General features: G+C 44.2%; 1 protein-coding gene across 1 annotated transcript; it reads left to right on the top strand.

Annotated features, from left to right (window-relative positions):
* Positions 1-1926: 1926 nt before the first annotated feature.
* SIAE (sialic acid acetylesterase) lies at positions 1927-54830 on the top strand. The gene is made up of 10 exons (XM_033917869.1): positions 1927-1999; positions 8329-8490; positions 13766-13941; positions 14903-15041; positions 23588-23771; positions 28931-29040; positions 31686-31819; positions 36464-36618; positions 41540-41735; positions 53388-54830. Exons 1-10 carry the CDS (start codon positions 1945-1947, stop codon positions 53634-53636), a joined length of 1560 nt encoding a protein of 519 aa, XP_033773760.1. The 5' UTR covers positions 1927-1944; the 3' UTR covers positions 53637-54830.
* Positions 54831-58083: the final 3253 nt, after the last annotated feature.

Raw genomic sequence — 58083 nt, 5'->3', positions numbered from 1 at the left:
GATTTTGCAGCAACTCCTGCCTTTAGGACATGACATGGCTAACCTGCTCTATCAAACAGATGTGCCTACAAGCCAAGCAGGAGGGAACAGCTTAGCCACAGAATCTGGGGCACAGTAGGGCTGCCACAATTTGCTTCTTGGGCAGGGGGAATATAAACAGGGGAAATAATCTAAGAGTACCTGATTACTATTCAGTGAATTGTAAACTGCTTTGGGTTAATCTCTTCATGAAAAGGCAGTAAATAAACCTTAATAAATAAATATTATCTTGCACTCATTGAATTTAATTCCTGCTCCTTTGTTAAACGCTTGATCTTATTTGTCCTGCCAAACAAAAACAAGCATAATCCAATGTGGGCTGTATCTAGTATAAGGTTGCCTTTGGTCATCCCCCACTCTACTTAGTTGATAGAATTTCATTAGCTTCTCAAAGGAACAATAGATCATCTCGTACCCTTTTTGTATTTCCTTCCTTCAAGGGTTATAAGAGATATGATCATACTCTCTCATTTCAAGCAGCTTTCTATGATAAGGATTTTTGACACTTATTATTTACATCTCATTCTTTTTTTTTAAGTTCGAATAATTTTTATTTTGAAAATTTTTTTTAGAATTACATCCCATTCTTATGTGCATTATAGAAAACAATTGAAAACTTTTCTTTTTTCAAAATATTTGGTTGATTAGATTTCCATGGTTTCCTTTCTTTGTTATTATTTAATTTTTTTGTAAACCGCATTGAACTTCAAGGTTATGCGGTCTAGAAATGTGATTTTATGTAATCTTGTAATTTAAACTTCAGCAGAGTTCTTTCAGCTAATATTCTGATCACGGTATTTGTGTAACCCTACCTATTTGTTAAATTAGCAAGCTGTATTCAAGGTCACATAAAAGAGAATAGAGCAATTCCTGGAATTACAGGATGTGAGGAAACATGGTTTTACCAAAGGGAAATCTTGACAAGTAAATCTGATCAGTTCCTTTGTCTTGAGAGCTAGTTAGGGAAGAGTGCTAGATGTGTGGTTGGACTTGAATTTTAACCCAGAAAAAAAAAAAAAAGAGGGTCTGTTGGGGTAATAGCACAATTATTACACTACCTCCTAGGGGACAGTGAGGTGGAGACGTTTAAGCTAATTTATAATATATACTCTGGAATTATTATATAAGCCACACCACCAAATGAGCAACTCTTAATTCTACCCTTTATCTATCTTTATACTATAAGGCAAAATAGAGAGGAAATAGAATAATGGAGTTTATTTAGGTAAAGCAATTAGAACTATGTACAAGTGTGATTTACAAACAAATGAATAATGACAGAAATACCTAGGCCAGTGGTTCTCAAACCTGTCCTGGGGGACCCCTAGCCAGTCAGGTTTTTAGGATATCCCTAATGAATATGGATGGGAGAGAAATCGGAATTACAGAGACTGTGTTAGACTGGTTTACAGACTTTCTACAAAATAGAGAGTACACAGTTAAAAAGGGAAGGGAGTTCTCCAACTCCTGGAAAGCATTCTGTGGAGTTCCGCAAGGCTCCCCATTATCCCCCATCTTTTTCAATCTTTTCATGAGCTCACTCGGAAACATTAAATTAGAAGACAAAACCTTACTATCCTACGCAGATGACATTCTTCTCCTTATCCCCCAAAACAACCAAACATAGATGAGAAAATTTGAAACAACATAGAAAAAATCCACACCTGGGCAACCACAAACAAACTTTGCAGGACAATCAGGATATGGCTGCCTGTTTTGTTCTGTTATGACTCTCATTTACCCTGTTACTATGCTAGTCTTGTACCCTACTCTGCTTCAGTAAGTAGGTGGCATGTTGCTTTAAACAATTTAGTTAGATGATGAAATTTAATCCCTTGCACAGAAGAATGTCAATAAAATCATGTGATTTTTACTTCCTGATTACAGAGACAAAGCAACCTGAACATGGCTGGGTGGTTTCTATTATGGAGCTTACTACTAGCTTTTGCCTGCATGGCAGGTAAGAATTTTGTTGGATGTTTGAAGTTTGTATTTGCTTTTTGCAATGGTATTTAGATTACAAATTCAAGGATCTAAGTCCTCTCCTATATTGTTGACGGCATGTCCTAATGAATAAACACTGAGAGCCTGATTCTCCAAAGTGCATCCCGATTTTAGGCAGCTATAGGAGTCCTACAGCTGTCTAATCAGCCAATCGGGATGCACGTTTTTTTAAAAAATGCTCCCCAGGCAGGCCGCCTATATTGAAGGCGCCTCCGGGAGCCTAGGGAGACCCGCAAGACGCCTAAGCTTGCCTAAGGGCCTTAGGCAAACCTAGGCGGCCCTACGCGTCTCCCTAGTAGAGGAAGAGACGCTTAAAATGTAGGCCAGCAAAATGCTAGGCACCTGGGCCAATCAGTCCTTAGGATTAGTGCGGATGGGCGGACCAGCTATGCCTAAGGCCTGATTGGTCCAGGCTTCTAGAGCCTGGGCCAATCAGGCCTTAGATTTAGCGGGGAAGGGGCGGGTCCGTCTCATTTCCACGAGGCGGGCCCATCGGCTGGACGGCAGCAAGACCCGTCCAGCCGACCGACATGTAAAGGTTAGTTTGGGGGGGTCATCGGGCTTTCCGGCAGGAGGACTGGGCATCCTCCTGCCCGCGATTACCAGTTTGGGGGGGAGGAGGGTTCCAGGGGGGTTCCGGCAGGAGGACTGGGCATCCTCCTGCCCGCGATTACCAGTTTGGGGGGGAGGGGGGTTGCAGGGGGGTTCCGGCAGGAGGACTGGGCATCCTCCTGTTGGCGATGGGACAGGAGGTCGCGACCGCGGCCGCTATACTTATTACAGCAGGGAGATCCCTTGCTGCCATAAGTATAGCGGCCACGTCTAATTTAACCCGATTCTCTAACTGGCTTCTGTACCATGGACGCCGGTTACAGAATCGGGGTTTAGTGTAGGACCGATTCTGTATAGGACACCTCTCCTGGGCGTGCTATACAGAATCAGGGCCTGAACGGCTTACCTTATTGCAAGAAGAGTGGTTTAGACCAGTGATTTCCAACCAAGCCAGTCGGGTTTTCAGGATAGCCCTAATGAATATGCATGAGAGAGATCTGCGTATAATGGAGGTGCCAGGCATGCAAATCTGCTCCATGCATATTCATTAGAGTTGTCCTGAAAACCGACTGGCCTGGTGGTCTTCCAGGATAGGGTTGAGAACCACTGGTTAGACAGTACATTAGGTGATTCTTAAAAATTTCTGGTGACTCGATACTTGTTCTGTATTTGGTAAAGGTCAGTCTATCTGTTTTGTGTGTGAAGAAGTCATTGAAAGTTGTCTTATGTGTGGTAATAATAGGGGGTGCAGGGAGGAGAAGGAATCGGGGCACCCTCTTTAATTTCTGCCCTGGGCCCCAGCATGTCTGAAATCAGATCTGCTCCTGACTAGAGAATGACACGGGGAAAAAAATTATCACCATTCCCATCCCATCCCTGTGAGCTCAGTCCCTGTCCCTGCCCCGTCCTGTGAGCTCAGTCCCTGTCCCTGTCCCGTCCCCATGAGCTCAGTCCCTGTCCCTGCTCAGTCCCCGTCCCTGCCCCATACCCGTGAGCTCAGTCCCCGTCCTCGCCCCGCAAGCTCGGTCCCTGTCCCTGTTCTGCAAACTGTCAGATCCCACCCGCACAAGCCTCAAAAATAGGTATGATTTTATACTGAACTTATTTTATTAAAGTATAAAAAGAGACTGTTCTGTACAATTGTCATGTATAAACACAAATAATACAGAGCAAGGATCAGCAAAACCCCTGTCTCCCCTCCCTTTTATAAATATCCCCTCCACTATTGTGAAAACTGAACAAACCAAATTACTACAGAATGTTACATAGAAAAATCAAGCTAGCAGAATACTTCAGTCACACATGGCAGGAATAGTGTTAGAGGAGAGCAACTAGGGCAACTGCCCCCTGGTCAGAGAGAGAGCCCTAAGCCAGCTGGAAGCTAATTAAAGAAGCACAGCCTGGGCTTTGCAGACCCCAGTTATGTCTAATACCAGCTCTAGCAGGATACATATTTCAAATCTAAAATATTCTAATCACAAAATATAAAATAATTTTTTTCTACCTTTTGTTGTCTGGTAATTTTATTCTTCAAATCACATTGGCCTCAGGCTTTGGTTTTGGGTTCCTTCTGTCTTCATCGTGGTAAAATAGGCCTAAGAGGAACCGGGGAGGAGATGCCGAGTCTGACACGTGTGCAATTTTTTTACCACAGGAGCAAGACTTTTCACCACTTCCAAGTGAACTCAAGCATAGTACTGGGTAGAGCTTTGGATTCTTGCCCAGAAATAACTAAGAAGAAAAAATTTAAAAAATTTAAATTGAATCAGGTTGGGTCTTTATCTGCCGTCATCTACTATGTTACTATGTTACTCTGAGGAGCGTAAGTAGGAGAAAATTCTTAAACAGAATTTTGATGTCTCAGCCTTGGGGGTCCAGGTGGCTATTTGTGGGGGGCTGGTGGCTTGCGCCATTTTTCGGTGGGCCGAGCGTGTCCTGGATCGTGAGTCTGATGACTGGTCCTTGGTGGATCAGAAGGTGGCAAAGATTGAGATGACTGCCTCGTTCCTCTTGGATGCCCTTTATGACTTGGTGCGGACATCTGCCAAGTCTATGGCTTTTGGAGTGGCCGCGCGTCGTATTTGTGGCTTCAGGTTTGGTCGGCGGATGCCACGTCTAAAACTAAGCTCACTAAATTTCCCTTTCAGGGGTCTTTTTTATTTGGAGAGGATTTGGATAAGTTGGTTCAGACTCTGATGGACTCTAAAGTGCCCCGCCTGCCTGAGGACCATGCTCGCCCAGCGGCTCGGGGTAGCACTGCGTGGGAGCAACCGCGGAAGTTCTGCAGATACCGTCCTGGGCGTGGGGCTACTACTTTTCCAGCTTTGGGGTTTCCCCAGGGTCATTTTTATCAGCGCTTGCAGTCCTTTTGCGGGGTCCGTCAAGGGGGGGGCTGGGAATCCCTCCACCAGTTCCCCCGCTACCCATCCTGCCCAATGAGTCTTTGCCGGTCCATGGTATGCGGATCTGGTGCAGCATCTGGTGTCAGATCCTCTTCCTCTGCCTCTTTCGCCCGATCTTCTGACTCAGGGCCCCATTTCCATGTTCGATTCAGGTCCCTTTTGTCTCATGGCTTGGCTCTTGAAAGGGAATGCCTAGGTAAGAAGTGGTATTCAGATAAAGTGATCTCCACTCTTTTGGGGTCCCGGAGACATTCCACATCTCAGACTTATGTGTGGATTTGGCGTATCTTTGAGGGCTGTTGTTGGGCGTGTGGAGTGGTCTCTTTTTGCCGCTTCCCTGCCTAACATCTTGGAGTTCTTGTAGGATGGCCTGGACAGGGGCTTGGCTTGGTCTTCTCTCCGGGTTCAGACTTTCGTGGGTTGTTACGGGGTCAATGGTTGAACGCCATTCCTGATGTCGTTCGCTTCTTGCAAGCGGCCAAATTGCTCAAGCCTCCCATGCGGCCATCTGTTCCCTCTTGGGATTTGAATCTGGTTCTGTCCGGGCTGGTGCGCCCCCCTTTTGAGCCTTTGGGCACCTGCTCGTTGAAGGACCTTACTCTTAAGGTGATCTTCTTGGTGGCTATTACTTCTGCTAGACGTGTTTTGGAGCTGCAGGCTCTCTTGTAGGTCTCCCTTCTTGGAGTTTTCTAGGGAGTGGGTAGTGTTGAGGCCTGTTCCTTCCTTTCTGCCAAAGGTAGTTTCTCCTTTTTATGTCAATCAGGCAGTGGTCCTCCCAGTGTTGAGTAGTCAGGCTGGATCTTCTGAGCAGAAACAATTGCACAAGCTAGATGTTTGTCAGGTTCTTCACTCTTATGTGCAGAGGACCCAGGAATTCAGGAAATCAGATCATCTCTTTGTCCTTCTTGCAGATTCTCGTAAGGGGGATGGCGCTTCCAAGGCTACCATTGCGCGTTGGATCAAAGAGACTATTGCGTCTACATATCTTCTTCAGAAAAAGCCTGTTCCGGAATTTCTCAAGGCTCATTCCACTTGGGGTCAGACGGTGTCTTGGGGCTGAGTCTTTGCTAGTGCCTCTGGTAGACATTTGTAAGGCTGCTGTTTGGTCTTCCTTGCATTCCTTTGTCAGACACTACCATGTGGACGTTCAAGCGCATCACGACGCAGTGTTTAGTGAGCGTGTTCTAGTGTCAGCCCTTCGGGGGTCCCACCCATGATGGGGACTGCTTTGGTATGTCCCATTTGTAAGATACCTATACCGGTCTGGAGAGTTGCTAAAGAAGGAGAAATTAGGTTCTTACCTGCTAATTTAAGCCTCTCCAGACTGGTATAGGACCGCGCCCTGTCTATTGTGTTATTCTTGTGGCTGTTGTGTGTGCAGTTTTTTGTTTTTCTGCGGGTTCTAGTATTTTTCTAGGGCCGGGGAGAATTGAAGAACAACGGCTGTGGCTTGGCTGGCATAGCTGGCAAGCTTTGGGAACATTTTCTTGCTGGGATCTCTCCTTTGCATTTTCCAACAGCATTTGGGTATATAAATTGTTACACCTGTTCAGAGTCTTGTTTACTTCTGTTTCAAGTTCTTAGTTCTGCTTGGCTATTTGGCAGACTGATATAAATAGAGAAAGGCACCTATTATGTACTATTCCACAGTTTTGTTTCAGTCTACACCTGCTGGTCATGATGAGATATATGCCTGCTTGTAAGATACCTATACCAGTCTGGAGAGGCTAAAAGAAAGTAAATTCGCAGGTAAGAACCTGATTTCTCCTTTCTCTATATAATATTTAGTTGGTTGCAAAAGCTTGATAATGACTCTAATTTCTTCTGTAAGCACCATTTTCACACTTATTGTAAACAATGACTTCACACCGTCATCACTTTTGCACAATAGAAAAAGTAAGTAAGCAGCGAGTTCTGGTGGCCAAGTATGCAAAATGTTGCTTTACTTTTATTTTGGTACAAATTGCTTGAATTTTCTGAAATAATACTGTTAAATAGCAAACCCCCGTTTTACTAAACCTCAATAGAGGTTTCTACCGTGGCTCAGAGCGCTAAATGCGCCGACGCTCATATACTTCTATGAGAGTCGAACCATTTTGCGTAAACTTTGAGCTGCAGCCCAGGATGTATTATTATTGTGGAACTGTATAATTCTGAACTGCTAAGTTTTATTCTTGTTGTGAGCTGCCCAGAACTGTTGATGGGGCGGTATATAAGAAAATTTATTATTATTATTATTAAACTGGCGGCTGCAACGCAAGGGCATCCGTAAGTGCGCAGACGTCACCGTGATGACATCACATGCATGCGTGGAGGCCCTCCAGGCCCTGAGCCGCCAGTTGAGGGTACTGAAAAAGAAAAAGCGCGGAGAGGAGGAGAGACACCAGGGAGGAGGAGAGGCACTGGCAGCAGCTGACTGCCTACAGCAGATGCCTCTCATTGCAAGAGGTACGTCCTGTAGGCTGGCACTGGTGCCTCTCCTCCCCGGCGTCTCGTGGCACACCTGAAATCTCGTGTGGCATACTTTGCAATACACTGATTTAGCGCCTCAGGCTGCAGTAACATAGTAGATGACAGCAGATAAAGACTGGAATGGTCCATCCAGTCTGCCCAACCTGATTCCATTTAAATTTTTTTCTTCTAAGCTATTTCTGGGCAAGAATCCAAAGCTCTACCCGGTACTGCGCTTGGGTTCCAACTGCTGAAGTCTCCGTCAAAGCTCACTTAAGTCCATCTACACCCTCCCAGCCATCGAAGCCCTCCCCTGCCCATCTTCAACCAATTGGCCATATACAGACACAGACCATGCAAGTCTGCCCAGTACTGGCCTTAATTCAATATTTACTATTATTTTCTGATTCTAGATCCTCTGTGTTCATCCTACGCTTTTTTGAACTCCGTCACCATTTTCATCTCTACCATCTCTCTCGGGAGCGCATTCCAGGTCTCCACCACCCTCTCCATAAAGAAGAATTTCCTTACATTGCTCTTGAATCTACCACCCCCTCAACCTCAAATTATGTCCTCTGGTTTTACCATTTTCATTTCTCTGGAAAAGAATTTGTTCTATGTTAATACCTTTCAAGTATTTGAATGTCTGAATCATATCTGCCCTGTCCCTCCTTTCTTCTACAGTATACATATTCAGGGCTTCCAGTCTCACCTCATACGTCTTCTGGTGCAAACCTCCTACCATGACTTATTAAAAGGGTGGGGGAGTTAGATGTCAGAATCTAAGGGTTTCCTTTTTTTTTCCACTCACCATGTTTAGGGTATGATATGTTACACAGAACTGTCAGTGGTTAACATGGGAATGTATATTGTCCCCTAGATGCTGAATTTTGCCTGGCATCGTATTTTGCTGATCATATGGTATTGCAGAAGGAACCAGCACAAGCAATGATTTGGGGCCACGGTGATGTTGGAGCTTTTGTGAAAGTCACCATTTTCCAGGGATCAAATATTATCTCCTGGAAAATAGGACAAGTAGAAGGTAAGAAAGTCATTATTTTTCTTCAGACAGTAGTTTTTGAATATATTAATTTTTTTTATTTTTTAGTACAGTGGAACACCGATTATCTGGATGATTGAACATTCATTTTTTTCTTTTGTTTAAAATAATTGTTAATAAAAAATACCTTCAGCGCACACCCCCCCCAAACAAGAAAAAGCAGCATTCCTCCTCCCTCCCTAAACAGGCACCACCAACCCCCTCCCGGACCCAGAGGAAAGACCCCAGGCCTACCTTGTTTCCCTGGTGGTCTAGCAGCAGCACTGGGGCAGGAGCAATCCAACTCATTCCTGCCCAAGCTCTGTCAGCTGCCGAGACATCCAGGGGCAGTCTCGCGAGACTGAGTAGGCCCATATCCCACTCTAACTAGTACATTTATGGTGGAACTTGTGAGTCCTCTAAAACCCACCAAAAACCTACTGTACCTACGTATAAGTGACACCTGCAGGCTATTGTGGTGGTGGTGTAAGGTTGCATACAGTAGATTTTTGGTGGGTTTTAGAAGCTCCCCATACAATGTAAGGGGGTAATCTAATATAATAAAATGCTAGGCCGTGCATGCGCACTCAAAGTCGTGTTCCCTGATCCGTCGCGGAAACACGAGTGCGCATGCGCGCTTACTATGTCACAGGGATGAGCAGAAGACTCCATCAGCAATTGCACTGGCTGGCCGACACCGGAGCAGGCCAGCGTGCCTCCACTGCAGCGTCAAAGATCTGCTGCCGAAACAAACTCCACCCCAGCATGAAGGGAAGGGTCCGGCCAGCCGGAGACAGAAGGAAACAACTAAAAATAACACTTCCGGGGCAGGCAGATAGCGCGGTAAGGGTGAGCCGCACCTGCGTCGGAGAAGGCTTCTGACGCAGGCGGCGGTCGTGAGAGGAGCCGGCGGGAGACGGCCAGAACGCAGGAAGGCAGGTAGGGAAGTCAAAAGACTACGCCGCTAAGTTTTAAAGTCGTGAAAAGCTGACAGCCATGAAGTATGCAGGCGACATACTTCACGACCGACGGCTTTTCAAACCCCCACCAGCACTGCCGGCTGCGGTTAAGGCCTGGCTTCTTACTAATCCAAGCAAGCACCTTGCACTATCGCTGTTGAAGTAACCGGCAGAGTGTGATGTCACCTTGAGGTAATTGCAGGTCAGGAGCTAAACAGAGATTTAAAAAAACAAACAAACAACAGTGGACAAGGACAGGGGGCTAAGGAAGAGGGTCAGGGGGAGAAAAGAAGGAGTGCTGCTGGACAGGGAGAGCAGGGAAGAGGAACAGGGGAGCAGGGAAGAGAAACAGGGGAGCAGGTAAGAAGTGCTGCTGGACAGGGGGAGCAGGGAAGAGGAACAGGGGAGCAGGGAAGAGAAACAGGGGAGCAGGTAGAAGTGCTGCTGGACAGGGGGAGCAGGGAAGAAGTGCTGCTGGACAGGGGGAGCAGGGAAGAGGAACAGGGGAGCAGGGAAGAGAAACAGGGGAGCAGGTAAGAAGTGCTGCTGGACAGGGGGAGCAGGGAAGAAGTGCTGCTGGACAGGGGGAGCAGGGAAGAGGGACAGGGGGAGCAGGTAAGGAGTGCTGCTGGACAGGGGGAGGTAAAGGAAGGGAGAAGGCCTACTGTTGGACAGTGATGGTTGACAGCCGAGGAAAGAGAGAGACAGAAAGCGGCCAAGTGGAGAGAGAGAGAAAGAAAGAATGAAAGACAGACATACATATATTCTAGCACCCGTTAATGTAACGGGCTTAAAGACTAGTAATAATAATAACAGTTTATATACCGCAGGACCGTGAAGTTCTATGCGGTTTACAATGATTAAGAAGTTACAGATTGAGTAGAGTTAAGATTTAGCGGTCAGTTATTGTGGGGAAAGATTGTTCAGTGCAGCTACCTTAGTACTTTAGGAACAAATATGTTTTTAGGTGTCTCCTAAATTCCCCATAAGTATTCGCAAGCATGAGTAATTGTTTCAGATCTTTACCCCATAATGCTGCCTGATAAGAGAAGAGATGTTGATGATGTCTTTTAAAGTTACATCCTTTAACCAGTGGAGAAACAAAATTCAAGTTTGAGCTTCTCTTAAGTCGATTGGTTGACAAAGAGAAAAGGTCAGTTATATATCTGGGGGCTAGGCCAAAAAGTACCTTAAAGCAGAAACATCCAAATTTAAACTTCACACGTGCCTCCATCGGCAGCCAATGCAGGAGTCGGTAGGAAGGAGTTACATAGTCGAACTTCTTCAAACCCAAAATCATCCTGATCGCCACATTCTGCACCAGTTGTAATCGTTGCAAGTTCTTCTGGGAAATTGCTAGATAGGCTATATTACAATAGTCAAGGGATTGTACCAGAATTCTGAATGATGAAGCATCAAAATATGCTCGAATGGACCGAAGCTTCCAGAGACCTGGTCTTTTATGGTTAGGCCCTGGTCTAGTATTACACCCAGTACCTTCATAGTAGATTGGATAGGGTAACTGAGTTTGTTGATGCGAAGCGAAGTTTTAGTGTCAAGTGGGTGTGGCGAGGCTACGAAGAATTTTGTTTTTTCTGAGTTTAGTTTCAATTCCATCACATTATGGTGAGATGTGTACCTGGGATCTTTTTATGTGATGTTCACTGCAGTACCCCTTAGAGTGCCCCATTGTTCTGCTGGAATATCTGTGTGGCCAGTCTACTGAGAATGCTGCTGTCCTCCATGTCCTAATGGCTTGTTTTTGTGTGGTTTTCTTTGGATGGTTTTTTTTTTGGTTTGACAATGGTCCTAAAAGATAGATGCACTGAGCTCAAAACCATTTAGAAAATTAGTCATTTTTGAAACAGAAAGTTAGCCATTTTTCTGGTTTGAAAATGGCCATTTTCTCTACTGGATTTTTTTGACCTTCTTCCCGAAACATCCAAAATCGGATTTAGATGTCATATTGAAAATGCCCCTGTCAATCTCTCACTCTCATCTAAGAAGTAGCAATGCTTTCAAAGTGAACTTGGGAAATATAACAAAGGAGAATAGGACACAGTTGGATTGAGGCAAGTGTTGAAAATAACATTAATAAAGATTATGTTACATGTGAACTATAAAGACCATGGCGGTCGTGTTAGAAGCGCTATTTGTTTATTCTTATTATGTACATAATAATCTTTAAATCACTCTTGAAAATGCACTTTTTTAGGAAAGTTTTTAATATTTTGAGGTAGACTGAACAGAATTTCAGGTACTGGTACATTTTATTTTTATGTGTATTTTAATTGTTTGTTTTATAATTATATGAATGTTTTACTTGTTTGATTGTATTACCTTTCCTTTTTAATATTGGCATTCTTTTCAATGAGAATGTAATTTTGTAAGCTGCTTTGACCTATTGCATTAAGCGTGCTATCAAATGAATAATAAACCTAAGAACATAAGCATCGCCTCTGCCGAGTCAGACTATAGGACCTATATGTCCATCGTGCTCAGCAGTCCGCACTCGCGGCGGGCCCCCAGGACCGTGACCTGTAGTGATCCTTTACTTAAGACATTTTATCCTTTATAGTACCCCTCTAACTATACACCTCAATCCCCTTTTCCTTCAAGAACATGTCCAACCCCTTTTTGAAACCCAAAATCGTACTCTGCTCTACCACTAAGAACTAACAGTGATAATGTAGAATAGAAATTTGTTCAATAAATGAATAAATACATACATACATAAATAAATAAATAACAGTGCAGTGGTACTTAAACTCAGTTCTACAGATGTTTAAGCCCCCAAAATGTCTAAATCAGCATTTTACAAAAGACCAGGACAAAATGTTAAGCTGCAAAAACATCTAAAATGGCTGAAGGTGTGTCAGGGAGAGTATGGCAGAGTGGTTAGTTGTGGGTTCAAACCCACCATGCTCCTTGTGACCCTGACCAAGTCACTTAATCCCCCATTGCCCCAGGTACATTACATAGATTGTGACAGACAGGAAAAAATGAGCACCTGAATAAATTCATGTAAACTGTTCTGATTTCCCCTGGTAGTGTGAAAAGTTTCAGCTTCTGATAACCAGAGCTGGTATTGTGACATCATAATGCCTCATTCCACCAATGCCTGAGAGCCAACCTCATCAGTGATGTCACAATGACTTGATTGTCCTATACTTGGCTCACTTTTGCTACATTTTGATTTCTAGAATGGCGCAGTGGTTAAAGCTACAACCTCAACACCCTGAGGTGGTGGGTTCAAACCCATGCTGCTCCTTTTGAACCTGGGCCAAGTCACTTAATCCTCCCATTGCCCCAGGTACATTAGATAGATTGGGAGCCAGGAAAAATGCTTGAGTACCTGAAAACATTGTTAAATGTTCTGAGCTTCCCTAGGAGAACAGTATAGAAAATTGAATAAATAAATAGTGTGAAAAGTTTCAGCTTCTGATAACCAGAGCTGGTATTGTGACATCATAATGCCTCATTCCACCAATGCCTGAGAGCCAACCTCATCAGTGATGTCACAATGGCTTGATTGTCCTATACTTGGCTCACTTTTGCTACATTATGATTTCTAGAGTGGCGCAGTGGTTAAAGCTACAGCCTCAGGACCCTGTTTTAAGGAGCGTTGCCATAGTCCAGACAGGAGATGATTAGTGAGTGGATAAGGACGTTGAGAGATGCTTGATCTAGAAACTTAGCGAGCGAACGTATCATTCATAAACGGAAAAAGCATTTTTGTACCACTGAACTAATTTGATCATGAAACGAAAATGTATTGTCTAGGATAATTCCCAGAAGTTTAATAGTTCTTACAGATTGGATGGGTGTGAATCTAAATTCTATAGGTGAAAGCAGTGCTTGACCCTTTTTGAGTGGGAAGACCATAGATTTAGTTTTTTTTTAATATTAAGTGAAAGCATGTTGGAATTAAGCCACCTATTTATTTTTTCCAGCTTTTGATTGATAACTGATATGTCATGGGGGGTCATTTAAATCGATTGGATGGGTTAGCTGTATATCATCAGCATAAGCGAAGACAGTAGCATCAGATTTGTCACATCTGACAACACCTTGTGGTGTTGGAGAGCTTTCTGGGAGTTGGTGGTGGGATATTAAAACCATGAGCTGGCTGAATGTCTAGGCTACAGAGGCCAACATGAATTAGGCCCCATCCCTATCACAGGATATGTAGGCCCAAGACACAGTTTCTGGAACTCACTGATGAGTGGTGCATAGGGTGCTTCCAATTAGCTCAGGGGTTGTGCTATATAACAATTTGTATGCAGATCTAATTATATTCATGTATATTGTTTCTTCAGGAGATACAGGGACCTGGAACATCATTCTGAGCCCTATGAATCCTGGAGGTCCCTATAAAATTGTTGCAGAGCAGTATTTCAGAAGAGAAGTGAAAAATGTTACTTTACAAGATGTTTTATTTGGTGATGTCTGGCTTTGTGGTGGACAAAGTAACATGGAGATGACTGTCTTACAGGTATTATACAACCTGTTTAAAACTGGACTTGCAAAGATGTACAACTAAATACCACAATAATGTATGCTAAGAAAATTAATTCAGTAACTGTTATTGTCCATTAGAGTTCCATTCATTTATTTTATTTATTGCTTAACGAATCTACATATAGTCAGTCCTTTAGGTAGAAATAAATTTAACCGCAGAAATCTGTTGATAGGTTTTGAAGTGACTTAGGCGTCCAATTCATAAATGACAGGTCTTTCCACAAAATAGAGACTTATAAGATCATGAAGGGCATAGAGAGAGTAGAGAAGGACAGATTCTTCAAACTTTCGAAAAATAAAAGAACAAGAGGTCACTTGGAAAAGTTGAAAGGGGACAGATTTAAAACAAATGCTAGGAAGTTCTTCTTTACCCAACGAGTGGTGGACACCTGGAATGCGCTTCCAGAGGGCGTAATAGGGCAGAGTACAGTACAGGGGTTTAAGAAAGGATTGGACAATTTCCTGCTGGAAAAGGGGATAGAGGGGTATAAATAGAGGATTACTGCACAGGTCCTGGACCTGTTGGGCCGCCGCGTGAGCGGACTGCTGGGCATGATGGACCTCAGGTCTGACCCAGCGGAGGCATTGCTTATGTTTTTATGTTCAGCGAGGGTTTTTGGTGCCAGGGGCAGATAGTTTTGAGAATTTATATCTGCTACCTCTATATTACACTGTACAGGAGGAAATGTGAGGGGGTACTTTATGTGATTAATCATACAATCAAAAATTTGAAGCAGTGTTAATTGAATACAGTTGATATATTTGCAGATTTGTATATGCAAAAGCCTCATAACTATTCATTGCAATACCCTAAAAATTGTGAAGGTAATCCAAAACTAATCTGTTAGACTCTGTACAATTAACAAACTAAAGTAAGCAGATGTGTTCCTTTTAAATATTTAACCCGGTATTTTTCATTCGTTTTTTAAAACCAGGTAATGAATGCAAAAAAGGAATTGTCTGAAGTTGAACTCTACCCACGAATTCGTGTGTTCACAGCTTCTCTTGTTCAGGCAGAAGCAGAGTTGGAAGATCTTGCTAAAATAGACCTCCAGTGGTCTGTGCCAACTGCTGGTAAGAATATGTGCACAAATCCTCCATTGCCAATAAGACTAGTCTTCAAAAAATAAATTAAATAACGATTACACATTAAAGAGCTCATCAAATTAAAAATAATTAAGCTCTGCATGGTTAAAAGTTCATATTGAACTGTAAATTATGCAGGGCAGGATTAGTCCTTTGATGGGCCCTAGACACACAAGTACACTGGGACCCTGGCCTTGCCTCCGTCCCCAGCTTCAACCCCACCGCTGTCTAGCTGTGCCACTGAACAATGCAAAGCTAACATATGCTAGTAAATAAATTCCAAAATAAACTACCCTTTTTGTACCTTTGTTGTCTGGACATTTTGTTTTTCCATCACGCTAATCCCAGTTACATAAGAACATAAGAAAAGCCTTACTGGGTTAGACCAATGGTCCATCAAGCCCAGTAGCCTGTGCTTACGTTGGCCAATCCAGGCCACTAGTACCTGGCAAAAACCCAAAGACTAGCAACATTCCATGCTACCAATCCAGGGCAAGCAGTGGATTCCCCATATCTTTCTCAATAACAGACTATGGACTTTTTCCTCTAGGAAATTGTCCAAACCCTTCTGGAAACCAGCTACGCTATCCGCTCTTAGCACAACCTCTGGTAATGTGTTCCAGAACTTAACTATTCTCTGAGTGAAAAAATATTTCCTCTTATTGCTTTTAAAAGTATTTCCCTGTAACTTCATCGAGTGTTCCCTAGTCTTTGTAAATTTTGACGGAGTGAAAAATCGCTCCACATGTACCCGTTTTACTCCACTCAGGATTTTGTAGACTTCAATCATATCTCTCCTTAGCCGTCTCTTTTCCAAGCTGAAGAGCCCTAACCTATGTAGTCTTTCCTCATACGAGAGGAATTCCATCCCCTTTATCATCTTGGTCACTCTTCTTTGAACCTTTTCTAGCACCACTATATCTTTCTTGAGATAAGGAGACTAGAATTGAACGCAATACTCCAGTTGAGGTCGCACCATGGAGCAATACAGAGGTATTATAACATTCTTGGTCTTGTTAACCATCCCTTTTTCAATAATACCTAGCATCTTGTTTGCTTTTTTGGCCACTGCTGCACATTGGGTGGAAGATTTCATCGTATTGTCTACAATAACACTCAGATCCTTTCTGTGTTTTCTGCTAATTTTCTTTCCAGTGTCTGCTATCTGTTTGGTTTTTCTCATCTCTCCTGTCTTGTTTCATTCCCTTACTACACCTGGCACCCCTTCCCCAGCCTCCTATTCCTGCTACCTCTGTGCTCACTATTCTCTTCTCCTTGCCACCCCTGCCCTTGATTTCTCCTACACGATTCCACCATTTCTAATAATAATAATAATAACTTTATTTTTCTATACCGCCATAATCATGCGACTTCTAGGCGGTTTGAAGAGAGCTGGACAATCAGCGAGTTACAATATGCAGATAGTCAGTGGAATTACAGTATGCAGAATCTTAAAAAGTAGCGAATTACAATATACAGTTTTCAGAGGGGCCCTTTTAGAAAGAAGTAGCGAATTACAAAATACAGTATGTTAAGAGTTTCAGAGGGGGCATATTAGGAAAAAAAGAGATGGAATTAATGTTTGGTGTAGTTAATGTTTAGGTGATATATCTCGTAACTCCAATTTAGGTGATATATCTAGTAACTCCAATTCCTCCATTCTTGTAGCCTAGCATCTCCTCTCCTTCTCCCCTCCACCATCTCTTTTCCCTCCCACCACCATGGTCAATCTTCCTGTACCTTCTCTCTTCCCTTCTGCCCCACTCTTCCACTCTGGTCCAACATTTCTCCCTCTCTTGTCTCTCTCTTCCATTGTATTACATCTCTCCATCAATGCCTTCTGCTCTGGAGTTAACATTTCTCTCTTTCTCCTTTCCCCCTTGTCCATCTCTCCTTTTTTTCTCATTGTCTATTGCTATTCTCTCTCTTTTTCTTGCACCCTGGGTCCAACATTTCTCTCCCCCCACCCATCCTCGCAGAATATTTCCTTCCTTCTCTGCACTGCCATGTCTAACATGTCTTCCACTGTGCCCCCTTGCAGCATTTCTCCTCCCTTCCATGACCATGTCCAACATTTCTCCCTCTCTTGTCCCCCCTATGCAGCATGACTCCTTCCCTCCCTCCCATGACCATGTCCAATATTAATTCCTATTTGCCCCATGTATTTCCCCTTTCTTCCCACAACCATGACCCAACATTTCTCCCTCTCTTGCATCCTTGTGAAGGAGCCCTCCCCCAAACATTTCCAACATTGCCTCACTGTACAGCTTCTCTCCTACTTGATCCATCCTTGTTTATTTTCCCTCTCTCTTCCCAGGCCCTACCCCCATGCAGCACCTCTCCCTCTCTTTCCCCTGCCTGTCCAACAAGTCTCCTTTCCTTCCTTCTTCCTTTTGCCCAGGCTGGAAAACTTGAAAAAGAGGGAAAGGAGAATTGGTAACAACAAAGCCCTTCGTACATTTAAAGAGACTATGGTGTGGGCTGTGCTGGGGCATTCTCGTGTCCTTTCCGCCTGGTCAGGGAGCGCTCACAGGTCCAGACAATGTCAGCAGACCCCAAAACAGTAGCTAGCCAATTGGTCCCGTGTTCCTCTTTATGGCACACTGGGGTACTCTCCTCATTTTCAGCACAGCAAGTTTGCAGGGGTTTTCAATGCTTGCTACGTTCCATGTGGGTAACTGTTAGGAAGCAGTGGTTGGACCAATATAGAAGGAAGAGAAAGATGCTGATATGGTTAGGGATGCGGCACCACACCTCCACTGACAGAAATTTTTAGAAATAAAAACAAAAGCTAGAAGTAAAACTTTATTTCCCTGGATTAATTAGTTCTTGGGAACTAATACTCCATCAAATTAAAACGCCCTGACTGCCTAATAAACGTAGTCCCTGGCTGGGATCAGCTAAGGAAGCTCCTGCGGTCCTGCAGCTCCCTTTCTTGCTCCTGTAGCAGCTGTAGCGATTGTTACATGCTGCCTGTATCTGACTGTGAAGGCTTCTTTCTGCCGTGTTTATGTTTGTATATGTTTATTTAAGATTTGATCTACCGCTCCTGCATTTTACTGACGTAAGCGGTTTACAATGTATTAAAGTAAATTGAAATTAGGTACTTGAGAAAAACTACCCTATCTGTCCCGAAGGCTCACAATCTAGCTAAAGTACCTGATTAATAATATGAAATCCATTTCTAAGATCAAAAATCTGCTCAGGCCAACTAGGAAGTTGCATCGGAGAGGGGTAGAATGCAGAAGAGTGAGGCTTCCAGGTCAGCTGAAGGCAGTCTATCAGAATTGCTGTCAAAGCAATTTCAAGTTTATTAAAAATTTGTTGTCAAGTATTTCAATGCGTATGACAATGTTAAAAGTAGGGGACAAACTACAAGACAGAGAAGCAAGGAGATGCAGGACTGTCAACGCTATGAAGTGTGCACAGTGTCCAGGAGAGAGAAGGAAGGAAGGCCACCGCATATCCCCTGATAGTGGTTCGCGTTCTGGGAACCTCTGCAGTAGATGTCATGGGAGTAGTGCATGGGGCCCCCCTGACCTCCTAGGTCCAAGGCACATGCCTGCTGGATTTACTCTTTAATCCAGCCCTGCTTATGAGAAGAGGGGCCACTTTACTATTTAGTGTTAAGAAAGGGGTGTAATGCATTTTAACACAGGGCTTTCCTATACACTAAGCGCATTTTTAATTTGGCCCAAATATAAGGCTTTTTTATTTTTGCAAGTCCTATGCTGATTTTTCCATTAGCACACAAGACCTGTAAAAATATTAACAGAGCATTTATACCTCCTATTTAGTGCTTTTACAAAGCTGCAGTAGCAAATGTGATAAAAGTCTATTCAATTCCTATATACTGCATTGCATTTGCTGCATCGGTACTCACTACTGTGGTTTTGTAAAAGGATCCCTAAGTCTGCATTATCCAGATAGTGCACAAACACACTACCTGGAGAACTCTTCCACGCCCATTTCCCACCTGTGAAACACCTCTTCTTGAAAACCTTTTAAAAATAGTGCATTGTTAGGGCACATTGACAACAAATTACTGCAAAACCTTTTTCCTATTATTGGCATTTTACCCAGTTTAGTAAAAGGGTCCCAGAGTCAACTCATCCTGTACATGAATACACACATATTCTTACACACAATAATTTAATTGTGTTTCCAACACATACACTTGAGAAATTATATACTAAATGATCAATAGTCAAAGGGATTTAATTGGCTTGGCAAGGATTTAATTTGGTAGATAAAATCCCACTGATGGCTAAATTTAGTCGGCAAAATTCCGGCAGACCTGGGAGTGGGATTAGTTGCCTGCCTAATTTGTCTAGTCAAATCTAGGTGTCCCGAGGGCAGTCCTAAATCTGGTCTGCTATCCCTTCCTAGTTCTGACTTACTGGGCTATAGGGAACTACAGGCCGGTAAATCTGACTTCTGTGGTAAATAAATTCATGGAAACACTTTTAAAAGAGAGGATAAAATAGGAAAATAAGAACATAAGAATTGCCGCTGCTGGGTCAGACCAGTGGTCCATCGTGCTCAGCAGTCCACTCACACGGCGGTCCCTAGGTCAAAGACCAGGAAAGTTAGAGTAGGGAAGGAATATACAGGTAGAGTTATACTACCTTCCCCAGGACAGAATGAGCAGTCTGACTGATGAGTTAGATGTAATAGGCATCTCAGAGACTTGGTAGAGGGAGGACAATCAGTGGGACTCTGTGTTACCAGGTACAATTTATATTGTAAGGATAGAGTAGATCAAATTGGAGTTAGGGGTTATGCTAAATATTAAAGAGGGAGTTGAATCAAACAAAATAAACATTCTGAAGGACATAGATAGCAGTGTGGAATCCATCAGGATAGAAATTCCATGTGTGAAGGGAAGGAATATACAGGTAGGGTTATACTACCCTCCCCAGGACAGAATGAGCAGTCAGATGAAGAAATATTTTCAGAGATTAGGAAAAGCTGACAAATTGGGCAACAGTATAATAATGAGTGATTTCAACTACCTCATAACCCACTAATACATACCCCTTTTATAACTTCCAAGCCACCCATTTACTATACAGAAATTAATATAGGGGAGAAAAAGACCTCAGTTCAGCTTCGTAGGTCATACCCCCCTCCCATATTACAAAGTTCTGTTCTGAACCCTGTATTATTCAATTTGGCTTGAAGATTACTTTTCAATATCTGTTCAAAGCATTAACCAGTACATATAATCAGTGAGTCCGAAAACATGTCCAGAACAGCATCTTTTGGGGTTCTGTTATTCAGCAGATACCAAATCCAATTCATAACAGTCTCTACTTTTATACTTCAAACTTGAAAACTCCTGAATAGAATTTTTAAGCTTCTTTCATTCAGTAGACAAAAGTTCAATTTAACAAACAATTTAACTTTTATAATTCAAGCTTGAAGCTTCTTACATTCAACAGGCATAGCATCCAAACTACAACACCACAGAATACTGAGCTGTAATCCAGGTTGTGTTCTTCCTTAAAGTTCCAGCTCAGGATCCTTCACAATCCCTATTACCTACTATAAAAATGTCAGTGACGAACTTCCCTTGTATAAAATTTTTTTGATGAATTAGTAAAATGTCAGTGACGAACTTCCCTTGTATAAATTTTTTTTGATGAATTAGAAAAAATACAAGAAAAGTATTTCTCTAATTCATCAAAATTTTTTTATACATAATAAAATCCAACAGGGACCCCTTGTTTCACATCTCGGTTGCATTAGGGACACACTCTTATTTCTTCCACGCTGCACTGCTTCCCACATTTTCATGATATTAATGGCTTTGAACAGACATTGAAAAGTGATCTGCAAGAACTTTGTAATATGGAGGATTTTTTATGACCTATGAAGCTGAACTGAGGTCTATTTCTCCCCTATATTAATTTTTGTATAGTGATTGAGTGGCTTGGAAGTTCTAAAAGAGTATGTATTAGTGAGTTATGATTTCAATTACCCCAACATGTTATACCAGGGAGTGCTAGGAAGGTAAAATTCCTAGACGTCATAAATGACTGCTTCTTGGAACAACTGATCCAGGAACCGCCAAAAAGGGGAGCTATCTTAGATTTAGCTGTCGCTAAACAAATCTAATGCAGCAGAACTTAATTTTCGAAAAGGTGTCTACAATAAAATGAGGAAAATGGTTAAAAAGAATCTAAAAGGATTGATGGCAAAACCGCTGCATACATTGACTGTAAACCAGGTGTGGACATTATTTTAAAATACCATTGTGGAAGACCAGACCAGATGTATTCTATGTATTTACAAAGGTGAAAAGAAGAGGCAATGAGAGCTGGCATGGCTAAAAGGTGAAGTGAAAGAGGCTATTAGAGCCAAAAAAATCCTTTAAAGCAGGGGTTCTTAATCTGGGGTCCATGGATAGGTTTCAGGGAGTCCATGAGGGTCAGATAAAAATTAACATCACCATACAGCCCAGTACTGTTGATTTTTCTTGCAGATAACAAGAGAGTAGATGTAGTAGTATTAATGATAGTAGAAATCGTAGTAGTAGTAGATCTGTTTTAATTTTTACAAGAAGATTGTATTTCATAATTATGAGTGGCCATTACTTTTTGCATAAAAAGGAGTGGGGTTTTTTTGTGGTTTTTTTAGATTGTTTGAGATTGTATGAGACAATCAAATCTCGATATGCAAAATACATTATATTCATTGCATTCAAAGTTGTGTTTATGTGAATATTTCTGGGGAAGGGGGTCCATAGCTTTCATCACATTTTTAAAGGGGTCCATGACTCATAAAAGGTTAAGAATCACTGCTTTAAAGAATGGAAAAATAAAGATTCAAGTGAAGAAAATAAGAAGAGCCATAACCACTGGCAAGTTAGATGCAAAGCACTGATAACGCTAAAAAAAGAATTTGAATTTATCGCAGCTCATTTTCAGTAGCTTCCCCTCACTTTGTAACCCTGCCTCCCATATACTTCAGTCTGTTCTATCCTGCACAAGGTTGGACTCTTCATTTCTTTCTTCCCTCTCCATCAGGTCCAGTGCATCTGTCCCAGAAAATCTCCTGATCCAGTGTTGTGAGTAGCTATGAGTCCCAGTTTAGTCACATTTGATTCTGCAAATTCTTTATATGATGAACACATTTTGGTTAATATAGTGTAATGTAATTTATTTCTTATATACCGCTACATCCGTTAAGTTCTAAGCGGTTTACAGAAAATATACATTAAAAATAAAGATATGAAAATAATAAAGGTACTTAAAAAAATTCCCTTTCTGTCCCGAAGGCTCACAATCTAACTAAAGTACCTGTGGATTAATAAATTAATTAAAATAAAGATAGAAGAGGGAATAGAAATAAACATTTTAACAAGACAGCATTGAATTAAATTTTTTTGGTAGATATAAGAGAGAGGATCAAAGAGTAAATGCATAAGGGGAAACCGTTAAACAATAGAATTCTGGCGAAATTTAAAATGACAGAAATGTTACAAAACGAAGAAAAAAGGCATAACAATAAGTAAGATTGAAGGTAATTTATAAATAAGTAGGGAAAGAAAATAAAATAATACATTGTCTTTTAAAAAAGAGCTTCTTCATGGAAGAGATCTGGATGACAGCCTCTCGATATTGAAAGTCATCATGTTCTGTTTCCGATGTAACTGGGTCCGACACAAGACTCCCGTCCCGCTGTTTCCGTGCACATCCGCCAAGAGCTCTGGAAAGAAGCCAAGTCAATGGATGAAGTGGTTCTGGGGTACATGAAATCAGACTTCGGGTTAGGCAAGTGGGGATCAGATCTTCATCGCCGAAGTCAGGAGCGCAGGAAGCGGTGAAAGGTCCTGTGCCGACCAGGGTGTGCTGCATCCGGACGCCGGGGGCAAGGCGGAGCTTCCCAGGGTCATCTCTAGCAACAGGCAGTTCAATGTAGGAAACGCCTCCACAGCTCCTGCCCTCACATCCTGGTCGACCACCCCCAGCGATCCCCTGGTCGGTCCCCGCCGTGGCTCGCCGACACTCAATGGTGACAGATGATAACTGCCGCAACATCACACTGGCCTCCACACCGGAGAGCACGTCCGCCACACACTACAGCATCTCTCCGGTCCGCATAATCCCGGCTCTTCTCTCCACTCTGGTTTTAGTCCCCGCACATCACTGACCAGGCGATCTAAGTCTCCGATTTTGTTGCGGAGAGTGACCTTTCAAAAACCCCCGTCACCACCAACCTCCGAGCTCTACAACCGTTGGGCCCATGTCAAACTGTCCAGATAAGATAGTCGGCTCCGTCTCCAAAGCAACAAGACCAACAAAAATTAGACAATGTTACATGAGTGTGAATGTAGATAATAAAATCATATTATATAAAATCATAAAACATAAACAAATAAACAAAGAAGGAAAGAAAGAAAAAACTGTGAGAGGCACCAGAATTGCAAACCTAACTCGGCGCCATCTTGTTAGAATAGTGCTAGTGCTATATGACATGCAGCTTTTCCTAATTTTAAGCCTGCATTTATTTTTTTTCTTCTTGGACAGAAAACATTGGACATGGTAATTTCACATATTTCTCTGCTGTCTGCTGGATTTTTGGCCGTTACTTATATGACAGGCTGCAGTATCCCATTGGACTGGTGGAATCATGTTGGGGTGGTACCCCTATTGAGGCCTGGTCTTCCAGCCGTGCTCTGGAAATGTGTGGCTTATCAAACACGTATAACAGGTAAAAAACTGAGAAGATGACAAAGTACAAAATCATTTTCCTTTGTAGTTACTGTGAAATCGGTTTCTATCAGGTTTTATGTCATTGCTGCAATCATGGGTAGAAAACATTTAGGGGCCCTTTTACTAAATGGCAGTAAAAAGTGGCCTTAGCATGCTCTTAAAGGGCCATTTCCATGTGTTACTGCCATTTTTACCGCAGAGGCAAAATGGCCGATTTTCTTATTTCTCTTATTAATAGCCACATGCTAACTTTTCCATTAGCACTAGCGCCTTTCCACCATTCATTATGTAGGCAGTCTTTTCTGTGGCAATATGCTCTTATGGAGGGCTGACCCCCTAGTGGTAGTACCATGAGACTAATGCCAATATTTAGCCCTGCCATTTTGAACCCAGAGGCAGACAGAACACTTAAGACTGCTTCTGGGTAAGTCCCAGTATTTACAAGGTGTTGGGAGGGGGCTAAGGGGTGGGGGAAGGATCAAGGCTGTGCATTCCAGCTGATATTCAGCTGGGATCCGCATAAGTGCCTTCAGCCAGTACATGCTCAGATGGGCCTAGATATCAATACGGATGCCTAGAGATGGCTTGACTTAAATATCTGGGTTCAAGTAAAGCTGACAGCATTTAAATGCTTTAAAAAATACTGACCAAGAGCAGTTGAATATTGAGCAGATATATTTTAATCAGGGTCCCTCTTTACCTGTTAGGAGTAGCAAAGAAACAAAGATCTTAAGTGATAGTGCAAATTGTTGCATGTTCACATTTAGCATGGAGTTCACAAAGACTTTTCTTTTATTCTGGGAAAAACCTGGGGTTTTCCATCTTACTGCATATTATACTGTGGTATTCAGCCTATGCCTGTTAGGTCGGTCCCCAGAGCAGTGCACAGATCAGGAGTAGATGCACTACAAACAGCTCAATTTAAACCTCAAACTGAACTTTTTAGGGACTTTTCTTCTTTGGCCTCTAGAGGGAGCGGGAGAGCAGATTTGCCTGTTCCCCAACACCCACACAGCTCTAGTTTAGTTCCCAGCAGTCACTTGCAGGCTGGAAGCAGAACAAGCTGGAAAGCCTTTTCACCTGAGAGTTTGGGACATGGCTGCAGGCTATTACATCAGAGAGCAGAACAGCTAGAGAGGGGGAAGGAAAAGCAGGAGCAACAGAGAAGGCAGGGAGTCTCAGAGTTGAGAGCTCCGGATGGCAGTGAACAGCCTGAATGGATGGAGCTGATAGAGGCTGGTCCGGAGCCACCAAACTTAATGCCTCAGGATTTTCAGACCATGGAGCTGGAGCCATATGCTGAACCACTGAATGGAGCCCTGCCAATGGAAGTTTGCTGGACTGAAGGCAAGTAAATTAAACTGCCTAAATGTTTAACCTGGACACTGTTTGGCTAAGCTTACTAAAATGCCTATTGTTGAAGAAGGTGTGGTGCTTGGAGGCACCTCTAAGAACTTGAACTGTTTTGGGGTTTTATGTTGGGATTTTTCTTCCCCCTAGGTGGGGGAAAGGCTGTTACCAGTCCCAAGAAGTGGGGACTGCTCTGCATCTTCTGTGGTGGGTTTGAGGGCATATTATTTGCAAATTGTGACCACACAGAGCACCCTCCCTGGCCAGCAAGTCAGATGCTGGGGCCAAGTGCCATAGCACTAGCGCAGGCTGAGGTAGTGATATCAGGCCTAAAGACTGGTTTTGAATTATTTGAATGTTTGAACCAGCGGCAGCTTTGAAAAGCCTGAATTATGAGTTTTTGGAACTTTATTGGCTGGCACTAATTCAGAGACTGTTTAGAATTACAGTTTGTTTGCTTTGGACTATACTTTATATTTTTTAACATCCTGATAAGATTGATTTTCTTTCCTCCAATGTGGAACTGTTGAACTTTAGGCAAGCAGGCTGGTTTGAATATTTTGTTTTGTGAATAAACCCAGACCTTGCTTGATGCAATATACTTACCTGGTGTTGTGGTGTTCTCCTTTGGACCCATTGCCCTGAGGCTGCCGGTGACAATATACATGATGCAATTATACTACTTGAACTATGCATTTGGTTGTTTCTGTGATGACCAGAAGTCCAAATGTCAAATCAACAACAAAAAAATCATCCCCAATATTAGAAAGAATCACTTATCCCAGCTTATAAATACATATCGATTTCAAGTCTTTTTTTTTTTATCATCTCTGGAAAAAAAAAAGTGATATAATTGCAGGTAAACAACGAAAGTTTTCCTTGATTTATTCATGAAACAAAAGATATCCACAAAAATGTGTATTCTAACTGAGAAATAAATTAGGACACCCTAATAGCTAGTGTTACCCCCTTTGGCTGAAATAACTGCAGTGAGACACTTCTTGTAGCCATCTACCAGTCTCTGACATCGGTCTGAGAAAAGTTTGGCCCACTCCTCAATGCAGAATTATTTGCTTGAGGGGTTTCTTGCATGTGCAGCCCATTTCAAATCACCCCACAGCATCTCAATGGGATTAAGATCAGGGCTTTGACTCAGCCACTCCAGGTCTCCATTTCTTAATTTTCAGCCAATCCTTGGCGGATTTACTGGTATGTTTTGGGTCATTGTCGTGTTGCAGGGTCCAGTTCTGCTTCAGCTTTAATTTTCCTACAGATGGTCTTATATGTTCCTTAAGCACCCTCTGATACATGGTAGAATTCATGGTGGATTCTATGATGGTGAGCTGGCCAGGTCCTGCTGCAGCAAAGCATCCCCAAACCATGATACTTCTACCTCAATGCTTCACAGTTGATATGAGGTTCTTTTCCTGGAATACTGTATTTGGTGCACGCCAAACATGTCCTCTTTTCTGGTGTCTAAATAATTCAATTTTATACTCATCTGTCAATAGAACACTATTTCAGAAGTCTTGGTGTTTGTCTATGTTCTCTCTGGCAAACTTCATTCTATCCTTGATGTTTCTCTTAGAGAGCAAAGGTTTCCTCCTTACACACCTCCCATGCAAGTTAAATTTGTGCAGTCTCTTTCTGAATGTAGTGGCATCAATAGTAGCAAGAGCCTGCTGTAGGTCTTGTGATGACATTTTAGGGTTTTTAGAGACTTCTTTCAGCATCTTGCGTTCTGATCTGGGGGTCAGCTTGCTTGGACAGCCAGACCTGGGCATGTTGGCAGTTGTTTGGAAAGTCCTCCACTTGTACACTATTTTCCGGACCGTGGAATGGCTAATGTCAAATTATTTTGAGATCTTTTTAAATCCCTTACCAAACTTATAAGCTACTACAATCTTCTTTCTGAAGGCCTCAGACAGCTCTTTTGATCTCACCATGGTGTTCACTCTCACCACAGCAGTCATGAGCACATCAATCTAAATGTCTGAGGTTAAGTAGGGCAAACCTCCTTCAAAATGCTGAGTAACTATGTTCTAATCATGTGCACCTGATGAAATACACCTGTGTGTGATTTGATCCACTTTAAGTTATTTTTATGGATATCTTTTGTTCATGAGTAAATCAAGGAAATTTTTTTTGTTGTTTACCTGCAATTACATCACTTTCTTTTCCAGAGATAAATAAAAAAAAGATTTGGCATCAATATATGAACACTTCTTAAGAATGAGCTGAATATTTCATGGGGAGGGGTATCCTAATTTTTTCACTTGACTGTATCTGTTCCTTGTGCCTGGCTGTCCTAATTTTATCTGCCACACTAAACATATACCAGTCTGAATATCAACCAGTAAGCAGTTAGCTTATGGATGGCTACTATGACCCAAATATTCAGTGCTGGTGCCAAGATTCCTGAGGGTTTTCTACCTAACATAGAGGATAGACATAGTCTCCTTCCTTCTGGCACTGCCATTGTACACCTAGCAACAAAGTATAGGGAAGGGGCAAATTGCAGCCCTCCTGCCATGAGGATGAAAAACCCTTAGGAATCAGGTAAGATTTCAGAAGAGTGTGGATAATTGCAAAATCTTCCTGGAGAGGGCATGCTGTGGAATGTTACCATTCTAGGGATGGAGGAGAGGACTCTGACTCATAGGGTGGATTGTTTATCAGGATTCTTCAGGAGGGAGGGAGAGGATAGCAGCATGAGGATGTGATAAACAGGAGCACGCTACAGGGGTTCAAAGAAGCTTTGGATAGGTACTTGGAAGACAAAGGGATTGAGGGGTACGGATAAGAGTAGAGGTAGATTATAGGGATGGGATTAGAGGTAAGTTACAAAATTAATCAGGGACTACTGTTCAGGCACTAGGCCTGATGGGCCGCCGCGGGAGCGGACCGCTGAGCAAGATGGACCTCTGGTCTGACTCAGCGAGGGCAACTTCTTATGTTCTTATGAACAACTGGTCTTTTAAGTTTCAGGGTTCAAGGAAGAGGACTGTGGCATGAGCAGTGGCATAGCGAGGGTGAGAGGTGCCTGGGGCGGTAGCACCCTACCCCCCTTGTCTCAACCCCCGCTCCTTCCCCGATTTCCCCTGCCACGCACATGCGCTTTTCCATTCCCCCGTACCCCTAGTCATTCACAGCCGCGAGCAACAAGAACTTCAGTGTGCTCCTTGCGACACCGCTGGCTTTCCCTCTTACATCACTTCCTGTGTGTGGAACTCAGAAGTGACATCAGTGGGAGAGACGACACAGTTACGGGGAACACGTTGACGTTGCTCATGGCAGTGAACAATTAGAGCTATGGGGGAAGGGAGGAGGGCATATGCATGATGAGGGGTGGAGTGGGATGAGGAGGAGGGGTGTTGACGGCCCCACCATCGCGCCACTGGGCATGAACAGAGAGGGCTGGATAGGCTAAGTTTAATTTTCTGCCAGGGTTAAGTAACCTGACTCCAGGTGGCCAAATTTCAACTGCCTTGGCTTTGGAAAAATTTCAGCCAAATATAGGTGCTTTGATTTTTGAATCAAATTTTCCTAAATATACTGTATAGGCAGCCAATATTTTGTCGAATATATGAGGTACTCTACCTTGGCTAAAATTAGCCTGACTGTACTTCAAAAGAAGATAGTTTAGCAACTTACTTGTTACTCGTGATAGACAAAATAGAAAGCCCAAGAGAAAGATGTATAAATAGCATATCCACAATTCTAGTTCCTGCTTTCCAAAATACTGGAAAAAAAAAAAAAAAAAGAGTTGCCATAACATCATTAGTTGTGCTTTTTCCTTTTTTAAAGCTATCTGTTTGATATTCTGACCTATGGACCTACGGATTACTCTGTTCTTTGGAATGCAATGATTCATCCACTTCTGAAAATGACTATTAAAGGAGCTATTTGGTACCAAGGTAAGAGGCAATTTGTGGTCAATCAGATAGGACAAACTCTTCTTTTGTTCGGCAGAGTGAGTCTTGCCTGTGGTGATTCTGTATGAGAAGTACACAGCTAACTGCAGTTGACCAAAAAAAAGGCAAGAGACTCCCAGTCTGAACAGGTCAGAATGCAGGGAGATCCAGCTATACTCTCTGATCAAATATTGAAAGTTCCAACCAGCATATCCAGGCCATGAGATGCTGTTAAACAGAAGTATCTTTTTTAATTGGGCAACTCACTTAATCCTCCATTGCCCCAGGATTAAAGGATAAGCCTCGGGCCTGAAAACATCAGGGGGGTCTCCCGGTGTGGTGCTATGACCATAGCTGGCATTAGTGGAGGGCAAATAGGGCAGCTACCCTGGGCCCCACAACTCCAGGGGGCCCCGCAGTCCGGGCATCTCTTCCCCTTGTTAGACCATCTCCCTCCCTTCCCCTCACCTTCATGGCACTTTTCCAAAACCAAAGTTCTCTCTCTCTCAAGGGGCGCTGAAACGGCAGCCATTCTCACTAGTTGGACGCGGCTGCCTGGAAGCTTCTCTGATGCTATCCGGCAGAAACTGGACATTGTGTCAGAGGAGAAGCTTCGGGACAACCACATGCAACTAGTAAGAATGACTTCTGCGTCAAGGTCCCCCTGAGAGAGAGAACTTTGGCTTTGGAAAGCATCCGCGAAGGTGAGGTGAAGGGAGGGAGATGGCCTGACAAGGGGAAGAGGTTGAGTGGTGCTTTAGGTTTATTGTGTGGAGAAAGAGGAGGACAGATGCTGGATGGAAGTAGTGAGGAGAGAAAAAAAGGGCACATGCTGAATTGGGGAAAGAGGATAGAGTTAGATACTGGAAGGGGTGAGGGAAAGAGGTGGCAAGCTGTAAGTAGACACAATGGAAAGAGGGAAATTGAGGACTGAATAGTAAGAAAATTTAGACAGAGGCAGAAAATAAACCCCCATGGGGTTGATTGAACAGCCTTGTTTCTGTTGTAATTCAGACGCCAGCAGGAGCAGAACAAGATAAGTTTTATTCTGCTCTTTCTGCAATAATCTAATCAAGAACATTTGCACTTTATTTAATTATTTATGCAAAAAGCAATTATTTATACAAAAAGTGTTAGTTATTTATTATAAAATCACTAAAAATATTAAAAAATTGATTTCAAAGTTATTCAAGTTAAAAATAGAGAATTATTAGGAGGTTTTTTTGGGTCAATGATAGACACCGGAACCCCTCACATTTGCGAACAATTATTATCCCTTGTGGATGGTTCGCGGGATTACTGAGACCCTTTTTCCTCCAATTTAATTACCTTACTTTGGCTTCTACTATAGATTTTTGGATTTAATTATATTATGCTATCTCTTGGTTCTCATTCGGATTTTGTTATAGAGTTTTGGGTTCAAACCCATGCTGTTCCTTGTGACCCTGGACAATTCACTAAATCCTCCCATTGCCCCAGGTACATTAGATAGATTGTGAGCCCATCAGGACAGACAGGGAAAAATGCTTGGGTACCTGAATACATTCATGTAAACTGTTCTGAGCTCCCCTGAATAGGGTGAAAAGTTTCTGTCTCTGATAACCAGAGCTGGTATTGTGATGTCATAATGCCTCATTCCACCAATAAGAGCCAACTTCATCAGTGATGTCACAATGGCTTGATTGTTCTATACTTGGCTCACTTTTACTACATTTTGATTTCTAGAGTGGCGCAGTGGTTAAAGCTACAGCCTCAGTGCCCTGAGGTTGTGGGTTCAAAACCACGCTGCTTCTTGTGACCCTGGGCAAGTCACTTAATCCCCCATTACCCCAGGTACATTAGATAGATTGGGAGTCCACCAGGACAGACAGGGAAAATTGCTTGAGTACCTGAATGTAAACCACTTAGGTTATAAGTGGTATATAAATACCTAAATAAATAAATTATTGTTGGAGATTAACCCTCTTATTTACAGGCTTGGGAAGTGGATTTGGGACGGGTGTTCACAGTGGAGGAACGGGAGAGGATCACGTATCAGATTCATCATATAGCGGTGGCACCCACCTTGGTGGAAAATGCTATTAAATTGCTGGTGAGGTGGTATATGACTCCGGTTGTTTTGTGCAAATTGGCTACTGGTACTGCCATTTGCTGGAAGGGGTGTGGGCAGAAGACCACATTTATCCATATGTGGTGGAGCTGCCCTAAGCTCCCTCTCCCCCACCAGCAAAGGGACAGATTCAGGGTCGCAGCCGAAGGGCCTCCGTACATGTGCAGCCATCGACATAATGACATCATGCATGCGTGTGACATCATCGCTTAAACGTCCAAGCACTTCCGGATGCCTTCTGGCTGCAGCACCAGGTTTAGTGTGCCCTGGTGCCAAAAAGTTTGCGGGACACTGTCTTAGAGAGAGGAAGAGATAATGGTTATTGTGGATGGGCAGACTAGATGGGCCATTTGGCCTTTATCTGCCATCATGTTTCTGTGTTTCTAAGATGTACCGAAGAATAAACCCCGAAGCTGGAGCCAATAAGGACCAGAAGAGGTTTCTTTGATCAGTGTTTCTAGCTCTCCATTACAACAGACTAAGGGTTTAAGTCACCCCTTTCAATTTTATAGGTGATACATTTTGGTTCATTTTGTAGGTGAGGCAAACGTGCAGTTGCACAATGACCTGTATAACTGCACTTTCCCAGCCATGATTGAGGACTGGCGCAGGGCTTTCCATGAAGGATCGCAGGGACAGACCGATGAGAACTTCCCTTTTGGATTTGTGCAGGTAATTTTAAGCAAAGTATTGCCATTATTAACTTATGCCATTCTTCATTTCATGTTACGTTTCGTTAAACATTCTTTGCCCAGTATGAGCTCTGCTGGGGTCTGCTGTGTCTTTTCGTGCAATTTCTGGCAGGTAAAAAATTAAAAATAAAATCCACCATGAAAATTATTCAAGCAAATAATTCTGCAAGACGTGGGCTTTTATCTGATTCTTAAATTTAGGGCTCCTTTTACGAAGGTGCGCTAGCGTTTTTAGCGCACGCTATTCCGCGCGTTAAGGCGTAAAAGGAGCCCTTAGCCTATGTGAATTAAATGCTTGAAAGTAAATAACATTTACGGGATATGCACACTGGGCCAGATTCTGTAAAGTACGACCAAAATTGCACAAGCCCAACATAATTGTTTAACAAGCCAATTGGCGCTGATAATTGGAAATGAACAAGTATTAATTAGCACTAATTAGAAGTTATGTGCACAACTTTCTAAGCATATTCTATAAAGTGGTGTACGTAAATTCTAGTGTGTGGATCTCAAAAGGGGGCGTGGCCATGGGAGGAGACTTGGTGGGTTGTGGACATTCCTAAAAGATGGACGCATTGTTATAGAATATGCCCGATCCGCGTACAACTTAGGTCTTCAGCCTAAATATTAGTCACATGAACAGGCACTATGCATGATTCTATAAACTGTGCTTAACTTTAGAGGAGTTTTATAGACTCACACTAAGGACTGTCCTTTTTGTGCCAATTTTTCTTTTTTTAGGCTTTATATGTAGAATATGGCCCATTATTTAAAATATACCAGTCACAAAAAACTTCTGTAGAAAATTATCTGCTTTTATGTGTTCTGAATTTTTTTTTTTTAATACACAGAACAAAAACTAATTGCCATTTGGGTTTGTTCTTTGGCAGCGCAACTGATCAATCACGTATTTGGCGTCCCTTCTATCATAAATACCAAGTTACAGTATACAGTTACATACATTTGGAGGTAGAATGGGTTTTTGATATGTTAATACTATCACTTCCCTGACTCTAAGACCATAAAGTTAAGTGATGATATTTATATAAGCACATTTGAAAGTTAAGTAAAATATTAATAAGAAAATCCAAATACATAGAAAGAACCAATGATGAGTGGACACATAAAGCTTAAGGCAATGAGCCTTCAGTGGTGTCACTGAGGTTCTGATGAAAAATTAGCACTTGGGGAGGGGGGGAGGGTATAGATTGTGATCACTACAGTGCCTCGAGTATAGATAGTTGTGCCTGAAGTGAAGGAATATTTGAACCATATTGCATAAGTACAATAACAGTTAAATATGGCATAGGCTAAAATTTATTTATTTATATACCGCATAAAAACTATGCGGTTTACAAAATTACATGCATACATATTTACGAAATGCTAAACGTGTTTCAACAAGACAAACATTAAAATCTTCTTTTAAATTCATCCTACAAGATGGAATCACAAGATCGCATAAAATCATTTACAGGTCAGGAAGGCATGAACAGAGAATAGTATTAGCACAGGAAGGCATTGGCAAATAATTGCACTTTCAATATTTTCTTAACGTTCAATCTCCCATCACAGAATCGCAGAATACCATGCAGCGCATTCCAGAGCTTGGCACCAGCCACAGACAGTATTGTTGCCCTGATCTTAACATGAGAGACTAACATCTTACCCTCCAAACTCAGTTTCATACTATTTTCAGATCTCAAATGTTTTCTGGGTTGATAGATTTCAAAAAAAACACCTTTAGTTCCATTGGAGAAACGTGATATAAAATTTGCTGTATGAGCAATGAGGCATCTGGCTTTGGATTATCGTACGTCTTTTCCTGCACTAGTTGGAGCTGGATGTGCCATGGAAGAGGTACTGTACTCTGGGAAGGGAAAGGAAAGGAAACAACAGTCACTTGGATCACAAGCATGTGTACAAAATCAACCAATTAAATGAAACATCCAAAATATTACACAAAATTATTCTTATTGCATCTGAAACTACCCCTGATCAATTTTCAGATGATTGCATTTGTGAGGAGCTAGCTAAACTAAAGGTGACAAAGTGATAGGGCAAGATGGTGTACATCCGAGAGTACTGAAGGAACTTAGGGACGTTTTGGTAGCTTCATTGATTGATCTTTTCGATGCTTCTCTAAAGTCGGGAGTGGTAATGGGAGAACTGGAGAAGGGAGGATGTGGTCTCTCTCCACAATAGTGGAAGTGAGGAAGAAGTAGGGCTGGTAAGTCTGACTTCTGTGGTAAGTAAATTAATGAAAATGCTTTTAAAACAGAATAGTGGCATTTCTGGAATCCAGTGGATTTCAGGACTCGAGCCAATATTGATTCACTAAAGGCAGATCTTGTCAGACAAATTTGATCAATTTCTTTGGCTGGCTGACCAGAGAATTGGAGCGCGTTAGATATGGTGTATTTAGATTTTAACAAAGCCTTTGACAGTGTTCTACACAGGTGTCTAATAAATAAACTGAGTGCCTTCAGTATGGATTCCAAAGTGAAAGACTGGGTCAGCAACTGGTTGAGTGGAAGGTGACAGGGTAGTGGTCAATGAAAATCACTCCGAGGAAAGGGATGTTACCAGTACTGTGCCTCAAGATTCAGTTCTTGGGCCTGTTCTTTTTAACATTTTTTAAGCAATATTGCTGAAGAGCTGTCAGGTAAGATTTGCCTCTTTGTAGATGATATCAAAATCTGTAATAACACCCTGATGGTGTGACTAACATGAGGAAGGACCTAGCAAAGCTTGAAGAATGGTCTGAAATTTGGCAGCTAAGATTTAAATGCTAAAAAATACAAAGTGATGCATTTGGACTGCAAAAACTCGAGGAAACAGTACAATTTAGGGGATGAAGAACTTTTGTGCATGAAAGAGGAGTGAGACTTGGATATGATAGTATGTGATTGTATATGATGATCTTAAGGTGGCCAAACGGGTTGAAAAGGTGACAGCAAAAACTAAAAGAATGCTAGGGTACATAGGGAGAAACCAGTAGGAAAAAGAAGGTATTGATGCCCCTGTTTAAGACTCTGGTGAGACCTCATTTAGAATATAAAAAGGATGGAGTCGGTCCAGAGGAAGGCTACTAAAATGTCAGTGGTCTTCATCATAAGACATATGGGGACAGACTTAAAGATCTCAATCTTGCATACTTTGGAGGAAAGGCGGGAGAGGAGAGATGTGAAAGAGACTTTTAAATACCTACGTGGCACATGAATCGAGTCTCTTTCATTTGAAAGGAAGCTGTTGAATGAGAAGGCATAGGATGAAGTTAAGAGGTGATAGGCTCAGAAGTACGGTAATACTTTTTTACAGAAAGGGTGATAGATGCATGGAAAAGTCTCCCAGAAGAGGTGGTAGAGACAGAAACAGTGTCTGAATTCAAGAAAGTGACCTAATTGGAAGTCTTGGCCCTTAGGACGTCTAACTTGGCCATTTTCAAATATAAAAACATCCAAATCAAGTCCATTTGGACATGGGAGGGACCAGCATCTTAATGGACTGGCCACATAGACATGCCAACAAGGCAGTGAGGCATCATATGGGGCACTGCTATGAACTTCACTTAAAGAGTGACGTATGTATTTCATCAGATCCCTCTTTTAGTGTATGGTGAGCCCTCCAAAGGTTCCCCAAAACCTACTATACCCATCTGTCTATCACCTCAGTAGCCATTATTGCTGCAGGTGTCACCTATATGGCAATACAGTAAGGTTTTGGGTGAGTTTTTTGGTTGGCTCACATTTTCCATTATAAATGTAGTGGGTAGGGTGGGATATGGGCCTGGATCCCCCTCTCTATGGTTCACTACACTGCCCACCAAGCTACTCCAGACACTTGCTTACTGCTCTACTAGGATGTCCCATAATATCTGAAGCTGCCATAGAGGCCGGTATATACTATTTCATATACATTTTTGTGGGTTGGGAGGGGGTTAGTGATCAATGGAGAGAGTGTGTGTGGGGGTGGGCATGCTATCATCGATCCAGTGGCCATCTGGTTGGTTTGGGTACCTTTTTGACAGACGCTTTGAAATCAGGTTAACTCCAAAAGTCCAAATGACGCCTTGAACATTTTGATTATCCCTGCAAGACATCCAAGTGCTAAGCTTGCCCAAATCCTGCCTAAAACACACTTCTTAACACCCCCCTTAACATTTAGATGGCCTGGAGGGTGAATGCCCTGCAAGACATCTAGAAACTTTGTTTCAAAAATCAGCACTTTCGGCGATTAAACCATCCAAGTGCCAGCTTGTGCCATTTTTTTGGATGTATGGAATTTTTTGAAAATGAGCCCCAGTGTATACGAATGGCATAGAAGAACTTCTAAAACTTAGATTTCAAAAACAGTAGTTTGTGTGTAAAAAAAACCATCCATCTGCCACTGTATGACACTATTTGTACATTTTCCTGTTTTGAAAATGAGCCCCTTGGTGACTAATGATTTGGGATAGAAGGGAAATTGTGGATTTATTAGTAAAATCTATAAATGTAAAAATGACTAACTCCCTAATATTGGGTCCCCTCATGTTCCAGTCTCTATGGCATGTACTCCAGCTTTTCTTCCTCCAGAGTCTGTTCCTGTAAGCATGCATTCTACAGAAATGTTCTTGTTTCAGCTATCCACATATCGTCGAGAGGAAACCAGTGACTGTTATCCACAGATGAGATGGCATCAGACAGATGATTATGGCTATGTTCCTAACCCCAAAATGAAAAATACATTCATGGCTGTTGCAATGGATCTATGTGATGAAAATTCTCCATATGACAGGTATGCTGAAGAAGATGATTCATAGATAGCAGACACATGTGGTATTTATTTCCATGTGTACTTTTTAGGTTTTAGGAAAAGGATTAAAACCTATTTGTTTTGATAGTATTAGCCCCAGGTCCAATTCTCTCCCTACCCCCAACCCTTAGCCATTAGTCCAGTTTGCTCTCGCTCTCTCCTCCTATCCTCAGGTCCAATTTTCTCTCTCCCTTCCCTCCTAGCCTATAACCCCAGGTCCAATTTTCTCTCCCTCCCTCCCTCCCCCCCTCAGGTACACTTTTAATTCCCTCTCCAACCATTTCTTCCCCTACACCCTGTGGTCTGATGCTTCCCCCCTGTTGTCAGAAGGGGGGAGGGCCAGGTCAGAGGGAAAAGCCCAGTGCAGGCCACAAGCAGCCTTTCACTACAGCTGACGCTAACTGCATGGTAAGTGGGTGCTGGAGGGAGCATTGATCCATGGTGGGAGGATGGAGGCATCGAGTCACGGTGGGGTGCATCGGAAAGAGATGCTGGACTATGTGTAGAGGGAGGAGGAAGGCAGGCAGGTGAAAGTGGGCTGCACAAGATTAATTAGCAATCACAATTAAATTTTTTAATTGCAATGAATAACTTGAATATTAACCATGATTAACATGCAGCCCTACTATATATATAAATATATATATAATGTATTGAGTGAAATTTCAGTTTTATGAGTGTACTTTACAAAATACAAAATTATATACAGTAACTGGTAAATATGATCTGTATATTTACTAGGGCTGCACTTTAAAAATTTTAATCGTGTGATTAAAGGTGGAGCTTAGCCAGCAATCTATGGGGTGGGCACAGAAGGGGGCTGTGGGGCCAGGCATTTCCTCTCCCTTCTCCCCACATTAGGCTTCATACCTTTGGTGGTGGGAATGCTGAAGTCCTTGGACAGCAGGAATGGAATAAGATGTCTCAAGGTTTCCCTTGAAAGTTTGAGAGAGAAGTCTATTAATGGGTAATTTGAAAGACTCCAAAGGAGGACGAGACATACGCATTTCTTCTAAATACTCCTGAGAGTATTTGGAATCAGAATCCAAAGTAATATTGAGTTCCTTACTCATTTGACATAGGAAAAAAGAAAAAGATATCTGCTCCAAGGAAGGTTGACCTCGAGGAGAAGAAGGTGACCTCGAGGAGAAGAAGGTGACCTCAAGGTGCCTCGCAAGGCAAAGAATGAAGGTGAAGCTTCTCTGGAGTACTGATACCTGAGGCCTGAATATGCAGGAATAGATGACTAACTGAGAGAATGAAAAGAATCTCTCGCAGGACAAGAAGCAGCGGTATTTGGAGGTCCTCGACTTCGGAGTTGGAGGCCTCGAAGAGTCTCGAGGCCTGGAGAGACGAGTCTTGTCTTGAGAAGAGGATCTATGCCTCGATGAATACCTCGACTGATATGGAGAACCATACCTCGAACTTTTGGATAAGCGTTTAATCAAAATTTAAAGAAACTATGAACCAGGCAGGTCTTGAGAAAGTCAGAGCCTTTGCCCTATGCCTCGGTAAGGGTGATGCCTTATACGAGGAGGGAGGGCTGGAGGTTGGAGATCGAGATCGAGATACCAAAAGGGATTGAATGCCTGGTGTCGAGGTATCTGGAGGCACTGACAAGGACTCAACTCCTTGAGTAGCGTGCTTATGCTCCAGACAAGACACTCACAAAGTCTCCTTGCAGAGTGTGATAGAGTGAGGAGGATCAGCTCGAGGTACAGCCAAGGACTCGACTCCTTGGCTCAGGCTGGACTGCAGGAAGCAGAGTCGATGTAGGAGCATGTTTGGCAAGCCATATTACCAAACTGACGATCCAAGATGGTCTGGATCATAGCCTCCAAATGTGACACTGAGATTTGAGGATCTGGTACATTTGGTGTGGCTATAGTCTCGGAGGAAGAATGGCTCTTCGACTTGGAGACATGCTTCTTGGATATCTTGATAACTACTGCTGGTACCTGACCTGAGGGAGGCAGCGAGGCAAGCGTCTCGTCAGGAGAAGACTTAGCAGATTTACTTGAGGATGAGGACCCACTGAACGAGGATGGCTTGATTAAAGTTGAAGCCGAGGTCGAGGCAGAAAGCAGAACTCCTGTAAGCTTGACCGGATTCAAGGTCGAGGTCGAGACCAGGGCAAGTGGATCCGTACCTCCGAAGAGTTTTTCCACATGAACTCAACATTTGCAGGTCATGAGGTTGAAGGGTAGCGCAGCAAACACACGACTCCGGATGATGGTCAGGTTCCAAACAGTGAATACACCACCGATGTGGGTCAGTGAGGGAGATTGTGCGCTGACAACGGCTACACATCTTGAAGCCTGTGACTGGCCGGGACATAAATGGGAAGATAGCCGCAGCTAAGTTAAAACCTGCCGGCTGACGCCACAAGGCAGACCCCGCCATGATTGAAAGAAAAATAAAGTAAGTCTTTATTTTTTTTTATGAAACGCGCAAGAAATACACAGCGACCCTGAAAAGAAATAAAACATGAGCCGCGGTGAGAGAAAGCACGAAATAGAACTGAGTCTAGCGCAGAGCGTCGAAATAGGACTTCTCGGCTCTGTGGAAAACTGAGAACTGAGGAGAGACATGCCCTGCGCTGGACAGGAAAGCACTCGCACATGCGCGGTGCGGCAGTCGCAAACTTTCTGAAGTTCTACAAGCGAGTCTGCTTGCGAGGCTGTCCGCATCCAGGCTCCGTGGATGACGTCACCCACATGTGAGAATATGCTGCCTGCTTGTCCTGGGATAATAGCAAGTAACTCCTGCCCTTCAAATAATACAAAATAATGCCCTGCGACTTCAAATAATACAAAATGCAGCCATTAAGATCATTACAAATTTTAAAAAATATGACCAGGTTACCCCTCTGTTGGAAAAAGGCTCACTGACTCCCAATAAAATACAGGATTTCTGATAAAATTTCACTATTAACATTTAAAACATTAATAACAAATGCCCCCCAATTCATTGATAAACTTCTCATTCCCTATGAACTGTCCCAAACACTTAGATCAACTGATTATTGACTATTCCATCATTAAGAATAATTAGGACATCTTCTCTGTTGTCACTCTGCAATATTGGAATTCGCTTCCCACCAATCTGAGAACCAAAAAAAATCTCAGCCTCTTTAAGGGTTTGCTTTAAAGAAGCATTTACACGATGACAACCTTCAATTCTAGACTGTCCATCAACTATCAAGGAAACACCGTCTTGCCCCAGATCTTTTGTTTTTTCCTTAAATGTTCTCATTTTTTTAAAATATTTATTGAAATTTTTACATAATCCACAAGAATATTCCTCTTGTACAAGTAAAACAGAAAAAGAAACAACTTAAACAAAACTCACATTTACTGCTACTAGGAAAAGAGTCAATCTTTCTGAGACCACTAACTCAAAGGGGGAAGAGGAGTTGAATAAATTGAAGAGATACAAAACATAGGAAAATAACAATAACTGAAAGGCTTAACAGCTATTTAATCCCCTCTTTTCTTCCTGCTCTTAAACATTCCCAGTAGCCAAACTTTTCAAATCTAGAAAAGCACGTAACTGGTCTGGTGTATAGTAGACATATTTAACACCTTGATATTTAAGCAAACATTTGCATGGATAGTTCTCCTTTTCTTTTGTGATTGTATTTCATACCCTCCAACCTTGCGTTTCCCATTAGTCAGTGGCGTACCTAGGATATGTGACACCTGGGGCCCATTGTTTTTTGACACCCCTGTCAACATTTTTGACACCCCCCCATGTAAAAAAATATTTTTAGTAATGTTCCCCCAGGTGCAAGCCATGAGGAGGGGTGTTCCCGGCCTGGGAGTCATGGTCCAGGAACTTCCCTTCTCACAGCTCGGTGCCAAGACTCTGGGTAGTCCCATGGCCCAGCATGTTCCCAGCCTTCTTTCCTGTCCGATGGCCCTTTACCTTCCTTGAAACTGAAAAAACCGCCGGCCTCGGCAGTGATTCAGCTATGTTGCCCGCTGCTCCCCATCCTGCTTTCCATGTCTGCCTCTGCCGCAATCCACCCGGGCGGAAACAGGAAGTTGTGTCATTGGCAGATGCGGAAAGCAGGAAGGGGAACCGTGGGCGATGTAGGTGAATCGCTGCCAAGGCCGGCAGTTTTTTCAGCTTCACTGAAGAAAAAGGGCCATCGGACCGGACAGGCAAGAAGGCTGGGAACATGCTGGGCCACGGGGACTACCCAGAGCCTTGGGACTGGGCCGTGAGAAGGGAAGTTCCTGGACCACGATTCAAAGGCCGGGAACACCCCCATCATGGCTTGCACCTGGGGCGGACCTCCCCCCCCTTGGTATGCCACTGCTGTTAATCAAATGTCCAAATTTAGTTCTGTTATCTGTATTTTTATTTTTTAACCCCAAAATCTTTTTATTGTAAATCGCTTAGAAATCTTGATAAGCAATTTTATCAAATTTTAATAAAACTTGAACTTATCATTCCACACCATGTCCAAACTGAGAATTCAAACCAAGGTTGGTAATTAAACTCTGATTTCCTAAGGACTGCATATAGCCCAGCTGATGAGATATTGGGCTGCTAAAAGTTTCCTGCATAAGGATTCAGTTGGTGGGTCTAAAACTTCAAATTAACTGCAAATCAAGTGAATACACTTTAAACATAGTAAAGACCAATTCTGTTTTGAACTGGAAGACCAAAGGTGCAGAAAATGCTCTGAGATTCATGCATTTTAAAGTTTATCTAGAACTACTAAGGACCTGTTTTACACAGCTGTGCTAGCGGCTGCCCCCAAATCTCTGGGCTTCAGGGCTGTTACCATACGGCTTTGTAGAAGAGGGGATAAGTCTAAATACAAGCCTTTGGCAGGGAGACTTTGTACATGTTAAATGATTTAGTTAATGTTCAGAAAATGTTTTCCATGCAGCATTCATCCTCGATACAAACGAGAGGTCGCACGTAGGTTATCTTTGGGTGCAAGAGCTATAGCATATGGAGAGAAAGATGTCATCTTCCAGGGTCCATTCCCCAAGAAAATAACCATCATGAAAACAGATGCATCTATCAAAATTACATATGACCAGAAACTTCTTCAAAATCTGGTGAACACCACCATATTTGAGGTAAAAAAATCTCCCGGAGAATGTTAAGCGAAAAGATTTTGTGAAATTAAACAATTGTCTCTCACATTGTTCTAAAGTTGTTTGTGGGTTCTTTGTCTTTAGCAAGGCTGCTGAGGACTTTTTGGAAGGAATTCAATTGTTTTGACTCTTGTGTTGTATTTGTCTCAAAGCATACACTTGCGGTACCCAAAATTCAGATTCAACTCAATGGGTGTCCGTTCACTATGCATTCATTTTGTAACCCCCGCAGCAACCAGAATTGTTCAAGAAGCAGACGTACCATAGATTGATACAAAGGCATTATAACATTCTCATCTTTGTTTTCCATTCCTTTCCTGATAATTCCTAACATTCTATTTCCTTTATTAAGCTGCACTGACCTAATGGTTTCAACTAGAGAATGACACGGGAAAAAAATTTCTCCCCGTCCCCACAACCACCGTCCCTGTCACTGCCCCGTCCCCGCAACCATTGTCCCTGCCCCGCAACATCCATGCAAGCTTCAGTACTGCAATATTTAGCTTATTCCTTCCTTAAAAATCAAAGTTCTGGCTGCTGAACTAGAGAAAGAGATGTTCAGCTGGCAGGGCTTTGTTTATACATTTTTATCAACACAACTAATATACTACTTTATCCTAAAGCAAATAAATAAATAAATAAATATAAATTTTTTTTCTACCTTTGTTGTCTGGTTTCTGCTTTCCTCATCTTTTCCTTCTATCCACTGTCTGCCTTCTCTCTGTGTCTTCCATTTGCTCTGTTACTGTGCATCTCCCTCCACCCCCCTCCCTAACCCCAATTGGTCTGGCACCCATCTTCTTCCCTCCGCTCCCCCCATAGTCTGGCATCTCTGTCTTCTTCCCTTCCAGCATCATCTCCCCACTCTCCATTCCCCATTTCCCTTCAGCGTCTTCTCCCCACTCTCTCTTCCCCGTTTCCCTTCAGCTTCTTCTCCACACTCTCTCTTCCCCGTTTCCCTTCAGCGTCTTCTCCACACTCTCTCTTCCCCGTTTCCCTTCAGCGTCTTCTCCACACTCTCTCTTCCCCGTTTCCCTTCAGTGTCTTCTCCCCACTCTCTCTTCCCTTCTGCATCTGTTCCATTCCTTTCCACCACCACCCCTTTCAGTGTCTGTTCCTTTCCACTGCCCTTCAGCACCCCTTGTGCGATCTGACCGTCTCCCACCCTCCTCCCCCCCTTACCTTCATGGAGTGTTAGTGTAATTTGTGCAGGCCACCAGAGCCTGATTGCAGTCACGTGCATCTGTGGGCGGAAGCTTCTTCTCTGACGCAGTTGCGAGGGAGATGTGGCCGGTAGGTAGGAAGGAGGACGGGGGCAACGCGTTTCCTCCCTTAACTGCGGTAACAGCTACCATGTCATTCTCTAGTTTCAACATATCCTCAACAATATCACCTGGATCCTTTTCCTGGGCAGTGTCTCCTAACGTGGAGCCCTGTATCAAGAAAGAACATAAGAAGTTGTCGCTGCTGGGTCAGACCAGTGGTCTATCATGCCCAGCAGTCCCAGTGCCCTGAGACCAGCCCTACCTGCATACATTCTGGTTTAGCAGAAACTTGTCTAACTTTGTCTTGAATCCCTGGAGGGTGTTTTCCCTTTAACAGCCTCCGGAAGAGCGTTCCAGTTTTCCACCACTCTCTGGGTGAAGAAGAACTTCCTTACGTTTGTACAGAATCTATCCCCTTTTAACGTTAGAGCGTGCCCTCTCATTCTCCCTACCTTGGAGAGGGTGAACAACCTGTCTTTATCTACTAAGTCTATTCCCTTCAGTATCTTGAATGTTTCTATCTTTCTCCTCTCAGTCTCCTCTTTTCAAGGGAGAAGAGGCCCAGTTTCTCTAATCTCTCACTGTACGGCAACTCCTCCAGTCCTTTTACCATCTTAGTCACTCTTCTCTGGACCCTTTCGAGTAGTATTGTATCCTTCTTCATTTACGGTGACCAGTGCTGGACGCAGTACTCCAGGTGAAGACTCACCATGGCCCGGTACAGCGGCATGATAACCTTCTCCTATCTGTTTGTGATCCCCTTCTTTATCATTCCTAGCATTCTGTTCACCTTTTTGCTGACGCCACGCATTACGCTGACGGCTTCATCGATTTGTCTTTCCTGGGAGGGTCTCTCCAAGTACCGCCCCGGACATCCTGTATTCGTGTATAAGATTTTTGTTACCGACATGCATCACCTTACACTTATCCACGTTGAACTTCATCTGCCATGTCGCGGCCCATTTCTCGAGCGTGTTTATGTCACGTTGCAGATTAGGTTCTTACCTGCTAATTTACTTTCTTTTAGCTTCTCCAGACCAGTAGAGGTTAACTTTACGAATGGGTATATATCTAATCATGACCAGCAGGTGGAGACTGAAAACAAAACTTTGGGACAGTATATCCTAGCCCCTCCTCTCTATTTCCCTCTGTCTTCTTTCAGTCTCCAGCAGGTGTTGAGTGATCTGTACCCATCTCCCTTGGTAGGGCTGTTGGAATTTGTTTAGGGGGTTTATTGTCCCTGTTTTTAGCCGGACGGAGCTTGGACGGACTCTGTTTGGGGGTTCGTCCGACCTCGGGGGTGTCAAACCCGGCGGGTCACGAGCGGGGTCCCTCCCCCCACTTCCTCCACCTCCCCACATTTTTTTAGAGGAGCCTCAGCAGTATCCCTTGCCCCCTAAATCAAGCAAGGCATATTGCTTTGAGAGCCTGTGGAGTCTGTTCTGTAAAAAAAAAAAAAAAAAAATCCTGAGGTAGTGCTGGTCTGAAGGGTTGTTTCCCTTTAAGAAAACTGTATTTTACTGTATTTTTTCATGTAACCGGCACTTTTTTCTAGCTAGGTCGCGTCTGGAGCAATTGTGCCCTTCTCCGGGGGAGTAGGACACAAATTTAGTCCAGCCGCGAGGCACTCGCGGCCGGCCTGAACTCGGCGGTTTGGGTCGGTGAGGTGGTGGAGCTCCGTCGGCAGCGGCTGCAGGCGCCCAGAGCTCCCCGCCGATGGTGCCTCGCGAGTCGGCTTGGAGCAGTGGGGAAGCCCGGTCTTCCACAACCGCCCACGGAGGGATTCCCCGAAGGATTCCCTCTCAGCTGATTTTTTGACAGCTGATGCCGGCTTGCCTGCTTTAGCGGCTGAGACTATTCAGGTTTCTCAGCCGCTTCAGGCTATGGAGGGAGCTTTTTTGGCGGGAAAACCGCCATCTTCTCTGTCTGGCCCCTCCATTTTGTCTTCCACCTCAGGTGACCTTCCCCCTGTTTTGACTATGCAGGGGCAAGGTTCTGCTGGGTCCCCTGCTGTGGCAGGGAGTCCCTTGGGACCCTCGGGGGGTTTTTCTCCTGAATTTTTCTTTTCTTTATGCAGAGCCTATTTTCAGGCGGCTGGGGGTCCCGGTTGCGCCCAGGGGGTTTCGGGGGGTGGGTTTTCCTCCGCGCTCCCTGCGGCTTTGCCTCTTTCGTCTGGCGTGACGTCCCCTCCGCCGCCTCCCTTGTCCAAGCGTCCGCGGGTGTCGTGGGACGAGAATTTGTGGTCGGAGGAACGGGTCGGTTTGAAGGGAGGACCTGGACCCTTCTGAGGAGTTCCAGGACTCTCTGGAGGGGACGGAAGCTGGCGGCGGGTTGTCGGATTTCCCGTTCTCCAGTGACGAGGCGTCCGTGGTGCGCCTTTTTCAGAAAGATGAGCTGCCTGACCTTATTCAACAGGTTTCTTCGGTTTTGCGTTTTGAGGACGCGCCGCCGGAGACTCCGCGTGTGGGGGACCCCCTGTTACGGGGGATCCGTTCCGTTTCCCGCTCTTTTCCTATGCATCAGGATATTCGGGATATTGTTCTGGAGCAGTGGAAAACGCCGGAGACGCCGTTTCGGCTGGCGCGCAGCATGGCTCGCCTGTATCCCATTCCTGAAGGGGTTCGGGCTACGTTAGCTTCGCCAGTCGTGGATGCGGTGGTCTCGGCAATTTCCAAGCGGCATACCGTGCCTGTTGAGGGCGGTTCTGCCTTGCGGGACCCTGAGGAGCGCAAATTGGAGAGCATCCTTAAGCAAAATTTTTAGGTCTCTGCCTTTGGGGTCCAGGCGGCTATTTGTGGGGGACTGGTCGCTCGCGCCGTGTTTCGGTGGGCGGAGCGGGTCTTGGATCGAGAGTCTGACGACTGGTCTCTGGTGGATCAGGAGGTTGCGAAGATTGAGATGGCGGCCTCATTCCTCTCAGATGCTCTATATGACTTGGTGCGGATCTCGGCTAAGTCTATGGCTTTTGGCGTGGCCGCAAGGCGTGTGTTGTGGCTGCGCGCTTGGGCGGCGGATGCTGCGTCCAAAGCTAAGCTTACTAAATTTCCCTTTCGGGGGTCGTTTTTGTTTGGAGAGGACTTGGATAAGTTGATTCAGACTCTGTCGGACTCGAAAGTTCCCCGTCTGCCGGAGGACCGTGCCCGCCCGGCGTCTCGGGGGGGTGCGGCCCGGGGGCGTTTGCGGGATTTTCGCAAGTATCGCCCTGGGCGTGGGGCTGCTTCTTTCCAGTCTCCGGGATTTTCCCGGGGTCGGTTCTTCCAGCGCATGCAGCCCTTTCGGGGGGCCCGTCGGGGGGCAGGGAATCCCTCCGCCGGTTCCCCCGCTTCCCGTCCTGCACAATGACGCCTTGCCGGCGCCCCCTTTGGTTCCGGTGGGGGCCCGGCTGTGCGAATTTTTCCCCAAATGGGCCGAGATCACGTCCGATCAGTGGGTCCTGGAGGTGGTGCGGGACGGTTATGCCCTGGAGTTCGCCCGCTCTCTGCCGGATTTTTTCCTCGCTTCTCCGTGTCAGACTCCGGGGAAGACGCAGGCTTTTCGCCAGACCCTTCAGCGCTTGCTAGATCTCAGGGCAGTTGTTCCGGTGCCCCCTCCGGAGTGGGGCACGGGCAGGTACTCCATTTACTTTGTGGTGCCCAAGAAGGAGGGGACCTTTCGGCCCATCCTCGATTTAAAAGGGGTCAACAGGGCTCTCAAGATTCCCTCTTTCCGTATGGAAACTCTGCGGTCGGTCATTCTGGCGGTTCAGCCGGGGGAGTTTCTCACTTCTCTCGATCTGACGGAGGCCTACTTGCATGTTCCCATTCGGGCCTCTCATCAGCGTTTCCTGCGCTTTGCGATCTTGGGTCGGCACTTTCAGTTCTGTGCGCTTCCCTTTGGGCTGGCCACGGCTCCTCGGACGTTCACCAAGGTGATGGTGGTCGTCGCGGCGGCCTTGCGGTCGGAGGGCATCCTGGTACACCCCTACCTGGACGACTGGTTAATTCGGGCAAAGTCGTTGCAGGAAAGCTCCCGGGTTACTGCTCGGGTGGTGGAGTTTCTCCGGTCGCTGGGCTGGGTGGTCAACCTTTCCAAGAGTCGGTTGGTCCCGGCTCAGCGTCTGGAGTACCTAGGGGTGCTGTTCGACACCTCCTTGGGGAAGGTCTTCCTCCCAGAGGGCCGGGTGAGCAAATTGCAATCTCAGATTCGCCTGCTTTTGGCGTCCCAGTGTCCTCGGGCGCGAGATTTCCTCCAGGTCTTGGGGTCGATGGCGGCGTCCCTGGACGTGGTGAGGTGGGCGCGGGCCCATATGCGTCCTCTCCAGTATGCTCTGCTCCGGAGGTGGTCTCCCCAGAGGCACGGGATGGATGTTCCGGTTCCCCTGCGAGGCTTGGCGCGCTGCAGTCTGCGTTGGTGGCTCCAGACCCCTCACCTAGTTCAGGGGGTGGGTCTGGATCTCCCGCAGTGGACGGTGCTCCTGACGGATGCGAGTCTCCTGGGTTGGGGGGCTCAGTGTTTGGGTCACTCAGCTCAGGGCACCTGGTCCGCGGAGGAGGCCGCCTGGTCGATCAACGTGTTGGAGACCAGAGCGGTCCGTCTGGCGCTGTTGGCTTTCCACTCCCTGTTGCTGGGCAAGTCGGTCAGAGTGCTGTCGGACAATGCCACGGCGGTGGCTTATGTCAATCGTCAGGGGGGCACCAAGAGCACTCAGGTGGCGCAGGAGGCGGCTCTGCTCATGGTTTGGGCGGAATCCCATCTGCTGGACCTCTCGGCCTCTCATATAGCCGGAGTAGAAAATGTTCAGGCAGACTTCCTCAGTCGTCACTTCCTAGATCCAGGAGAGTGGTGTCTCGGCGCCGAGGCGTTTCAGTTGATAGTGCAGGCTTGGGGGCAGCCCCTGATGGACCTGATGGCCACGGGTGGCAACGCCAAAGTGCCCCGCTTCTTCAGTCGTCGCAGGGACGGTCTGGCCGAGGGTCTGGATGCTCTGGTCCAGCAGTGGCCAACGGAGGGGCTGTTGTATGTGTTCCCTCCTTGGCCGCTGGTGGGCAGAGTGCTTCTTCGCATTGTTCACCATCCGGGTTTGGTGGTGCTGGTGGCGCCGGATTGGCCTCGCCGTCCGTGGTATGCGGATCTGGTGAGGCACCTGGTAGCGGATCCTCTTCCTCTGCCTCTCTCGGACGACCTTCTGATGCAGGGTCCCATTCCCATGTTCGACCCGTCTCCCTTCTGTCTTACGGCGTGGCTCTTGAAAGGGGTCGCCTTAGCAAGAAGGGATATTCAGACAAGGTGATCTCTACACTGTTGGGGTCCCGGAGGCTTTCTACCTCTCGGGCTTATGTGCGGGTTTGGCGTCTCTTTGAGGAATGGTGTCGGGCGCGGGGAGTGACCTCTTTTCGCGCTTCTCTGCCTAACATTCTGGAGTTCTTGCAGGATGGCCTGGATAGAGGCCTGGCTTGGTCTTCTCTCCGGGTTCATCTTGCAGCCTTGTCGGCTTTTCGAGGGTTGGTGTCAGGTCAGCGTTTATCGGCTCTTCCTGATGTGATTCGGTTTTTGCGGGCGGCCAAGTTGCTTAGGCCTCCCCTACGGCCCTCGGTTCCCTCTTGGGATCTTAATCTGGTTCTCTCTGGTTTGGTGCGTCCGCCTTTCGAGCCCTTGGACGACTGTTCTTTGAAGGACCTTACTTTGAAGGCGGTCTTTTTGGTGGCCATTACTTCTGCTAGGCGTGTTTCTGAGCTGCAGGCTTTCTCTTGTAGGGCTCCCTTCTTGGAGTTTTCTAGGGAGCGGGTCGTCTTGCGGCCTGTTCCTTCCTTTCTGCCGAAGGTTGTTTCTCCTTTTCATGTCAATCAATCGGTGGTTCTCCCGGTCTTGGGTGGTCGGGAGGGCTCTTCTGAGCAACGGCAGCTGCGCAAGTTGAATGTCGGTCGGGTCCTTCGCTCTTATGTGCAGCGGACCCAGGAATTCCGGAAGTCCGATCATCTCTTTGTCCTCCTGGCGGGTCCTCGTCGGGGAGCTGGCGCTTCTAAGGCTACTATTGCGCGCTGGATCAAGGAGACGATTGCTTCCGCTTATCTTCTGAAACAGCAGCCTGTTCCGGAGTTTCTCAAGGCTCATTCCACTCGGGGTCAGGCGGCTTCTTGGGCTGAGTCGTCGCTCGTGCCTCCAGTGGATATTTGTAAGGCTGCGGTTTGGTCCTCCTTGCATTCCTTTGTTCGTCATTATCGGGTTGATGTGCAGGCGCGTCGGGACGCGGTGTTCGGTGAGCGTGTACTGGTATCGGCCCTTCGGGGGTCCCGCCCGTGAGAGGGACTGCTTTGGTACGTCCCATTCGTAAAGTTAACCTCTACTGGTCTGGAGAGTGCTAAAGAAGGAGAAATTAGGTTCTTACCTGCTAATTTACTTTCTTTTAGCTTCTCCAGACCAGTAGAGGTCCCCACCCTGTCTGTTGTTGTTGTTGTTGGGGCTGTTGCGCGGGCAGTTTTTGGTTTTTGCTGCGGGTTCTAGTATTTTTCTAGGGCCGGGGAGAATTGAAGAACAGCGGCTGTGGCTCGGCTGGCTTAGCTGGCGAGCTGTGGGGACATTCTTCCTTCGGGAATTTCTCCTCTGCATTTTCCAACAGCATTTTGGGTATGTTATTTGTTACTCCTTTCGGAGTATTGTTTTTTCTCTCTGTTGTTTTCCAGTTCTTGGTTCTGCTTGGCTATTCGGCAGACTGAGGGAAATAGAGAGGAGGGGCTAGGATATACTGTCCCAAAGTTTTGTTTTCAGTCTCCACCTGCTGGTCATGATTAGATATATACCCATTCGTAAAGTTAACCTCTACTGGTCTGGAGAAGCTAAAAGAAAGTAAATTAGCAGGTAAGAACCTAATTTCTCCTTATGTCACGTTGCAGATGTTCGCAATCCTCCCGCGTCTTCACTACTATGAATAACTTCGTATCGTCTGCAAATTTAATCAACTTACTCGTCGTACCAATTTCCAGATAGTTTATAAATATGTTGAAGATCATGGATCCAAGCACTGAACCCTGCAGCACTCCACTGGTGACGCTTTTCCAGTCCCGAGTATTGTCCATTTACTCCTACTCTCTCCTTTCCACCAGCCAATTTTTAATCCACGCATTTCACCCTCAATTCCATGGCTTGCAATTTTTTGAAATAGTCGTTCATGCGGAACCTTGTCGAAAGCCTTCTGAAAATCCAGATATACAATGTCGACCGGGTCACCCTTGTCTATCCGCCTGTTTACTCCCTCGAAGAAGGAAGAAGTGCAGCAAGTTCATCAAGCAAGATCGTCCTCTGCTGAAGCCATGCTGGCTGGTCCTCATCAGATTGTGTCCGTCAAGATGCTCAATGATGCGGTCCTTTATCAGCGCCTCTACCATCTTTCCCAGTATCGAGGTCAGACTTACTGGTCTGTAGTTTCCCGGATCACCCCTCAAACCTTTCTTGAAAATCAGTGTAACATTCGTTTTTTCAGGTATCTCCTGCTTTTAATAAATTAGCTACTTGGTATCGGATTCTGAATAATGCAGCGGAAATGGGATCTATTGATCGCTTGGCTTCCCGGTGGCAATCAGAGTTTGACATTACCCTGGATCGTAGGGCGTTTTTAGATCTTTTTGCCGCTGTGCATGCCTTGGGGGGTTCCACGGATTTTCAGGAAATGCAATTTAAAATTCTACATCGGGCTTATTTTTCTAGGGCTCAGGGGGCTCGCATAGGCCTCTGGGAGGGAGAAGTTTGTACTAAATGTAATCGGTTTCTGGGTACCCTTACGCACCATTTTTTGGAATGTCCTTCTACGGCCTTATGGCTGAGAGTTCTTCCCTTTTTGGAACGCATTCTTCAGCGAGCTGTGCCCTGGTCTTATGGTTTCCTGCTGTTGGGTGATCAACGTGATTTGATTGCGGGTGGGCTTACGCTTCCTCAGCGCAGGGTCCTTTACATGGCTGTCTTGGTGGTTAAAAAGCTCCTGCTGCAGCATTGGGTGGCTGACTCGGTGGCCTATTTCCCGCAATGGCTTACTCGTTTTGCTGAGGTGGGGCGGTATGAGCTTCTCCGTGTTTCTAGAGTTGGGACTCTGGCCCTCCGCGGTTATCACGAGTTATGGCAGAAGGCGTTAACTGTCTGTTCCAGCTCGGAGTCAGAGGACTTGGGCCCACTTCCTTGAGTCTTCCTTTTGGTGGGGCTGGTGCTTGCTTTCTTTCGTTTCCTAACCGGGTGGTCGCCCGTGTGTGTGTGTATTTGGGTGTTTGGTTGTTTGGGGGTATGATTGTGGAGTGTTTGCTATCTGCTTGTTGTGGTTTGAGGCCGAGTGCTTGGGGTTTGTGAGTGTTTGATTCGGGGGGATTTGTACTTCAAAAAATGTCAATTGTGTTGGGCATCCAGCCATTGGGTTCCTGTTTTATGACTCATTTGCTGTCATGGATTTCTAGTGTTGGCTTCATTGCCCGATCTGTTTGTTGTGCTTGTTCTGATCCTGGTGGTGTGTTCCCTTTGCAATTGCTAATACAGACAATATTAAAAAAAAAAGAAGGAGATAGATAAGGAAGGATAAAAGGGATTGAAGGATATAAAGGATCACTTACAGGTCATGGACCTGATGGGCCGCCGTGGTATCGGACTGCTGGGCGCGATGGACCTCTGGTCTGACCCAGCGGAGGCAAATTCTTATGGTCTTATTGATACATCTTATTGTACAGGAAGGTTACATTGTTGCAATAGGGAAGTAGTTACATCACGTTGTGGAGGACGGTTACATTCATATAGAGAGAGGGCAAAGTCACTGAGCTGAAAGGAATTTGTTAACAGGTATGTTTTCAGTCTTTTCCTGAAGGTGAAGGTAGTTTAGTTCTGTTCTTTTGGGTGTTGGAAGAGCATTCCAGGTTCTTTCCTTGCTCCTATTCCCCTCTCCCCCCCCCCCCTCCAATGAGTCTAGCATTTCTTCCCCCCCATCCCATGGGTCCAGTTTTTCTCTCTTTCTCTTTCTCTCTCCCTTTCCTCTGCTTTCCTCCTCGCTCCCGCAGCCCACCAGACTTGTTCAGGTGTCAGCATTGAAACATACTGCCTTCAGCTGACACAAGGCCTTCCCTTTGCTGTGGCCCATCTCCTCTGACACAACAACCTGTTTCCAGTGGGTGGGATGCAGCAGAGCATAGGATTTGGGCTAGTTTCAGGTAATGTGTTTCAGTGTTAATGCACAAGGTTGGCAGACTGCAGGGAGAAGGAAAATGAGAGATGCTAGGCTATAGGAGAGGGGAAGAAAAGGGACAGAAAGAGAATGATGCAAGACCACTGGGGCAGGAACCATCATTTATAAAAAAAATGGCTTTTCTATTTTCCATTTTAAGGGTCTCCTGGCAGCCAGCCTGGTCATGAAAAACCAGCCAGTTGGCAACCCTATACAAAACAGAAGTGGTTTTCTATGCTTTCTGAAGCCATGTCTTGACTGGGACTTTCTTGCTACATATACATTTCCCCCTCTGAATCCGTGGTTTCAGCATCCGTGGATTCGGTTATTTGCGATTTTTAAACAAAAAAAAAACATTTTTATTTTTTGGGGCTATTTTAAGCCCTGTAAGCCCCCCCTTTAAGCCTTACCTGGTGGTCTAGCGGGTTTTCGGGGCAGGAGCAATCTTCCCATGCTCCTGCCCCATGCACATCGCTTATAGGAAATGGCTGCCATGAGCTCCTGTCGTAGTCTTGAGAGGCTATGGGAGCTCAAGGCAGCCATTTCCTATGAGCGATCTGCACAGGGCAAGAGCGTGGGAAGATTGCTCCTGCCCCGAAAACCCGCCTAGACCACCAGGTAAGGCTTAAGGGGGGGGGCTTACAGGGCTTAAAATTAGCCGAGGGGAAACAGTGATTAGGGGCAGAACCGGCCCCGAATATTAGTCATGGTTTTTTTAATATTCATTGCGCCGGCTCTGCCCTTACCCCCATGGATACAGAGGGAGAAGTAGGGTTTATAGTGGAAAGCACTTAGGCCAGCACTGGTTGCCAGCAGCATAAGAGTTTTTGATTAAATCTTCCCTGCTGATGACGATATATTTGCCCTATAAGTCAATGGATGGCTAAAATTATCCACATATCTAAAGAGCAGCCATGGACATTCCAAAAGTAGGGTTAAAAATGTATAGGGCATTATCTGTATAACTTTTTATGTAAAAACAAATCACAGGAACAGCAGTTCTTCTAACTTATTTAAGTCATATTCAGTGGACTAACTTATCGCATCATTTGACTGCACATAACATAAATACTGTATATCCCACATAAACACTGATTTCTTTTGTCCAATTTCCTACTGAATAATTCGCTTTCAGTACAGATAAATGTAACAAAGTCAAATAAAATAAGGCAGATTACTTTCTTTTTTTTTTTCTTGCAGGTGTGTTGCTCTAGTCAGTTGAATAAAGTTGGATTCAATGCCACGGAATGGTTGCCTACAGCCATCATCTCTAAGACACCTTATTCAGTCACAGTTTCTTTCAATGGACTCTGTAAGGGCCAGATCACCGGACTTCGTTATGCCTGGAAAGATTGGCCTTGTGAATATAAAAACTGTCCTATTTACAACAGCGAGGCTCTACTTCCTGCTCCACCATTTACTTTTCATTTTCACATTACATTACATTAGTGATTTATATTCCGCTTGTGCCTTGCGGTTTCTAAAGCGGATTACAGATTAGAGGTCTGGACATTTCCAGGAGCATTACAGTACAAAGTAGCAAGTTACAATTGCTAGTCTGGTCATTTCCAGGAGAATTGTAAAGTAAAGAGAAAGTATATACTAGGTTACTGTGATGAGTAGTAGTACAATCGTGATGCTGTAGAGAGTTATACAATGTTGAAGGTGTTGCTGTGGTGGTGGTGGTGGTGTTCATAAGAGTATTTTCTTGTTCTATGGTGAGTATTTTCTTGTGCTATAGTGAGGTTAAGATGATGGGAAGTGTTTTTTGAGAAGATGAGTTTTGATTTCTTTTCGGAATACTTTAATGTCTGTTGTTTTGATCAGTAGATTGGAGATGGTAATGTCAATCTTCGCTGCCTGTGTCGCCAAAAGGCTGTCGTATGGTTTCTTGCGACGGGTACCATTGAGAGGGGGTAGTTGAATAGGCTCTGGGTTCTCCTTATTCTGGGTGTGAGGTTACGGTATAGTCGGTTGTTTAGGTTGCTGGGTGCTGTTCCATGGGTTACTTTATATTGTACTCCTACTTGCTTTCAAAGCTTGTGGGAAAAACTGAAAGGAGACAGATTCAAGACGAATGCTAGGAAGTACTTCTTCACTCAGAGGGTGATGGACACCTGGAATGCGCTTCCAGGAGAGGTGATAGGACAGAGTACAATAATGGGTTTCAAAAAGGGCCTGGATGACTTCTTGAAGGAGAAAGGGATTACAGGGTATAGATAGAGGGGCACTATACAGGGTACATCAGGATTAGGGCATAAACAATTCAGGTGGTGGGAACTTACTGGTCAAGGACCTCGAGGGCTGCCGCGGGAGCGGGCTGCTGGGCACGATGGACCCTTGGTCTGACCCAGCAGAGGCAATACTTATGTTCTTACGTTATCAACCTGCAAGATGTTTGAGAGCTGAGGGAGGGATGTTGCTCATCAGTTGGGATTCGCTTTGCAAAATCTAGAATATCTATTTTCTCAATTGCTGGCAAGAAGCTCTAGAATTCAATTCCAGGTATAATGAGATTATGCAAAGATTGTACATCTTTCAAGAAATTGTTAAAAACACAATTGTGGATGCCGTTCTCTAACTCTGTGGTTATTATTTGTTTCAGATTTAAAGAATTCTGTATTAAAGAAATTTTGTGAGGAAGATTGGCTTTTTTGTTACTGCATTTTATAATGTATGTTTGTGCTTGAAATTGTGGATGTAAATGTTTTGAACATCACTTAGATTTAAGTGATTCATACATTTTTTTTAAATAATAAAACAGGCTGTACACACAAAGAAAGCCCACGAAAGGGAATAATTTTATAGCCAACTGGAGCATAGGGAACAGTATTTTACATAATCAAGTAGGGCAGTTATAGAATTGCACAATAGTGCCGAACAAAAAACGCTTTCTTTTTGGTGATACAGGCCAATTTCTAACAAGCTGCTGGTGTCAAAGCTGAGAAAAAGCAGCTATTTTCAACCCATTTTGTATAGGCAACACCGGTGCTTGTGCAGCTTTGTAATACAGTGAGCTACAGCTATGCCCTGTGTGACTTACACGCTGGAACCTCTCCTGCTCTACCCACTTCCCCACTGCCAATGAGAGGCGACATCAGTGGGCTCAATCTAACACCTGCTCTGAAAAGGCTCCAAGTTTATTAAGTCTTGATATATCAGCAATTGGAGCTATCAAGGTGGTTTACAATCAATAATAAAAGAGCTGCAGTACATATAAGGAATAGCATAAGCAACCATAAAACATATAGACAAAAACAAGATTAAAATGAGAGAGAACTAAAATATTTAATATGTTCTTCATTATTCATATGATGAAATAACATATAAAGGAACAAGGCCTACTTCAAACAGCTTTTATCATACAGTGGTGCTCAGATTCCAAGATGGAAGGTGAAAGAACTCAGAAAGGGCAACAGCCCTAAAGAGTCTTAAATGGTATCGATCATTGCACCAGGTTGTAAAAGATGTTATGAAGTACTAATAGGTGGTTTGTAAAGTTCATAAATCCGAAGATTGCAAAAGGTTTATAGTCCAATTTTTAAGCAACTTTAAATGATTAGAGCTTCAATGAAGTAAATAACTTAGCTGAGATATAAAGAGTGCATAGGTGTAACCGGGTCCTGACGCGTTTCGCCGCTATGGCTTCTTCAGAGAACCCACTCGCAATCAATATATTCACTGCTTGTTTTCAGTATAAGTCTGTTGATTCTGTAATCTTTCACAGGAAACTGAAAGATTACAGAATCAACAGACTTATACTGAAAACAAGCAGTGAATATATTGATTGCGAGTGGGTTCTCTGAAGAAGCCATAGCGGCGAAACGCGTCAGGACCCGGTTACACCTATGCACTCTTTATATCTCAGCTAAGTTATTTACTTCATTGAAGCTCTAATCATTTAAAGTTGCTTAAAAATTGGACTATAAACCTTTTGCAATCTTCGGATTTATGAACTTTACAAACCACCTATTAGTACTTCATAACATCTTTTACAACCTGGTGCAATGATCGATACCATTTAAGACTCTTTAGGGCTGTTGCCCTTTCTGAGTTCTTTCACCTTCCATCTTGGAATCTGAGCACCACTGTATGATAAAAGCTGTTTGAAGTAGGCCTTGTTCCTTTATATGTTATTTCATCGTTAATGGCCCTTTAGGAACATTCTTTTTGAAATATACCCAGTTGTTTATATTGGGCTTCATTATTCATATACAGCTATGTTTATACTTTTTCCATTTACTACTTTGTGTGACAAAACTCTTTCTAAATTAACCTGGGCTGTGGAGTCGGTAGATAAATCCTTTGACTCGGACTCCTCAGTTTCTGATACCCACGACTTCAGGAACCCAAAATTGTCTCCAACTCCTCGACTCCAACTCTGACTCCACAGCTCTGGCAGGGCTGTGAAATCAGTAGATAAATCCTTTGACTCCTCAGTTTCTGGTACCCACAACTCAGACTCCACCTATCCAAAATGTATCCAACTCCGACTCCACAGCCCTGAAATTAACTGAATGCATTGAAATTGTTGAAAATAAGTTCAAATCTCATGGTTTGAAATTAAATAAAGATAAGATCAAATTATTATAGTTGAGCAACCCTATTCCTCAGACTTTGACTCTTTCTATGGGTCTATCTACAGGTAGATAAATCAACTATAGCTCTTGGTTTCATTTTAGATACCAGCCTTACTTTGGAACCTCAGATTATTAAACTTAAAGACAATATTTTTTTTTTTTTTAGGTTGCAACAGCTTTGTATTATTAGATCTTTATTTTTAGGTCAATATTCTGTATTAGTACCTGCTTTAATTCTTTCACACCCAGATATTAGTCTATACTGTGATATTTCCAATAAGCTGGTTAAGAAACTTCAGGCACTGTAAAATGATTGAGTATGTGATCTTTAAGTGTCATAAAAATTAGTGCCACTCCCTTGTTGATTCAATTGCCTTGGCTTCCCATAGAGAAAGACACAGGGACAAATTTTTCCCCGACCCTGCAAGTTCTTTTCCTGTCCCTGCCCCATTCCCGCAAGCTCCATCCTTATCTGCACAAGCCTAAAACACTTTAAAACCATAAGTGTTCAAGGCTTGTGCAGTTAAGGCAGAGCTTACAGGAATGGGACAGGGACAAAACTCATGGGGCTGGGGTAGGAAAATTGAGTTCGTAAGGGGGCGGGGACAATTTGTCCCCATGTCATTCTCTAGCTTCCCATCTGAGCTTGAATTTACTTAAAAATGGTTGGTATTATTTTCAGATTTTATTGATGGAGTTGGATCAGAATATATGATTCAATTAGCCCCTTTTACAGAAAATGTTATGTGTTATTCACTTTCCTTTACCTAAAGGTATACATTATTCTAGGATTTTTAAAATTCCTTTGGTTTTCAAACTGTACAGTGCCGGAATTCTCTTCCAATTAGTCTTAGAAGTTTGAATTCTTATCCTCTTTTCCGTTGCTTCCTTAAAATTCTCATTTCAGAAATATGTATGTTAAAGTGAAATTTTTTTTTTACTGTATTGCTGAGTTAATTTGCTGGTCTCTTAATACAGTAATACTGCTTTGAACCTTGTGGGATTCAGTGGAATGTAAATACACTCCTCCCTCGGAGCTAGGGGCAGAGCTGGCCCGTGAATATTGAAAATTTGTGAATAACTTTTGGGCCAACTGATCCATCCTGCCTCCCGGACCTTACCTGGTAGTCAAGCAGTCTTTCGGGGCATGAGTGATCTTCCTACGCTCCTGCCCCATGCAGATCACTCTCCAAAATGGCTGCCATGAGTTCCCGTAGTTTCTCAAGACTACGACAAGAACTTACAGCAGCCATTTTGGATGAATGATCTGCACGGGGCAGAAGTGTAGGAAGATCGCTCCTACCCCAAAAGACCGT

Source organism: Geotrypetes seraphini, chromosome 13 (genome assembly GCF_902459505.1).
Source record: "Geotrypetes seraphini chromosome 13, aGeoSer1.1, whole genome shotgun sequence".
NCBI lineage: Eukaryota > Metazoa > Chordata > Amphibia > Gymnophiona > Dermophiidae > Geotrypetes > Geotrypetes seraphini.
Note: the sequence above shows the minus strand (reverse complement) of the source record. Positions and strands in the feature narration are given on the sequence as shown.

What these genes read in the sequence shown, in the direction of transcription:
- SIAE (XM_033917869.1), top strand. Translation starts at nt 1,945, where the DNA reads ATGGCTGGGTGGTTTCTATTATGGAGCTTACTACTAGCTTTTGCCTGC. An exon ending in AGGAGCTATTTGGTACCAAG is followed by an intron (nt 29,041 to 31,685) that starts GTAAGAGGCAAT and finishes TTCATTTTGTAG; the next exon opens with GTGAGGCAAACGTGCAGTTG. An exon ending in TGAACACCACCATATTTGAG is followed by an intron (nt 41,736 to 53,387) that starts GTAAAAAAATCT and finishes TTTTTCTTGCAG; the next exon opens with GTGTGTTGCTCTAGTCAGTT.